Source organism: Girardinichthys multiradiatus, chromosome 6 (assembly GCF_021462225.1).
Source record: "Girardinichthys multiradiatus isolate DD_20200921_A chromosome 6, DD_fGirMul_XY1, whole genome shotgun sequence".
Classification (NCBI taxonomy): domain Eukaryota; kingdom Metazoa; phylum Chordata; class Actinopteri; order Cyprinodontiformes; family Goodeidae; genus Girardinichthys; species Girardinichthys multiradiatus.
Window position 1 is genome coordinate 30,449,582 of NC_061799.1, and position 72,089 is coordinate 30,521,670.

General features: G+C 37.8%; 4 protein-coding genes across 5 annotated transcripts; 3 read left to right on the forward strand and 1 right to left on the reverse strand.

The window, feature by feature from the left end:
- Positions 1–10,384: 10,384 nt before the first annotated feature.
- Positions 10,385–42,282, reverse strand: LOC124870096 (FYVE and coiled-coil domain-containing protein 1-like). 2 transcript variants are annotated; one of them, XR_007038712.1, is made up of 19 exons: positions 42,197–42,282; positions 41,592–41,666; positions 40,550–40,656; positions 38,981–39,106; positions 36,859–36,965; positions 34,263–34,406; positions 30,107–30,203; positions 27,586–29,985; positions 26,584–26,676; positions 25,973–26,091; positions 25,621–25,788; positions 25,300–25,440; positions 23,092–23,300; positions 22,825–22,960; positions 20,260–20,364; positions 16,622–16,832; positions 14,111–14,220; positions 12,298–12,447; positions 10,385–12,210 (listed from the first exon to the last, which is right to left on the reverse strand). XR_007038712.1 is itself a non-coding variant. In XM_047368576.1 (18 exons), the coding sequence occupies exons 2-18, from the start codon at positions 41,650–41,652 to the stop codon at positions 12,372–12,374; spliced, it is 4,410 nt and encodes a 1,469-aa protein (XP_047224532.1). In that variant the 5' UTR covers positions 41,653–41,666; positions 42,197–42,282; the 3' UTR covers positions 10,385–12,371. The 2 variants fall into 2 exon arrangements, 1 of the variants encoding a protein (XP_047224532.1); XM_047368576.1 differs by having other exon boundaries at positions 10,385–12,447.
- A 279-nt stretch (positions 42,283–42,561) lies between these two features.
- On the forward strand, positions 42,562–45,308 carry LOC124870285 (chemokine XC receptor 1-like). Its single transcript, XM_047368880.1, has 2 exons — positions 42,562–42,601; positions 43,279–45,308. Exon 2 carries the CDS (start codon positions 43,301–43,303, stop codon positions 44,405–44,407), a length of 1,107 nt encoding a protein of 368 aa, XP_047224836.1. The 5' UTR covers positions 42,562–42,601; positions 43,279–43,300; the 3' UTR covers positions 44,408–45,308.
- A 4,609-nt stretch (positions 45,309–49,917) lies between these two features.
- On the forward strand, positions 49,918–54,310 carry xcr1b.2 (chemokine (C motif) receptor 1b, duplicate 2). The gene is made up of 2 exons (XM_047368856.1): positions 49,918–50,012; positions 50,172–54,310. Exon 2 carries the CDS (start codon positions 50,182–50,184, stop codon positions 51,178–51,180), a length of 999 nt encoding a protein of 332 aa, XP_047224812.1. The 5' UTR covers positions 49,918–50,012; positions 50,172–50,181; the 3' UTR covers positions 51,181–54,310.
- Positions 54,311–63,581: 9,271 nt separating this feature from the next.
- LOC124870530 (C-X-C chemokine receptor type 1-like) lies at positions 63,582–66,383 on the forward strand. Its single transcript, XM_047369264.1, has 2 exons — positions 63,582–63,675; positions 64,390–66,383. Exon 2 carries the CDS (start codon positions 64,402–64,404, stop codon positions 65,347–65,349), a length of 948 nt encoding a protein of 315 aa, XP_047225220.1. The 5' UTR covers positions 63,582–63,675; positions 64,390–64,401; the 3' UTR covers positions 65,350–66,383.
- The last annotated feature ends 5,706 nt before the right edge of the window (positions 66,384–72,089 follow it).

The following is a 72,089-nucleotide window of genomic DNA, read 5'->3' on the forward strand; positions in this document are numbered from 1 at the left end:
GACAGAGATTATTCCTTAAGATTGGAGTTTTGGAAATCCCGCTGTTGCAGAATTTCATCTTGATATCCTTCTTCATTGAGATTGCCCCCACTGGGAAAACGTCTTGTTTTTCTTAGTTCAATCACACTCTCTCTACCAAAAGTTGTTTGGTATTGGCAGAGAGGATTTGGCAAGTTTTTCATGAGGGCGACCCACGTATTTTACTCTGCTGCTCGACTCGCAAAGGCATTGTCCCTTACAGAAGTGGCACCATTTAAGGGGAAATAAACCTTTTGTTGTGTATATAATTTACTACCAAGAAGCATTGTTACAAAGACATAATTGACCAACCACACGGTTTTTTGCTAGGTATTTTTTTGGGTAACAAATAGGAATTAAATGTACTAATAGGTGTTGATTTGTAAAGTGCCTTGTGGAACCCCTATTTCTGCTGTAAGTAGCTAACTGTAAGCCAAGCTAACTAATAAAAAATGTTTATGCCTAAACCCAACTACTACTGACAGAAAATTAAAAGATTAAAGCACGTCCTTAATTTTCTCTTTGAACTTCGGCAGGGGAAGAGCTCAGTATGCAACTCAGCACCGAAGCCCCCTATCTATAGCAGCAGTTTTGAAAATCTCCTGAATGTCTTTTAAATTAGTTGCTTAATAAACATGTTACATCAGCATTTTTTTCTGCTCTGGATTGACTGGTTTTGGGCCCAGTCATGAATGGAGAAAAACCTCTGAATTACACAAACAGACTGATAATACTCTGAATCCCAGAATGCACATCATTACCTACCTTCAGGACAGCTCCAGGAAGGAGGAGTCACAGCTGGAATCCCCATGACGTCACAGTACAAAAGTGAATTTATATTTATATCTGCTCATTCACCTTCTTGTGAGAGGCCATAAAATGTTCCTTGCCACCATGTCTGTAGTACATCAACCAATTCCAAAAATAGTTAACATTAAAAATAAATTGTCTAAAAGGTTATTTTTTAATTTGTAAACACTGAACTGTGATATCACCGCATCATTTTATTTGTTATGGATTTCAGTTTTACTCCTCGTTTCCATTTTGTAGTTTATTAAATTCTCATTCTTTTCAGTATTACTTATTAATTAGTTGAGTGTTACTAGTCTCATTAAATAGCTTGTTGACTGATATATTGAGATTGTTCAGTAAATAAATTCTTATCTTTTGGAGAGAAGTTGTTAAACATGTGCAGGGCTGCCGTTACCAAATGCCAATGCTCAAATCAACCCTTTTATCTGTTGTTCCATAACACTATGCCACATTGGGCTGGGATTAAAGGCCAGAGCATAGTCAGGTGTACTTTACTCGGAGACGTATGTGCAGACTTCGCGCAAGCTCAAGGCGGATGTCCGCCGACATGTCTTGGCAAGGCAAAATTTTTATGACCGCAAACGTGTTGTCACACAATAAACTGCTCAGTGGGAAAAAGTCTCTACATCGAATGGTTTTATAGGTGACACTGAGCAACAGGTCGCGAGGACCTGCAGTACCAATGCCACTCTTTGCGTCGCACTGACAGGTGTATTCCCCTTCTTCTTCCTTAGTGTGGTTTAATGGGATTTTAACTGCATTAGGTCCCAGTACTCAAAGGAACACAAGAAAGCTTCCCCTCCATCCCTGAATGTATCCTCCACTTTCAGTCTGCTCTGACAAATTTCTCCAACCCTTTGAGGCTGCCTGTCTGCGTAAGTATGTGCTCAGGCAAGATGGCCTTCTGCACTAATTGAAGTCAATGACACTAGCTGCAGGGGTGCGTGAACAAACTGCGTCTCCATGGAAACACATGCTGGTAAGTGTGTCCATTGAGGAGCCTGCAGTGCTATACAGGATTGGCTACGTGGAATCACTCAAAGTCCCTCACCATGAGAAGGGAGAGTAAAAATCAGGCTCATATGGAGAAGAGGAAACAGGAAGCTCGACGTATACATTCTCAGTCGAGTCTTGCTAAGATACATAAAACACACCACAAATTCTGGAAAGCAGATCAAACAAGTGATGAATATGGGCTAAAGATCCACATCAATAAGACACATTTAATCAATGGGTAAATGAGAAAAGAATGGCAAAGTGGTCAGATCTTTATTGTTAGTGGTAAAACAAAAAGTACAGATAAACACTGCATGCTGGTAAACTGATTCACACAAATTACTGTTTCAGAATGTTTCTGGTTTGAACACAAGTATGTTAGCGTGGAGTTGTTAATATGTTGTTGCTCTGCCTCTACATGTTTCCTACCATTAAACTTGTGGTTACATGTTCCACTGTGTCAACCTGATGATTTAGGCCGCTTGATACCAACTGAAATCGTACCCGAGTCTGTGTCTAGTGACGTGAATTAGGAAAAATGTTCTTTATGATGGCAAAAATAGCAACGTAAGAGGATTGTGCGTTACTGTACACCTAAAAAACATAAATGACTCACTATAATGAAATGGTTTGGGAACAGGCTGATAAACTGATACTGGTGATGACATACTGGTCACAAAAAACACTGAATAAAATGTTTTTTATGCTTTTATAAAACCAGTGACGGGGACTCTCAAAACTCATTCTCCCAGACAGAAACACTCAATATGTCCAAAAAAACGTCTCACAATAATTCAGCCTGATATATACATAAAAAAACTAAAGATTTATAAACCACACAAGTCAAACCCTGTCAGACCTTCTGACAGCTGTTGACAGTCTGTATTCGCATAATATTGTCAAAACCAGATTAAGGCGAATTTGTTGTAATTTTTATGTCATAGTTCACAAATATTTTACAGTGTAGTTCTAAAATATGTCATTTAGTAATTGCACTAACACTAAACTATCTCAATTATTGTAATAGAATTTATACACTTTGCTGTCAAAACGTATTTGCCCTCTTATAGATTTCTTTTGTTTTGTATTCTTTTTTAACATATAATGTTTCAAATCAAAAAAAGTATTTTAATAACATAATAATGAAAATATAAACGTTTTGGTGAGCGTGAACAAGGATAACAATGTCAGAAATGCTCGTTTTTCTCATTTTGAGCTGGATGGTGTAAACACTCATCCCTACCATATATGCACAATGAGGTTGCAAGATGAAAACCCCTACTGTGTTAGCACACAGGGAGGTGATGTGAGTTTTTCATCAGCATTGTTTGTTTGCTGGCTTCTTTTTTTTATTTTTTTAGAAATAAGCCAAAACGTTCTCCCGCAAATTCTTGCAAAAACATGCCAAAGGATACTGTGGCTACATACTAACCAAGCAGTCACATCTTATGCCAAAGCAGCACCAGTCTTCTTTCAGTACAGTTCTTGCCCAGAGAATTTCCAAACATCTATGCTACAAGCTATACATTCTGCAGACATACTTGCATTTGTTAACCATCTGCCAAGTTATTCCAACCAAAAATAATTATACGGAAAAAAAGTTTCACTGTTGTTTCGAAATTTACTAGATCATCAAGATGTTTTTTGGTAACTGAGAAATAGGTATTTGCATTCTTTTTGGTCAGTGGTGGTTTTATCCTTCGGGCTCTTCTATTGATGAAAGTTTTGCGTAGTCTATTTGTTTTTTTGTTGAATCATGAACACTGACCTAACTGGGGCAACGAGGTCTGCAGTGTCGGCCACTCTTAAAAAGGTTCATCACTGTTCCATGTTTTCTCCATTTGTGGATAATGGCTCTGATAATGACTCGCTGTAGTCCCAAAGCCTTTGTCTTTGTAACCATTATGTAAATCCTTGACTTCATTAAGTCTGGATTTAATTTTTTTTATCTAGAACTGGATCATTGAACTAATGAAAACAACATAAATCGTATTTATGCATATCTGCATGTGGAATCTTATACATTCCTCCATAAAAGGTAAAAACAAAAGCCTGCATGGACCAGAGATTAATGTGCAGTACAGCTCTGTAACAACCCTGCTAGTGTATAGACTGTATGCCGTGACTGTTGTGTCAACTGCAGTTCAGTATTCTACCTTTAGGGTAGACCGAAAGGCACATTATTAACACTGCAGTAAATCAAACTTGCTCCTTATTATTACTCATCATGTTAATCCTGTTATATTTCTAATTAAATGTTTTTCATTAAATTTATTATTTTGGCTTTATGATGTTAATATTTATAAAATTTGTTGTGTAGGACCAATATCCACATGTTCTCTTACTAAAACATAATTGAACGAAAATCTTTTATACAGACACGTTCATTTTTCCCTTTGTCACCTTGACATCCAGGAAGGAAAAAAAAAAATGTATCCAACAGGTTCAGTCTTTCAAAACGGCAGCTATTACTTTGTGCCACTTGAGGCGGCCTAGTTTGAAATCATTGAATTTTATGCCAATACAGCCTGAGAAAAAAACACAAAGAGGGATGACTACAGTAAGCAGTTTGATTACTGTGATTGGTGAAGCTGAAACAGCATTGAAATAACTGTAGATATATCTGGGGAGGCAAAAACAATCATGAAAACATTTTTCAGTTTTTTCCTGCGAGAGGCGTGACACTGCTTCTTTTAATGTCCCGCACAAGGACAGAGATTGCATGGCCTCTGCAGGGGATTTATTCCAGAAATCAACACTTTTTAGTATGAGAAATTTCTTTTTCATCTCTGATCTTTTTAGATGTTGTGTGCAGAGGTTGCTTTAACAGTGTTGCCATGGAAACAGCAGCCATCAAGACACTCTTCCAGCCTCTACCTCCACATATAAGGAAGGCTGTAATGAACACCTCTGCCCCCCCCTGCTCGTTTACATCTATATATGATTTAAAGCAATAGGACAGGGTGTCTGTGGGTGGATTAATGTTGAAGTAAAAATAAGAAATGAATGTGGCTTTCAGGCAAGGACTTGTATAAATAACCATCCATGCAGGATATTTATATTTCCTTTCTTGAACCTGCTCCTGCTTTTCTTCGTAAACATGTTTCTGCTATTGATCGCTGTGCCGGATCCATGTTCCAGACCTTCTGAAACTCTTACTCATTCATCATAACAGCTCTGCCAAGCCCAGTTGAGATGCTGCAGGGTAACAAAATAAATAATAAAAAGCAGAGAAGCCAAACTCTTCACCTGACAAGCGAGAGGATAACATCACTATTGTTGCTGATACTTGCAGAAAATTCTTAGTATCTCAGCACAAGATGACAACTTAATTTAGAAAACAGGCACAATCTTAAACACAGCAAACATTTCGCTTTTGGCTTCATTTGCAAATGCTTTAAACATTTAATATTTCTGCATTATTATATAAACATTTGTATTTTATATGAACAGAAGTTATTAGCAGCTCTTCCTGTTAAAACGCAGTAAGAAATTCTCAACAGTTGGTTGTCTGATGGTAAATGTTGTAATTACGATGTAATTATAAGATTTACATCATATCGAGTAGAAAAAGGTCATCTTCTTAGAATAAAATGTGTGTCATAAACTAATAAAGCATGAACAAACTGTACTTTGCTACTTGGCAATATAATGCTATTGCTTTGGTAATAAACAATGACTTGGTGGGCTTATTTGATGCAAAAGCTGGACATATAGAGAGGATGAATTAAGCAATAACCAAATAGAAAGTAATAATATTTCTGTTATAACTATTTCTCCTTTATTCCATGGTATCATATTTACAAAGCATTTAGACATAAATATCACCTGTAAACATCTGTTAGTTACTATGTAATAACCATGAATCATGGCAGTAAAGTGACACTGACTTTTGTTTTCATGTTGGGTAAAACAGTTTCACCATTTCTATATTTTTACAACCGTATTGGCAAAAACAATATTGTGACATTATACAATGAATGCATTTTATTACAAAGCAATTGTTGCAATGTTGCCATTACAATTACACATAAAAACCTGGAAAATATAGATATACTTTCTAAACGGTTTATTTATGTTTTGGATTTATTTATTTTCACTGGCAATTTGGTATAACATTGCTATACTCTATTATTACTTATATTGTTATAATTGTCCAATAATAATTAAATTAACTACTCCAAGCTGAGGCTTGACTTGTCATAGCTGTGAGATGGACAGAAATTGCTTCGTCTTTGGATGAAACTGTGTTTGACAGGAGCAAACTGACAGAGAGAAGCCAAGTCGACCTGCTATAACCACTACATGAGGCTGAAAAGTCTGAAGACACATAGTGTTCCACAAAGAAATGAACGTGCACACCCGAACAAGTGAACAGATGGAGACATACACATTCACAAGCATGACTGTATGGATAACCTCCCATTCGCACAGACATGCGCGGACTGCAGGTTCATATCAGTGCTGTGCCTGCACAAAGAAGCTCACTCAGGTCCATCTTTATTCAATTATGATAATACCGTGTCAGGCAGGAACAGATTATGTAAAGGTGTCTGAGTGGGTGCCTTTCATAGAGAAGGAGAGCCCTTGAAGCAGGGAGGACACAAGGATATATCGATGAGTGCCTCCATATATATAGATGCATGTGTACTATAAAGAATTAATTCAGAACGTACAAAGAAAATTCCCAGATTAAAAATTTTTTCTTTGTTAATGAGGCTATTCAGTTGCTACAGGCTTCCCACTGTGACTCTTAAAAACTTAACTATAAATACCAGGATTTAGGGTCATTAAAATTTCAAAACAAATGCGGCACATTTTCAGTAGCATACTTGTATTCATATAAATATTTTATGTATTAAGTACACAGTGCTGAACATTTTGGTTTACTGTGAATAACAACAGCTATGGTTTGTGAGAACTGCTTTACATCATACATGGGGTTGACCAAAGTCCGGCACCATTGAACAGCTTTTCCAGAACAGCATGACTGGATTACATTCCACAATTCCTCTGCATTTCTTGGTTATTTTTCAGGAACATGATTTCTATTAAATTAAGCTGTGAGGTTTGTCCTGGCAACTCCAGGATGTTAATCTTGTTGGTTCTGGAACAAGGATGCTGTTTGCTTACTGTTGTTTTTGGTGTCATTGTGTGGTTTAAACACCCATTCAAGGATATCTCCTCTTCTGCACAAAGTGTCATGACCTCTTCAAGTATTTTGATGTATTTAAACTGATACATGATCCCTGGTATGTGATAAATATGTCCGTTACCGTAGTATGAGAACATTCTTGCTTTCATCAGTCCATAAAATGTTGCCCCATTATTCTTTAGATGAGTCAATGTGTTTTTAGCATATTTTAGCTGAGCAGCCTAACATTTTCTATCCTACTTTGTTTTCTCCTCCACTAGCAACCTTTTAATTAATGTATGCTGTTCTTCTGAACAATATCTGGAACGAGCAATTTTACCCAGATTTTCAGAGAGGAACAACCAGCATGTACAACATCTACTGCCTTTCAGCTTAAATGAAAGTCCCCTGTTGGGCACCAATAAATGACCTTACTGTCTGATTTCCACATTGCTATTATTTTGAACACAGCACTTTCAATTAATTATTTAATTACATAGAATTGCAGCATCCACTCCATGACTGATGATTTTCTATAACTCTACTACAGCTTCTAGTAAATATTTTTGCCATGTATAAGTATAAATATTATGAACCATCTGGATATAATCACGTTCAACTAACGAGAAAAACTAAGAACAGCGAAAGGTGAGCTAACAGTAGTTCCTCAAGTGGTGATTGGGATCCCACTTAGGCCTAATCAACAAGTGTGGACAACAACAATGCAAACACACACATATTTCTATTTTTACAAGGACTTTGCATTAACTTCGGTTCATTTTCCATTCATTTCTATAGCCCAACCCTAAACCCACCCTAACCCAAACCATTAACAGTACATGCCTAGCCCTAAACCTAACCAATTCACACCTTAGTCCTAAACCTAATTGCTAACCAGCAATTCTTTTTAGTGGGCCTTGTTTTGGGATTAATGAAGGGCAGTGGGTCATCCCAACTTAATATATGTTGGAAAAATTGCAGATACAAACCCAGGACCCAGAGGTCACTGTTCTACTGAGCAAAACGTTATGCTATATTCAGAGCCACAGAAGAAATCTGCTACAATAAAATCAAAAATAAAAACAATATACTGAATTTTGTTTACCCAAGACCTCCTTTTACTTGTTTGTACGTCTTCTTTATGCATCACGTTTAATTGTTCCACCATGTTAAATATTGAGTAAAATTGATTCTACCTATCAGGGGAAAGCCTAAAATGCTCACCACTTCACAAAAGAGTGCTTAAAACACTCCATCAACAGAGGAAAACTGGCTGCATATCATGGAAACCCCACATAAATCACTGATTGGTGGTTGAAAAGGAGAAACCGTCATATGTGCAGCATACATTCATGTGCATGAGCGCATTTCTTATCTGTCAACTCTTCCACGTGTCAATGTCTCCACCTGTGATTGGAATATATTTACGAGTCAATACCTCCATTACAATGCAGTTCACACACACACACACACACACACACACACACTTTTATTACCGAACAGGTTCATGCATGTACAAAGCAATGATACAAATCACAGATTCAGTGAAGGCAGCAGACAGGAGGAGAGAAAAGGAGGAGGAGGAGGGTGAGAGGGGGGTCAGGCAGAGGTAGATGTGACATGACTTACAATGATATCATTAGCCTTGAGAAACAGAGAGGCCTTTTTTCCACACAGTCTTTCCGACAGTGTTATCTTCTCCACGTAGATAACCCACTTTGCACTTGAATGCTGAGGAAAAATAACATCTCAAGCAAGCATAAGCACATTTAATGATTCTCCCAACAACACAACTTAAATTGTGCCACACAGAACTTAGGTTAAGGACTTTAAATTTAAGTAATTATGATGCTGTCACAGTTTCTTATGCAACGTATGCAGCTGTATAAAACACCTTTTGACATCGGTCTAAATGTGAAGAAATTGAGCACATTTTTTATAACATCAGGTCCGGTTAAATCTATGGAATATGTGCATTATTTATGATGCAACCTTTTTTGTACAGTCAGTGTTCATTGGGATGAAGGTCATATTTACTAGCTGAGTAAGCTACTTTGATTACATCACAGTGTCCAATGAGTGCTCAATGAGTGCCTCCGAGTAGTCAAATAATTATTAGTTGAATTATTCAGAAAAAGGATTTGATTGCCCTTCGGTTGGACCTACTCAAAGCATTAGCCATGTCAGGGTAAATTAATCGGCATCAGCACAGATAGAGGGTCTGCATGATGTAGCATGAGATTAAGTAAAGGCATTACCCAGAGATACACAGCTAAGACGTTTCCTGGCCAATTCCAGGTTCTGAGTTTTTTTAAGGTGTGACCTGCTTATTGAGATTTTTATGTGTTCGGATCTTTTTAAGAACTAGAACACATGGGACATAATAAATGCATTGCAGGTAGGAGATTTTGACAGGGGTACTAGTTTGGAATTCAGCAGAAAATGAAGGAATGGGCAACATTATCCAAATTTATGAACCAAGGCATGTCACTAATCATCTGATTATTGTTCAACTTAAAAAATGTTACATGCACAAAGTGCATGCTACTGGTTACATTTATAGGGAAAAAATGGAGGATCTTCTTAGTTTTAATGTGTTTAATGAACTAAGAAAATAAACGTTTTTTTTCAATATCCGACATGCAATTAATTACAAATCAGAGCTCATTAGGAAGAAATTGGCCGATTTAGATCTCTGGCTGAGGGATTAGTGGATCTTTATTATTATTAGATAATTTGCCTAATATTTGCCACATATTCTATTAAGTGTGCATGGCATCTCAAAGTACAAGAATAATTCAAGCAAAGTGTAAGTTCCATTTTTGTCTAATGGAGAAAATATGGCATGTTAAAAATTATTTATACCCTTCTCAATAATCAGTGGAAAATATTGTATTGGTTTTATAGCAATCGAATGTGTCTTGTAATTGCTGACTAGCTTTTTGCATATTTCCACTACTATTTTTGAAAATCATGAATAACCTTGAGCCTAACCGTAAGTAGAATGCAAACTTGGTTGAACAAAAAGTCAAGAAAGTAGGGAAAAAAGATCAGGAACCAAACCAAAACGTTCTCTTTGTGCAACTGGCATAATATTTCTATAAAAAAAACCATAATTAATAATGCCTAAATACAAATATTTACAAATATCGCAGAACAAACTGTTCACAGCCATAACAGAGACCCAGTATAAAGCTTTCAAGCACAGAGGTTGTATGGTTCTTTAAAGAATAGCAAGCAAGCACATTTGAAAATCCACTGAGGACATATTTATCACATTAAGCAGCAGTTTTTTATGATGTGCTTTGAATTTTTAAGTGTGTTTGGTTCTTCCTTTTGCAAACAATGGATGACAATAGGATGAACAAGGCCACAAAGATCAGTGTTTATCCCAGGCAAAAATTATGAGCATGTAGAAACAAATTTCACACAAATTCTATTTATTAAAAAAAAAAAAACTTAAACATTTTAGTTAGAAATGTGTTTTTGTAAATTATATATTAATAAAGCACTAAAACATTTGAGAGTTAAATCCAAAATTTAAAGCTCTTGTGTCAGAAAATCCAGTAGAAGACATAAAAAAAAAAAAAAAAGAATTCACAAATAAAACAAAAGAAAAAACATGTATCTACTGGCACATGGGGTTGCTGACCATACAGCCCTGTTAAAAGTGCATTATACAGCAGTCTTTCTGTTACCTTTCTGTTACCTCTACCTGAAAGGTCTTCCCTGGGCATATATATATATATATATATATAAATAAAATAACATAACTGTCTTTATTCTGGGCTAAGAGTACTTTTACGTCACACACGGCAGGTTGAAATACAATCACACTTCATAATACAAACTACTTTCAAAGCAAAACCATTTAAAAACAAACATTTCTATTAAGAAAATCTTTGTGTAAATGACAAAAATGCAGTATTTGTTTATCTAGAGCAAACATTGTTATCTCTGGATCCTCCTTTAGGTGTCTCTTGAGAAATAAAACACTTTCTGCATTTATAGTTAAACAGTTGGGATAGAGGAATTAAGTGAAGTTCCAAGTAAAACACTGAATATATTTTAAACAATGAAACTTCCACATAACTACACTCCTGTTACGTGAATTCACATCTTTAGTGTTAGCTAGCAAGATAATTAGCTATGAACTATGATATAAAACCAAAGGAGTTTAGTTTCTGTTCTGTTCAGCCTAAAAATCAACTCCCTGAAAACATTAGGTGCAGAAATTTCAGTTCCTTTAAATCAAGTCTGAAAAACTATTGTTTACTGTAGCTGTAAAATAAAGGCTAAAGCTCATCTTTAACAGTTATTTCATAGTCAGTTGTTTAAATTTTTTGTTTTATTGTTTTTATGTAATGCCAACATTTTATATACTTCTAATGTCCTGCATTTCCTGTAAAGTACTTAAAATTATCCTGAATTTCTCTATAGATATAAACTTGCATTGCCTTCCTATGTTTCATCACAACTGCATTTCCAAAAATCTATCTTTTCTAATTTATGAAGGCTGAAAGGCAAAAATGATCAATTATTAGAATAAATAAGGATTTTGTTAGATCGGATGTTTCAGAGATCAGTAAAGACCCAAAGCTTAATTCAAACAGTCATTTATAGAGACTAATAAAGTAAATAATAATGAGGCTTTAAATTTGTTTTTAAATTATACAATGTAAGGCAACAGACTTTTGCTTATATGACACCGTTTGATTCTATTGGGTAACAAACTTGACTGTCCTTTTTCATGTGAACTGTCACTACCTACCATCTCATAAAAAATGTTAAAGCTTCTGCCACATATTTTTACTATTTTTCTAGTAACGACGTTCATCGTATGCATTTTAGACCGATATTCAACAAGTTAACTCAGTGAGTTAACCTTATAGGACAGTTTAAGAACTTCTTTTCTTACTCTCAGTTATTTCAAAACACAAAAAACACAAATAATTAATAAAACAAGTACTATGGCAGAAGACTGAAACCTTATAAAACCTATCTGTCACTGTGAAGAGATCGTATTTCATTTGACAATTAATTGCTTCTATGATACGAGTTAAATAAAAACCAACTTAATCTCAAGATAAACCAAATTGCAAAGCTGCCTACAGATATCCTAAATGCTACATCAAAAGCAGCTACAACACCACACTGTTCACACTAACATTCTGCAGGGCAGCACTGATTTTGGGAGTTGTTTGCAGCTTTTGTTCTACTTTGATAAGACCTCACCTGACATTCAATGCCTCGTGTGCAAAACAAGAGAGACACGTTTTAAATGCCACAACCTTTCACTGAGGCTACTCTGCAGCAGAGGAGTCAGACCATTTTACCTGGAAACGATCCGCGTGAACATAAACATCTTGACACGGAAAGTCAGATCTCCACCTGTTCTCCTTTGTCCAGTTCAGAGAAGGGCAGATCCATCGTGGACCACGGGCTTGTCAAGACTCAGATGATACAGCACTTTCTTTGAAATGAACCTATTTAACAAAAGGGGTGTTTTTTGTTAGGAATAAACAGGAGGGGGTGGATAAGTTGGCTACAGGGCAAGTCACTTCTTCAAAATTCTTTTCCCCCAATTTCCAACTGAGTTGTTGCCATTTCGTCACTCCCCTACAACCATTTCTTACCCAAAAACATACTATTTGTATTTGGGGACTATTTGTAATGTTTTCCTCAAAATATATACCACGTTTTACACATGTATTTATATACAGGGACATAAAGTATTTGTTCCCTAATAAATGTTTGCTTTTCTGTTACACTTGATCACTTAGATCATAACACACCTTTTAATCAGACAATGATAAACAGAGTGAATACAAAATGCAGTTTTCAAATGATGATATATTTTATTAAGGGGGAAAAAAAGGCAGTCCAAACTATCCCTAGACATATGTGAAAATGTAACCCTAAATCATGAATTAGTTGGGATTAACCACATTTTTGGGTTCAGTTTCACTAGCCCCATTGGACCTGATTGATGTCTGATGGGTAGAATCAAGAAATCACTTTAACATGAACATCAACATGAAGTTAAAAGATCTAAAGAATCAACACATCATGGCCTGAATGAAAGAGTTAAATAATAGATGATAAACTAGTCATTGACATCCATCAGTCTGGAAACAGGTACAAAGCCATTTCAAAGGGTTTGGGACTCCAATGAATCACAGAGTGAGCCTGGACCTACCAAAAGTATTCCAAGACCATTTCTGCAAATCATCAAGGTGGTCACAAAAGGGTGGTGCGAGTGTGATGGCCTGGAACTGTTGTTCTTCATCAGAAGCTAGACAACTTGGCATGATTGATGGACCATGGATTCTGTTCACTACCGTAAAAGCTTGGAGAAGAATGTCCTTCCATCAGTTTGTGACGTTAAGTTTAAGCACATTTAAGTGATGCAGCAAGACAATTATCCAAAGCACACCACCAAGTCTACCACTGAATGGCTCAAAACAACAAAACAAAAAGAATTGAAGGTTTTGAATTGGCCTAGTTGACGTCCAGACATAAATGTGATTGAGATACTGTGGCATAACCTTAAACAGACTGTTCACATAAAACAAATCCTCTGATGCGGTTGAATTAAAAATATTCTCCAAAGGACAGTTACTCCACAGTTACATTAAAGACTCACTGGTATTTATTGCAAACACTTGATGCCACTTGTTAGATTTAGGAAGCAATTAGTTTTTTCCATAGGGCAAGGCAGGTTTGGAAAGCTTTTTGCCTTAAGAAATGATATCATCATTTGAAAACCGCATGTTGTATTTACTCTGGTTATTTAATTTTAAAATTAGTTTCAATATGTGAAATATTTAAGTGTAACAAAAAAGAAAAGAACAACAGAAGAAATCTAATACTTTCTTATCTCACTGTACTTCTATTCTTCTGGGTGGGTCAATTTTAAAATGTGAAATTGTGTCTTTCTCATAAATAGTAGCAAAATGCGAGAAAGGAATCGCATGAATTATCTTGGAACAAAACATCCATTACATAAACGTCCCACTGCACTCTGCGTTATTTTGTTCCCAAAAAAGTCAGGAACCAAATGACCAAGATGTAAAAAGCACGAAACAGTGAAGAGGTGAATTGGCCAGCATCCAAATAAGTGGCGTAAGGAAGTAAGGAAGGACTGACCTGGAGAAAGAGTTGTCAAAGATGAGTATGTATTCTCCTTGGTTTCTGACTTTTAGCTCCCCCTGTATCGTCTCTTTGTGGGAATTACATCGCGTCAGGGGAATTAAAACCTATCAAAAAGAAATTGACATAATTTAATTTACACAGAAATTCACATATTGTAGCTTTTAAAACAATAAACATCAGAAAAAAAGTTAAGGGCTACACAAAATAGAATTAAAGATCCTGATGAATTTTTCCATCCTGCATTGCTGAGCTTCCAGATATTTTGCTGTACTGTTTGATCCTTATTGAGGCTTGACATGCAGCTGTATGACTGAAAAAAAACCCATCATAATAGAGGCAAAATCTGCTTACAAACTTACTGCAGATCCATATGGAATTGACTGTTACTTAAAGGTGTATGGTAATAGAGCGAAGGATTGACAGAGTCTTGCTAATTGTAATATCCACTCACCGGCCACTTTATTAGGTACACCTTGCTAGTACCGAGTTGGACTCCCTTTTTCCTTCAGAACTGCCTTAATCCTTCGTGGCATAGATTCAACAAGGTACTGGAAACATTCCTCAGAGAGTTTGGTCCATATTGACATGATAGCATCACACAGATGCTGCAGATTGGTCGGCTGCACATCCATGATGCTAATCTCCCGTTCCACCACATCCCAAAGGTGCTCTATTGGATTGAGATCTGGTGACTTTGGAGGTCATTTGAGTTCATTGAACTCATTGTCATGTTCAAGAAACCAGTCTGAGATGATTCATGCTTTATGACATGGCGCGTTATCCTGCTGGAAGGAACCATCAGAAGATGGATACACTGTGGTCATAAAGGGATGGACATGGTCAGCAACAATACTCAGGTAGGCTGTGGCATTGACATGATGCTCAATTGGCACTAAGGGGCCCAAGGGGTGCTGAGAAAATGTCCCCCACACCATTACACCACCACCACCAGCCTGAACCATTGATATAAGGCAGGTTGGATCCATGCTTTCATGTTGTTGAGGCCAAATTCTGACCCTACCATCCGAATGTCGCAGCAGAAATGAAGACTCATCAGACCAGGCAACGTTCTTCCAATCTTCTATTGTCCAATTTTGGTGAGCCTGTGTGAATTGTAGCCTCAGTTTCCTGTTCTTAGCTGACAGGAGTGGCACCCGGTGTGGTCTTCTGCTGCTGTAGACCATCCACCTCAAGGTTCGACGTGTTATGCTTTCAGAGATGCTCTTCTGCATGCCTTGGTTGTAACGAGTGGTTATTTGAGTTACTGTTGCCTTTCTATCAGCTCGAACCAGTCTGGCCATTCTCCTCTGACATCAACAAGGTATTTACGCCCACAGAACTGCCGCTCACTGGATATTTTCTCTTTTTCGGACCATTCTCTGTAAACTCGGCCTGCACGGTGGCGCAGTTGGTAGAACTGTTGCCTTGCAGCAAGAAGGTCCTGGGTTCGTTTCCCAGCCGGGGGTCTTTCTGCATGAAGTTTGCATGTTCTCCCCGTGCATGCGTGGGTTCTCACCGGGTACTCCGACTTCCTCCCACAGTCCACAGACATGCCTGTTAGGTAATTGGTCTTTCTAAATTGCCCTTAGGTGTATGAATGAGTGTGTGCATGGTTGTTTGTGTGTTGCCCTGCGATGGACTGGCGACCTGTCCAGGGTGTACCCTGGACAGACTGCTGGAGATAGGCATCAGCTTCCCCACGACCCACTATGGAAGAAGCGGGAGAAAATGACTGACTGACTGACTGGCTGATTCTCTGTAAACCATAGCAATGGTAGTGCGTGAAAATCCCAGTAGATCAGCAGTTTCAAGAATACTCAGACCTGCCCGTCTGGCACAAACAACCATGCCACGTTCAAAGTCACTTAAATCACCTTTCTTCCCCATTCTGATGGTCAAGATGATCTGCTGCAGTTCAAACCGAGCATGTCTATGCGCTTAAATGCATTGAGTTGCTGCCATGTGATTGGCTGATTAAAAATTTGTGTTAACGAGCCGTTGGACAGGTGTACCTAATAAAGTGGCCGGTCAGTGTAGATGACCATTTCTATGAGGGACTTGAAATATTTTAATACTGTTCCTGTCATAGCATCTCACAGCTGACATTTTGCTTTGTTTAGACCTTTACCATCTGGGGTCGATGAAAACAGCTTTACATATTTTCACTGTTAGCAAACAGTTGCTGCAGCTACCCTAGAGCAACAAAATCATTCAGAGCCATATTTTGTTCTCATTTTAAACTGCTGAGGGTAGCACTCAACTCTCTAGCAGCCCATTTTCTATTATGGTAATAAACTAAATGATTACAGTGTCTGTCTCTACGAGTGTGCAGAGAGAGAAACTATAAAAAGGTAAGTCTAGTCAGCTAAAAAAAAAAAGGAAAACATTTGCTCAACATAACAATAACAAATTAAAATGATGTAGTTTGTGGAAATTATTCTCTCTAAATAGGTCATCATATATGATATATATTTCATCGTGTTCAGGCAGTCAGCCTCGTCTTACCTTGGCTTGCTCCAGCGGAGTCTCTGTGCTCTCCCTATAGACCACACTGAAGGAGATGCTCTTTGGTTCAGAGGTGAAGGTCCAGGACACGGTGGGTCCAGGAGAAGTCATAGTAATGGGGATGATGCTGTAACAGCTCGACTTTATGAAGAGCTCCCGAGAGCTCTCCCCAAATTTGCAGATGTCACCCACCATCAAACGTACAGAGAGCCTACAGGCACAAACACAAACAGATCCCAATGACGCGGCACAGCAACTATCATATAAAGTTGCAGGAAATAGCAAAACATGACTGTCTATAACTGGTAGAAAAACGTTTTACTGCAAGTGTGTATCAACTTTGTACATTTGGAGAGTAAAATTTTGCCCATTCCTCATTGCAAAATACCTCAGTCTGTGATCATCAATTTTAAGTCAACTGGATTTCTCCAACTTTTCTACTACTAAAAATCTGATCTGTCTGCTGTGTTCCTTCGTCTTCATGATGCCGTTTGTTCTCTAACAAACCTCTGAGGCCTTCACAGAACACAGATTGGGTCTATATACAGGTCCTTCTCAAAGAATTAGCATATTGTGATAAAGTTCATTATTTTCCATAATGTCATGATGAAAATTTAACATTCATATATTTTAGATTCATTGCACACTAACTGAAATATTTCAGGTCTTTTATTGTCTTAATACGGATGATTTTGGCGTACAGCTCATGAAAACCCAAAATTCCTATCTCACAAAATTAGCATATCATTAAAAGGGTCTCTAAACGAGCTATGAACCTAATCATCTGAATCAACGAGTTAACTCTAAACACCTGCAAAAGATTCCTGAGGCCTTTAAAACTCCCAGCCCGGTTCATCACTCAAAACCCCAATCATGGGTAAGACTGCCGACCTGACTGCTGTCCAGAAGGCCACTATTGACACCCTCAAGCAAGAGGGTAAGACACAGAAAGACATTTCTGAACGAATAGGCTGTTCCCAGAGTGCTGTATCAAGGCACCTCAGTGGGAAGTCTGTGGGAAGGAAAAAGTGTGGCAGAAAACGCTGCACAACGAGAAGAGGTGACCGGACCCTGAGGAAGATTGTGGAGAAGGGCCGATTCCAGACCATGGGGGACCTGCGGAAGCAGTGGACTGAGTCTGGAGTAGAAACATCCAGAGCCACCGTGCACAGGCGTGTGCAGGAAATGGGCTACAGATGCAGCATTCCCCAGGTCAAGCCACTTTTGAACCAGAAACAGCGGCAGAAGCGCCTGACCTGGGCTACAGAGAAGCAGCACTGGACTGTTGCTCAGTGGTCCAAAGTACTTTTTTCGGATGAAAGCAAATTCTGCATGTCATTCGGAAATCAAGGTGCTAGAGTCTGGAGGAAGACTGGGGAGAAGGAAATGCCAAAATGCCAGAAGTCCAGTGTCAAGTACCCACAGTCAGTGATGGTCTGGGGTGCCGTGTCAGCTGCTGGTGTTGGTCCACTGTGTTTTATCAAGGGCAGGGTCAATGCAGCTAGCTATCAGGAGATTTTGGAGCACTTCATGCTTCCATCTGCTGAAAAGCTTTATGGAGATGAAGATTTCGTTTTTCAGCACGACCTGGCACCTGCTCACAGTGCCAAAACCACTGGTAAATGGTTTACTGACCATGGTATCACTGTGCTCAATTGGCCCGCCAACTCTCCTGACCTGAACCCCATAGAGAATCTGTGGGATATTGTGAAGAGAACGTTGAGAGACTCAAGACCCAACACTCTGGATGAGCTAAAGGCCGCTATCGAAGCATCCTGGGCCTCCATAAGACCTCAGCAGTGCCACAGGCTGATTGCCTCCATGACACGCCGCATTGAAGCAGTCATTTCTGCAAAAGGATTCCCGACCAAGTATTGATTGCATAACTGTACATGATTATTTGAAGGTTGATGTTTTTCGTATTAAAAATACTTTTCTTTTATTGGTTGGATGAAATATGCTAATTTTGTGAGATAGGAATTTTGGGTTTTCATGAGCTGTATGCCAAAATCATCCGTATTAAGACAATAAAAGACCTGAAATATTTCAGTTAGTGTGCAATGAATCTAAAATATATGAATGTTAAATTTTCATCATGACATTATGGAAAATAATGAACTTTATCACAATATGCTAATATTTTGAGAAGGACCTGTACTAGTTTGGTGTTAATTAAAGGGTGTCAGAGTAAAAAGTAATGAATGCAAAATGCACACCACACTTTACAGAAGGTAGTTGTAACTGTGTTAATTTGTTCCGGTTCACAATTATGCAATTAGTATGTAAATAACATAGCATTTCAACAAAAAATATTAGAATAGAAGAATAAAATAAAAATATCCTTCATTCTCCTACAGTGGGGAAATTTAGATGTACCAGCAGTGACGTGAAAGGCAAATTGAAGATTATATTACAGTTTAAATTACTAAAATAAATAATTATGAAACAAATGTAAGTGGTATGAGTAGGATTTCAAGACACTGTATGTGGCTCAGTGATAAAGTGGCTTTGATTCAGTCTAAGGGTCAGTGGTTTTTACTTCCTACATTCAGATGGAATAAGAACAGGACTGCTATATAAATTAGTACAATCTATAATAATAATAATAATAATAATCTATAATTAAGTTGTTGCAGTGCAATAAACCCAATTGCAATCACCACTGCAATGCCATTGTGGGAAATACCACAATTGCAAAGGTGTGCTTCAATGCAAAATGTGGTAGAACAACATATATTGACTGTGTTGCATGGAAATTTTGCATGCCATTAATATTTTGCACAGTTGGGTAGACTTTCCCTGCCTATAATGCAAACACCAGATATATATTTTTAGTGGCGGACATGACAAAGCTCACAAACAGTGGTGGGGATATTGTGATGAGAGAAGAGCAAGGAAACAGTCAGGAAAATGTGGATTAACCATATTACAGTAGAGGCAGCAAAACGATCATAATTACACACTTTCCTGATATAGAGCAGTCCTTATTTCTATTACGTTAATGCATGTACATTCTGGACCAATGATTTACTAAAAACAATTGTCGTTACGTGGTACAAAACCATAAATTAAAATTTAGAAGCTAAAATAAAGGAGCAGTCCAGAGGTTCTGGAAGTTTTAAATTTAGACCCTACAGCTTCCATGCATTCTAGTTTTCAGGCCTCAGTTGTATTTGAGCAAAACAAAGCTTTATAAAGCTTTTCCATGTACATGACGTGACCTACAAATGCAAGGCTTTGGTTTTATAAGATGTTACAACCAATTTCATTTAAAGTGATTGTTTGCAAAGGTCAGGAATCAAAAATAGCAGCACAGGTCAAAAAATATTGTGGGGAGTCCAAAAGTAAATTTTCGTTTCAATGGAAGGATTTGGAACATTGATCAGTAGGTTTTGCATAAGACAGATGGTTCTGACTGCAGGGTTTTACTTGTTTACCTACTAACAGAAGTAAAACAAATATTCCTCCCTATGTTCGTGGAACACAGTCTGTTTCCACTTCCCATTTCAGAGATTATGTTCATTTAAAGAATACTGCCACTTCCTCTTAAAGAGAAAAGGCACATCTTGTGGCACAGTAAACATATTTTACGTCACTCTTCGTTTTCCAGAGTAACTTTCACTTCAAGTGAAACTTACGTGAGTTCCCCAGACTTCAGCAGGCAGATCTCTGCATCCTGTACAGCAGCACCGATGTCCTCAGCATCTTCTGATGTAAAGTCTCCTGTACTGGCACTGTTGTTTCTAAACCAGATTAAAAAAATTACACTTTGGAAACGGATCTGTAATGACTTCTAAACCATTTCAAATAAATGAGTACACACATAATGAACAGCAAGATGTTCGGTCATGCAGTTTTAATTTATCTTTTGAAATTGGCATGGGCGTGTCACTGGTATTAAGGTTTTCTTAAGGCTTCCAAAGTTTACGATTTCAAAACTTTTTCAATTTCCCAAGGATCAAACGTTTCTCTGTCATATCCCTGCTGTGGCTTAAAGTCATTTTAATGGGCTGCCAGAGAAAGCATCAGAGTGAACAGATAGTTTTCTACAGCTATATGAAACATAATGACCCAGTGCTACCCTACCCCACCTGTTGCTGTCCACTTCCTGTCAGCTGGCTGAAAGATTATTACACTTTTTCTTCTCTTACAACAACTATAAACTCAGCTATAGTGTGGAAACTAAAGTAGTGCCACCTATCGCTTTTATAAGGCAACACTGATTAAAACTCCAGTTGATAAGCTATGGTCAGCATGTCTGTAAACCAGCTGACGTAAGGCTGACTACCGGAGCAGATAGCTTGACCAATTAATGAGCTAATATTAGTTTCCTAGATCAAATATTGTTCTTTAAAGAAAAGAATGGCAAAAAGTTTAACATTTTGCTCAATAAGCATGTCCAGAATGTCACATATTTCAGGTGTATTTTTAACATTCCTTATTGAAGGTTTGAGGTTCGGATAATAAACCCGTACAACCATTAATGTAAACTTGTCAGTCACTATAATGTAAATTTATTCAGGTTTGATGGAGAAAAAAACAAAAAACAAACTTAATAGCCATAACATTATGATTGGATGTATGGCCTATTGTTGATCAAATAAAGCCCTGGCCTATTAAAGCATGGATATCTGTAGACCTTCAAAGGTCTGTTGTAGTTTATGACACTAAAGCCATCATCCTGTCCTGGAAACTCAGAGATGGGGCTGGCATTGGGCTTCTTTGTCAAGTAAAAAAGCACTTTGCACTTTGGTAGGCAACATTATTGAGCTTCAGGGGTCATTGCTAATAGAAAAAAAACATTTTTATAAAAGTTGACACTTGGTCAGGAAGGTGGTATTTGTCAAAATAAGCAGCATATGCAAAATTATATTATTTTTATAATTAACCTTTTTTCCCAGGTAAGCACCCAGTCATCCCTTAACATTACACCTTCTGCTTCCATTCCTATGTGGTCCAGTTCTGATGCTCACATGACCACTTTAGAGACGGAGCTGGTTTTGGAAAACAAATAGCCATGAATCTTGATTAATGATTCGCCTTCAAGTCTGACATCAAACAGTTAGTGAAAAACAAAATGTAGTTAAAACTAGGTTTGTTCTTCAGAATCAAGTCTAGTCTTTATTTTGAGGTTAAACACTGACTTTTACTTGCTACTTTTATGTCACTGCTTGATAACAGAGAGTTAATTTAGGATAATGCCTCTTGAAAGTGTTTAATAGGGTCCACTACAAAGCTTTGAGATTCATAACAAACATTGAGGTTGTATTGTTGAGATGGGTGTTCTGCTTTGTCAATCAAACCATTTCGGCCTTCTGTCGTCTTTAAATCCTACTCCCTGCAAAAAAAAGTTCAAATCACCTATTTCTTCTGGCTGTGCCAAAGGCTCGCAATGAGTTGGGGAATGAAAAATATTGAAATTGTTTGCTCCTCACTCATGGAATCAGCTCCAAAATCAGCTGAAAAAAACCTGTCTCACTAAATGAGCATAAACACATGTTAAGCTGCGCTAACAGTGAAATAATTAGACTTAAATGTTTTGATCAACCTAACTATGGCACGTCATTAGACAACTCCAGCGACTTTATGTTTTTATGTGTAAAATTATCTAGGTTTTTAGGACAGCCTTGTAAATAAACCTTCATGAATCTTTCCTGGTTTAAAAAAAAAAACTATAAATAATATCTATACATTTCATGATGGACAAACTGTGATCCTTTAGGTGTTCTAACAAGGTCTATTGAAAACAGAATTTAACTTTCACAGTAGTGTAAAAAACAGTACATTATCTAATGGATCAAGCAACACGGGTCAACAAGAGAAGCAGTGTTGCCAAAGCAACATCGGTTCAACCATCATAACCCATGTTGACAAAAAGTTGTGCAAATGTGAATGCTCTTTATTTTTAACTGTCAATGTTCATAATGTTGATGGTTGATATGACTGTCCTTTGCAACACAATTTAAATGTAAAATATATGTTTGTTTTTTTTTTACATGATTTTGCTTTAAAATGTATTTTCTACCCTGTATACATTTCAAGACTTGGCAAACAGTTGCATTGAAGAAGAGTGAGGTTGCAGGTACTATAAACATGTAGATGTAAAATGCTGGTTGAAATATATAAGCACTGGTATTCATCATTTTTGTTGTGTGCTTGTCTGTATGCTTGTCATCATCATGTGTAGCATGTAAGATAATTACAGTTGTGCTGCCCCCTGCTGGCCATGTCCAGAAGAGCACGCAGTAGTAAAAGAGTCACCATCATAAACCCTGCTGACCTCCTCCTCTGTGATAATGTCAAAAACACCATCATCTGGCTTTTCACCTTCATCCCCTCCTAAAAAATAATAAAAAATAAAAATATGTTTGTTATTGCACTTGGTTTGCTTTTCTCTCCATGCACTGAGCATTACAAAATGAAAACCTACAGCAACAACGTCTGAATGAATGTGTGAAATTATGTTTCACCTGCAACATCAGCCAAAGATCGGCCGGTCTGCAGTAAGCGACTGAAGGAAGACCCCGGTGTGTTGTGAGTGACCTCCACCTGTGGGTGGCGCTCAACCACTGCGCTGTGCTGGTTGTAGCAGTCGGTACAGCAGCGCTCTCTGTTGCCGCCCTGCTGGGTGCTCACTGTGTTGCTGCAGCAGTAGTAGCAGAAGGGACGCCCACACAGTCTGGAAATACAAATATTACGATGTTGTGATACAGTATGAGATTAAAATGTAGTGCTGTATAAATGACATGAATATGGTAGCATTATATGATACAGGTGGTGGTGTTCATGTAAAACTAAATAATAATAATAATAATAATAATTATGCTTTGGCATAATTAGCTCCAAAGCTAAAAAACCCAAAAATTAAACATGAGCAGTTTTTACTTCAGGCTCACAGATCTGTGTGCATTAAAGCTCAGGGTTATGCAAGACATGCATTTACAAAATTTGCATTTTCTGTTTATCTCATAAAAACAGAAAGCCCTGCTTTCCTGCCACAACTGTCTGTGGAGTTGCAGTATGCCCGATTAACAGATTGATATAAGTTAATCAGTAAACCTGCTATGTGGAAATATTTTGTCTTTTCCATTTTTTTTGTAGGTTCTTGTGGTCACCTTTAGCAGTAGGACAGCTGAAGACCCATCGATATAACTGATCTGCATGTTATAACGCATGAAACAGATTCAATTCATAAGAGAAGTGAAATACGGAAATAAAACACCAGTGGATTTCTGCAGAGTTCGTCTGATGTTTGTTTGTGTTTACTGCATCATATTATGGTTTTTGCGGCAGGAGGAGAGAATTCAACCCCTTGAATGAGTTTTTACTCAAACTGAAGTGTTGCAAAAAGTGAAATTGATGGATATTTTGCTTGAAACCAACTCGGTTAAAAATTAATCTCACTTGTCATTTAAGTAACACAGCACCTTGCAAAAGTATTCAATTTTTTTCACTTTCTCAGGTTACAACAATAAGTGTCAAGGGATATTACCATGATTATATGTGATAGACCAATACAAAGCAGCCCCTAGTTGTGAAATGAAAGGAAAATTACCTGACTTGGAAAATAACGGTTTTCGTTTTTACAATTTTAAAATCTTGAAAAGTGTGATATGCATTTTAATTCAACCCCACAAGTCAATACTTTGTTGAACCTTTGGTTGCAATTAAAACTGCAAATCTGCTGCTCAAGCTCAGTGAGGTTGGATGAAGAGTTTCTGTGACCAACACTTTTCAAGCCAAAGTTTCTCAGCTGAATTTAGGTCTGAATTTTAACTAGGTTATTCCAATACATGTTACATTACTTTAAAATGCTTTTATGGTGAACCATGACATTTTAGGTCTGGTGGTGTGGTTATGGTTGTTGTCCTGAGACAAAGTGAACATCTACCCCACTCTTAAATCAGTTCCCTCTAACATGTTTTCTTCCAGGATTGCCCTGTATTTAGCTGCGTTTATCTTCCCATCAACTCTCACCAGCTTCCCTGTCCCTGAAGGAGCGAAGTAACACCACACCATTATGCTACCACCACCATGTTGTGCAGTGCATGACTAATAGTTACCCTGTCAACAGATTATCTCAAATAGGTTCTGTATTTCTGCAGCTATGTCAGAGTTACCATGGGTGTTTTGGCCAAAACCATTAACTGTCTACTTTACTCGCCTGTCAGCTGAGGCTAAATGCTATCTCGTAGTAGGTTTGCAATTGTGTCACACTCTTTCCATTTCCAGATAATGGACTGAGCAGTGTTTTGTTAGATGTTGAAAGCCTTTAATATTGTTTTATAAACTAAACTTTGCTTTGAACTTCTCCAAAATTTTTTCTCCGTATTTTCAGGAGTGTTCCTAAGTATTTAGGTTGCTGTTTAGTACTTATGCTTATGGTTGTTTGTATTGGGTTTATTTGAGGGGGTCAGAGTAAATGGAAGATTAAAAAAAATGATTGAAAAACAGAAAAACATCCACCCTTTTCCTTCAACTTCACAAGTAAATACTATATTGTATCGGCCTATCACATAAAATCGTATTGAAATACATCGGAGTTCGTGATTAGAACATGAAAAAATGTTAAACGTTTAACTGGTATGAACACTTTTGCGTTGATAGGATTCCAAGTGGTGATTCTAATTGTCAAATATGATTGTAGTTATTGCTTATTTCTCAGTTGTACGTCTCACCTGCAGTCGTATTTGCGCAGCCACCAGCTGAACTGAGTGTGACAATCCAAGCAGTAGTTGACGTCCCTCTCTGTCTCCTCATCACGGAGCTTTTGCTCAAACTCCAGGGCGTCCGACTTCTGCCAAAGTGCATCTTTTTCTCTGCAAAAATGTAATTAGCTGTATTTGTGATGGCCCTTAAAGTTATTTGCATATTAGGAGTCACCTAGCTGACATAAGTCACTTGGACATGAATGAAAACAAACTAAAGAAAAACAATGGTAAATGAAGGTAGTATCCTATGAATAAAGATTAGACTGAAGACATAAATAACTAATATACCTGATGAGCTCCACAAGCCTTTCCTCTAAATTGATTTTGGTACGATAAAGATCATCGAGTTCAGCAGCTGTCTTTAAATCTAAGCTCTGTTTGTCCTGTTTGACCCGCCGTAGATTTTCAGCCATCTCCTGACAGGTTCGCTGAGCTGCTGCCAGGCCCCTCTCAGACCTGCAATCAGCATGCATGCAGGTCCAGTCACAGCTTAGACAGTTTTCACTTAAATGTAATGTTTAGGCTCAAGTAAAATAAATCAGACAACGCTGTTAATTAGAAATATACATGATTAAAAGAAGTTTAACTAAAAGAGCTTTGATGTGGCTTAAAATATGTGATGGGGAATACTGTACTTTACCTCGATAAATTTTCTTTCAGATGGATTATCTCTTCTTCTTTCTGTAAGAGGACATTTTCTGACTCGGCCATCTGGATGTTTTTCTCCGCAATCTGTTGGCAATTTCTCTGATTCTCTGCCTGCAAACAGAACAGCGAGGCGTAAATCCTGAATTTGATTAGTTATGCTTCTAACCGTAACATCATGGTTACTCCGACTGGCAATTTACACGAAGCAACTGGAATTTGTTTTTTCATTTATACATGTCAGGTGTTAATTTAAACAGACTCAAAAGCACAAGACAAGTAATTTTGTTACAGTATTATTTTCTACATTGTTTTTATTGTTGAACTTGTAGTAAATTTCATTTCCTCTTCCGACCTTTACTTTTTACGGTAGTGTCCCCATTGTTCCTGAAGATGTAAACCATTCAGAAATTTAATCTTGCTTTTGTGACATTAAAAAATATATTTTAATCTAAATAATTGAACAGATGTTTACAAAGGAATCCACTTAAATATTTTTTAAAGCTAAAGTGTGTGTGCTTTAAACTTGACTCAAAAATGTATGAGGATGGAGATAGAAATCGCCTTGGACAGTCAACTTTTGAAGAGCCAGGAGCATCAACTGACCTTCAGCTGCTCGAGTTTGTTCTCAACGCTGACTGCTTTCTCCTGCTCAGTAACCAGCTGGAACTTCACATCCTCCAACTCCTGGTTCACCCTCTTGAGGAGAATAAAAATCATGGATTAACGTGTTCGCAATTATAGCATGTTAAACTTATACTTTCCTCAGACAATTGAAAGTATAACCAACAAAGAATAATTTTCATTCAATAAAGTAGTATAGACAAAAACATGGCCTAGTCTTGCAGGTATTCTTTTTTTGGTACAATCCCAATGAAATCCACTGAAATCCACTGCTTGTAGTTGTAAATGTGAAAAACTTCAAAGGGTATAAATAATCCTGCCAGGCGGAGTATGTGTTTATTTACTTTTCTTTCTAAACGTTCTATCAGTAGAATGTTTTATGGCGCGGTTAAAATATAGCATTTCAGATTTAGAAGAAGATAAATATAGGAAATGTTTCACAGATTGCAACTGTGGCTTTGAAGGGATCATTCTCATGGTAAGAAGCACTTTACTGTATAAATATAACTCCTAATCACACTTTAATCAAGACTTGAAATGCTGCAAAATATGCTGAAGATATGAAACTTTCAAGGAACCTTCAACTGTTTTTAGGAGCACTATTTTAAATACTTCCTTGCTTCTCGCTTGTTGTGTGTTTCCACTTCAGTAAAGACATATCCTCAGAGATACAATTCGACGCCCTACTCAATGCTGGCACAAATTGTTAACCTTCAAAAGCAGCGCTCCTGTAACACACACTCCTTTTTCCTGCAACTTCAGTTCGTTTGTGTTCAGTGTTTGGTAATGGCAACCTGGCATTTTTTGCTTAATTGGTAAGTAAATTAGTAAGTTAATTCTGTTTTTATAGCAATTTCCATGCTAAAACTCAAAATGTGCTTTACAGCAAAATATCACAAAGTCACAGACGCCCAAAATACCCAAATATGAAGAAACAAGAAAAACACACACTATGGCATATCACACTCAGTTTCAGTGTCTGACCTGGAGCTGGGTTCCATGGCCCGTGGCTTGGCTGCTGAGCTGGACCCGGAGCGCCTGAATCTCTTCCTGGCTTGTCTTCTGTCCAGTTTCTGCCTCCTGCTGGGCCTCGCTCAGTTCGGTCTGCAGTTTCTGCCTGAGTAACAAGAGATCCTTGTTGTCACGGACTTGAGAGTGGAGCTCCTGGTTCTCCTGACGCAGTTGTTCCATGCAGGTGTTCATCCTCTCTGCCTCCTGAGCCGCTGCCTCCTCCAGCTCCTGCAGCCTTGACGACAGGCCCTCCCAGCGCAGATGAGCCTCCTCGTTCTGAGCAGTCAGCATGCACACGTGCACACCAAGTTCTGCTGTTTCTGTGTTGGCTCTGTGAAGGGCCTCCTGTGAGTCACTGTTCTCCAGATGCAAAGCTTCACAGCTCAATTTCAGTCTGTCCAGCTCCTCCCTGCAGGCCGTCACCTCCGCAGCCAGCTCCACACGAGCCTGTGCCTCGCCATCGCGCTCCCTGATGAGAACTTCCTCACGCTCTCGAGATCTCAGAATCTCATCCACGTGTCGGTGGTTCAGCTCCTCCACCTGGATCTTCAGCTGATCTGATAAAATGCGCAGGTCCTCTCTGGAGGCCGCTGTCACCTCCTGCAGAGCCTGAACCCTCATCTTGTCCTCGTTTGCCGCCAGCAGCTGAGCCTTGAGCTCCACCATCTCTTCTCGGAGCCTGGTCACCTCCCTTTGGTTGAGCTCCAACTGGGCTTCAGCAATAACCAGCCTGATTGGGGCCTCTTTAGTGTCCAACGAGGAGGTCTGATGTTCATCTTGAAGCTTATGTGTTTTTTCATTGCATTCTGCTGCTCCTTTTTCATACTGCATGGACCCGTTCTCCAGCTCGTCCACTCGAGCCTGGAGGAGGGCACAGTTTACAGTCCGGGCTCTCAGGTTTGCCTCGGCTTCATGGAGCTTTTCAAGCAACTCTGCTTGGCCCCTTTGGGACCCTGTGAGGTTATTTGCCAATATGTTAGCTTTTGTATTGAGAAAGTCCAACTCCTGTTGAGTTGTGGTTAATCTCCTCTTCATCGAGGACTGAGTTTCCAAAAACTCTAAATTTTCCTGCTGTAACTTTTTTACTTGAGCATCTAACTGTTCATTCTGGAGTAACATCTTTTGGAGAGTCTCTTCAAGATGAAGGTTTTCATCTAAAAGTTTCTTTTCCCTGTCTTCCACGTTGATCTTAGCAGCTTCTACTCTACCCTTTAACTGCTTCTCAGAGGCTTTTAAAACAGCCAGCTGGTCCATCAGGGCAGCTCTGGTTTCAGTCAGCTCTGTAACACTTGCTTCATTTCTCCTTACTGTTTGGAGAAGCTCTTTGTTCATTTCTATGAGATGACTGCACTGGATTTTGTAGTCCTCATGGCTTCCAGTCTCACAACAGACAGAATTACTATCATCAGGTTGGAAGCACAAAGGCTCTCTTTCAGCATTTAGCTTCTCTAACTGTTCCTCCAAATGCTTTATCTTTTCTGAACGAGCAGTTAGATCTTCCTCTCTACTTTTTAGAGTTTTTCTTAACTCCAACATCTGGCCCTCCAGTTCCTTACAGCTCATACCACATCGTTGCTCTACCTCCTCCTGCAACCTTTTCCGCAGTTCCTCCGCTTGGCGTTCCCTGCACTCCAGAGACTCCTGCACATCCTGCAGCTGGGCTCTCAAGTTGCCAGTCTCCTTCTCTTTTAAAGTGAGGGCCCCCTGAATTCGACCAACTGCACTCTGCAGTTCCTCCAACCGTGCGAGAGCCCCCTCTCGTTCGACGTGTGCTCTGCCCTTGACTTCATCAAGTTTCTCCTTACTATTCTTCAACTCTTCTTCCCTGAGCTTCAGATCCTGGGACAAATGTTCAGATTGTCTGGCCCTTTCCTCTGCCTCTCTTTTTGCTTCTAACCTCTCGTCCTCTGCAATCTTAAGTCTTTCTAAGAGTTCCTGGATTTTCCAGGCTGAGTCACAGTAGCTGGCTGTCTGTTGTCCCTTTTTGTTAAGAGCCTCATCCAACTTAGCCAGAAGCTCCATATTTTTGTTCTCGGCAACTTTGAATGTCTCTTGTAAATCCTTCTGAGTCTGGTGCAGATTCAGTCTGTCCTCATTACCAGTTTCCGAGTTAGACCAGGCAAAGACAGATGCTGAAATGCCATACGTCTGAGCCGATAACTGACCTTGAAGGTCTTTGACGACACCTTTCAGCTCAGCGGCCTCTTCACTCAACTCCTGCACGTGTACCAGAAGCTGCTGCTGTCTGAGCTCGGACTGGTCGAGCTCGATGCGCAGATTCTCTGCAATGCTGCAGGAAGAATGTTCTCCCAAATCTCCAAGTTCTCCAAGCAGACTGTGACTCAGGTCTGGGACCTGAAGGCACTCATGCACCTAATTAGAGCATTAAATTTGAAAAAAAGAGACCTCCTGTCAACTGCTGTAAAACTACTGTCATATTTGACCAGTTGTTTGTTTCAAGTTTGCTTATTAATGGCCAACAGAACTGGATTACCTGGGAGTGTGAATTGCTGCCGACCAGGCTGTTGATGCTGGAACATCGACTTGGAGGTTTCCACAATAGACTTTGTACAGCAGCTCCTAAGGTTCTCCTTCACATAGTAAGAGGAAAGAAACACAGGTTTACATTTATGAAGATAGGCGAACTCACACTTTGCTTGTAGTTACAACTAAATTCATTCAATAACTTCCAGCTAAGACACCTTACATAAGCAGTTCATTTACAGAGTAAAAAGAGCCATGTCCTAACTTTGAATTTTTAAGAAGTAAACAAAAAAGTGTTCAGTGTTTAGCAGCAAATGTAGGTTATTTTTAAATGTGTTCATTAGTTCAAGAGGGCATTCCTTATTAGAACAATGATGAGTAATTTCATAAAAAAAGGTTATTGTATTATTAATGTTAGAATCAATGTTTTTCAATTTACGCCCCAGCCCCCTCCTACCCTCAGCGATTCCACTGTAACAACCAAATCTAGTAAAAGTGGGTAGAAATTTACCCCTAAAACAGGAAGGTAGGTCCTTTTAGAAGGACCCTGATCAAAACATGGAGCTTAGTAATGACAGGATGCCAAACATCTGTCATTGGCTGAGGATCTCCAGCATTTTACTTCAGTCTCTGCTGGTTATATTTTCGGTAAACTCTAGATTTCACGACCAGAGCTCTACATTTTTGTTTGCTTAACACATACTGAATATTACATCGTAAGAGTTTGCATTTAAATACGTTCACGAACCCATAGAGGAAACGAGCCTACTCTTTCTTATCTTGCGAGGTAGAATATGTTGCCAAATCCACTGACTCAAATCAATAAATTAAGGTGTTCCAACCACCTTCGTGACCTAAGGTGTAAACTCCAACATCTAGGCATGTAGAGTACTACTACAAACATTTGTGAAGAAGTCGAATGCTGTCAGGAATCCAGCATTGTACTGTGATAGGATGCCACCTGTGCAATAAGTCCAGCCATGAAACTTTCTCTCCACTATATAGTCCTCAACTGTTAGCAGTATATAACAAAGTAGGAGTGATTTAGAACAAAAGCAACTCAAGAGTAAGTCGCACAGCGCGGTAAGTGGATGCTCAGACGCATAGTGTGCAGGGGCAAACAACTTTCTCTAGAGTCAATTGTTAATGACCTCCAAACTTCATGCGGCCTTCAGATTGGCTCAAGAACAATGCATAGAGTTTCATAGACTGGGTCTCCGTGGCTGAACAGCAGCCTGCAAACCAAGTGCATTGCGAAGCGATGGATGCAGTAGTCTGTAAAATGTCACCTCTGGGCTCTAGAGCAGGGAAGACCTGTTGTCATGTTTTTCTGTCTGTTAATGCAATCAAATAGTCTTGGTTTGGCAGCTGCCAGGAGAGCAGCCTGACTCTACTGTGTTCAGTGTACAGTTTGGTACAGTTGGGGTTATGGTGTGGGGTGTGGGACTTAGGAGTTGGGCTTTAGACCTTATTTCCAGTGAAAGGAACTGGGTGCTTCAGCATACCAGGACATTTTAGACAATTTCATGTTCCCAACTTTGTGGGAACAATTTTAGAATGGCCATTTCATGTTCCCCTCTGCACCAATGCACAGAGCACAAGTTATTGCAGAGAACCTATAGCTCTATGAGTACCCCAATGGATTAAATATTTATCAGCTGAATCAATCAGAAAAGAGTCACACTGCGTTTTAGTTGGAACCAATCCAACCATTTAGAATATGGAGGTGCAGAGATCCTCATCAGTGGAGGCAGATCATATGCTTACTGTAGCTTGAGAATACGTTATGTTATTATTTGGGCATTGCTGTAGCATTTAGGTAGGATTTCTGTACATTTTGGAGAAGATTGAAATGTGCAGTAAAATGGCATCTCATCAAAGCCTGGTTTAGCCTCGAGCCCGAACTGTGTATGATACGGATGAGTAACATCAGATCAACAGAAAGGTGATGCCGGAACGTTATTTACCTAAACGTATCCTCCATCCTTATTGAAGTGCAAAGCAGATCCAGTACAGTGTGAAAGGCATATTAGGTAAACATACCTCACCACACTGATTCAGTGTCTTTCCAAAGAAATGGACTGGAATTTGCTCAGTGACTTGTTTTCAGTTTAAGCCTATGGATGGACGCCAGTCAAATGAGATACCTCCTTATCTGGCACTATAATTACACAATTTCGGTTTAACCACCATCAAAAACAAGGTACGTTCATGTTGTAAACAATAGGCAGAACCGAAAACGTTTTGTAAACCAATACCGAAAGGTAAAAGCAGAAATTGCTCTGCAAGCTGCAGTGGAAATACATGTCTAATGTATTTCCATGTAAAAGCCAACTGAAACAACGTATGCTGTCAATTAAACCTCCTTGGACATTATACTTGTACATCCATCATACAGACTTTAGCTTATTTTTGTCTATTATATTTTAACATTTTAATGATGTTTACAGACAGAGGAGAAACAATTTAACAAAATGTGAAAACAACAGGACAAAAGATCAGGGCCCCTATTCACAAGAGTAAAAGTAGCTCCTACTGAGGTCAATCTAAGAAAAATCTTAGAATTTCTCGAATTCTAAGATTTTTCTGAGAATTTTCCCTCATTAAGATTAAAGTTATTCACTTAGCATCTGAGGCTATAAGAGAGCTCCTAACATGAGGAAATGTTTTTCAGAGTAGTGAGGAGGACTTTTAATGATCCTAAGAGTGTCTTAAGCAGAGAAGGTGGCGGAAAGACTGAGAGAAAGGAGAGATATTTTCGGAAAAATGAACAACAGTGAATTATTAAAACGTTACCTGCTCAATCGTGCAGGGATCCACCCCCTTAATAGTCAAGTAAATGAGCACATAAACCTCTATAACAAACAAACAATTATTAATAGAGAGATAGATTAACTTTATCATCCCCCTAGGGCAAAATTAAATAGTTTCAGCAGCAGGACAGATTAAAGGTGCAATTCTAGTAAGGTAATATTAGGAAGAATAAATAAATAATAGAAGCAATAATAAATAACCATGAATAAAAAGGGAACAAAATTACAAACAATATAGTACAGAATTATTTAAATATATTCAAAACGCTTTCTAAAAAGAAATTTGGAAAAACTTGGAAGAACTCGTACATTATGATGTCAGTAGCCTAAGCCTAAATGGGAATGTCTGTTTGTTTGCACCGTGATCCCAGGACCAAATCTACCTTTCAACACTCATGTCTTTTCTCCACCAGCAGGCTCTGCTCCTGATCAGTTTCTCCACCTTTTTTTCTCCATTTGTTTCGGTCATTTTACCAAACTAAAACTCATTATACAAGAAGTCAATCGCTGTTAAATGCTGAATTTTAATATTAATGTCAAATTAATTAATATGAAATAGATGCAGTATGAAAACGAACAGCACGGCGAGTAAACATAAAAAAAGGCAAATCAAAATAATGACGAGCATGTAAACAAGCTACGTTCAAACATTTTGATGCTGTGTGACAATTAATTTCATTTCGCTAAATTATCATCATGATTTACACATTTCTGAATCCAGTCTAAATTATATCATCGGTTAATTTCTCTCCATTGATTACTAGGAGCACTTTTTTTTTTTTTTGCGGTTTCTTTTAACATCCAATCACAGCTCTTAGAAGACAGCATCACACCTAGCAACGGGGTCAACCACACCTCCTCACTAAGATAGGAATTTCTGTTGTGTCCTAATTATAGTGTCACTCTTGAATCACTCTTAAGTTAGGAGTCCTTGGCAGGAACTGATAGGAGCTCTCTGAGAGGACTCTGAGAACCTTTGTGAATACGGGCCCTGGGCTCAAACACTGTCAGCACCCAGACCCCCACACAAACCTCACAAGGCAACAGACAAAATCTAGACCTGCTAGCCATTTTTAAAAGGGTTTAAAGGGGCTATCCTGTGAAATAGTCGATATTTCACCAAAAGTTTACATTTGCTCCAATAAATGGATATGCAATTTCCCAATACTTCCAGGTCTCACCCAATTAACTTTAATGATCATTTTTACACAGCCTAAACCAGCAATGTAGAAGTGTTTATAAAAGCAACATAGGCAAACATATTTTTAATTTTTCCTTCATGAAGCTTTTACTACTACTTCTAGCAATAAAAGCTTCACCAAAGAAATGTAACGTGTGTAATTGTAGAGTTACCTTGCAAATGAGGGCCAATCTGCATCAAGGTCGTAACCTCTGGCGGCCACGTCGAATTGGATCTCGTTCAGCTCATAAAGGTCGTTGATTATTTCAGCAGTGATGTAAGACTTGAGGAAGGGACTCCGGGCATAATACCAGTCACTGCATTCTCAGGACATGAATAAAGATTAAATAAATGGTAAATGGCCTGTACTTGTATATAGCTTTTTTAAATCCCCATTCATTCATTCACAGATTCCCACACTGATAGTGGTGATCTACATTGTAGCAACAGCTGCCCTTGGGCAGACAGACAGAAGTGAGTCTGCCATACAATCGGCGCCACCGAGCCCTCCTACCAAAATCAGCAGGCAAGGCGGGTGAAGTGTCTTGCCCAAGCACACGATAACTGAGACAGACAGATCGAGGATTCGAACCTGCAGCCCACCGGTTACAGGATGAACCCTTAACACTGTCGCCCCATAAATAAAGTATATAAAGGGGTTGGACAATGAAACTGAAACACCTGTCATTTTAGTGTGGGAGGTTTCATGGCTAAATTGGACCAGCCTGGTAGCCAGTCTTCATTGATTGCACATTGCACCAGTAAGAGCAGAGTGTGAAGGTTCAATTAGCAGGGTAAGAGCACAGTTTGGCTCAAAATATTGAAATGCACACAACATTATGGGTGACATACCAGAGTTCAAAAGAGGACAAATTGTTGGTGCACGTCTTGCTGGCGCATCTGTGACCAAGACAGCAAGTCTTTGTGATGTATCAAGAGCCACGGTATCCAGGGTAATGTCAGCATACCACCAAAAAGGACGAACCACATCCAACAGGATTAACTGTGGACGCAAGAGGAAGCTGTCTGAAAGGGATGTTCGGTGGCTAACCCGGATTGTATCCAAAAAACATAAAACCACGGCTGCCCAAATCACGGCAGAATTAAATGTTCACCTCAACTCTCCTGTTTCCACCAGAACTGTCCGTCGGGAGCTCCACAGGGTCAATGTACACGGCCGGGCTGTGGACAATGTGAAACATGTATTGTTCTCTGATGAGTCCACCTTTACTGTTTTCCCCACATCCAGGAGAGTTACGGTGTGGAGAATCCCCAAAGAAGCGTACCACCCAGACTGTTGCATTCCCAGAGTGAAGCATGGGGGTGGATCAGTGATGGTTTGGGCTGCCATATCATGGCATTCCCTTGGCCCAATACTTGTGCTAGATGGGCGCGTCACTGCCAAGGACTACCGAACCATTCTTGAGGACCATGTGCATCCAATGGTTCAAACATTGTATCCTGAAGGCGGTGCCGTATATCAGGATGACAATGCACCAATACACACAGCAAGACTGGTGAAAGATTGGTTTGATGAACATGAAAGTGAAGTTGAACATCTCCCATGGCCTGCACAGTCACCAGATCTAAATATTATTGAGCCACTTTGGGGTGTTTTGGAGGAGCGAGTCAGGAAACGTTTTCCTCCACCAGTATCACGTAGTGACCTGGCCACTATCCTGCAAGAAGAATGGCTTAAAATCCCTCTGACCACTGTGCAGGACTTGTATATGTCATTCTCAAGATGAATTGACGCTGTATTGGCCGCAAAAGGAGGCCCTACACCATACTAATAAATGATAGTGGTCTAAAACCAGGTGTTTCAGTTTCATTGTCCAACCGCTGTACATGTAGGAGGCACATAATTATGTTCATGTACCAAAATGTTGGTATTATTCCTGATAAAGCAATACATTTTCATGTTATTCAGACAGAAAAATGAAATAAAATCAAAAAGAACTTGAGGTGACACTTGAACAAATGGGACAAGGACATGCAAGAAAGACAAAACTCTTAAGCACAGAGAAAGGAATTAAAATCTATGAATTCCCAAATCAAATTATGGCGGCACCTCAAAAAAGAGATTTTAGCTGGAAAAAACATAGATTTTAGAGTAGCAGCAGCCAACACTTGATTTACACCAAAGAAATGCTTTCTTTAGACACGTGGTTCTCAATCTGTTGCAAAAGTAACATTAAAGCATTTAAAGATAAATACAAAATTAATTAAATGGTATATAGAGCTAATAGGCTCTTGTAGACAAACAGAAAAGCTATTTAAGCACATAGCTATTATCAATAACCTTTTGAAAAAGAAGTGGATTGGTGACTATTTCTAGTTCAGTCTCAACTGAAGCATTGAAACAGGAATGAACACTGATGGCTGTACGTGCAGCTCCTCCAGTGACACAATGCCGCATCCTAAATGCACGTAGGAGAGCTACTGTAGGTCTTTCTCTCAGCAGCTGTTAGACCTTACAGTGGTCACTGTTCCCAACTAAATAAGCTGTTCACTGCTACTCTTGGCAGAGGTTTTCATATTATTGCAAAAAACAAGGCAGGAACTGAAAAATGTCTGCAAGGATCTAAAGTTGAGATGGCACTATCATAAAAAACAGAAACAAAACATAAATCAGGAATGGAAAGTAACAGTTCCTGAGAGCGAATGCAGAACATAGTACGACCCCTGCTTGATAGAGCAAAACAAAACTCCAAGTATCGTCAGGACAAAAGCTACAACAAATATATAAACATTTAAAAGTTATCTGACCTGGTGACCTTCTGGTTAATGAAACACTGCTGCAGAGTGTCTGCAAGACGCTGATGAACAAGGGAGTAGCGAATTAAGGCCCTTCCTTTCCCCAGTGATGTCTTTAACTGGAGAAATAAGAACATTCACTGTATTATGCACCCATGGATACACACAGGTACAAAAGAACAGCAAATTACTGCCATTATGACTTGCAGTGTCTAGCATACATCCTTTCTTTTTCACTAGAAACGTGAATGAATTTCACTTACCGGTATATCGTACGTAATGGACTAACAGAACCAAGGTCAGTGAAAAGGTTGTGGAGAATTTTAAAACAGACCTTGAGCTATTTTGCAATTAACCTCAAAGCACCTGCAGCTGTAACTTCAGAAAAAAGTAGTTCGCCTCAGAAGCTCTGAATTTTTTATTCTTTGCTTCTACTTTACAGTTACGGATTATTAAGGTGTATCACATCAAATCCCAAATAAAACACTAAAGGCTGTTGTTCGTAATGGGGGAAAATATTATATCCAAGTATGGAACCTGTTTTAAGGCACTGTACCTACATTTCTTAACACCTTCCATTTGTTAAAATAAATAAGGTGATATTCTATCTAATTTTAAACAGTGGAACAATAGCTAAAAAAAATCTGTCATCTGAATAAAGGTGTCGAGGATTTTTCTGCATTTGTGGTGCATTCATAATGTTTAAAAAACTGAATCTGAAAGTTCCAGCTGTTTTCCTTCATGCACTGATGAAGCTGCAACTGGGATTTGCTTTATTGTCTGAACTTAAATTGATCAACGGCAGAATTAGTTTTAATTTTCTCATAAAATGATGCATTTTAACCATATGAATATAGAACTAAACTTACAATCCAAATTAAGTCCTAGACTCTGTAAATCATTAGCAGATGGAAGGATTTAAGTAAGAGGACAAATTCAACAGTCTTGCAGAAGGACACCAGCTGGAGCTCTTGGACTTGTTCAGAGTCCGTGTTTAAAAACTGAAGCTGCAGTAAAGTAAATAAGAACACTAAAAGCCTACAAGAATTTATTAGCAATCGCAGATCAAAGTAATTAACTTCAGTGAAAAAAAAAACAAAAAAAACACCGACCCATGCAGGTCTCTGTAAATCAATATAAATATGTTTTTACAGTAAATCAAACATATATTTTTTGTATACAAGTATGGCTCTTACTTCCTGCTAAAATGACTGATCAAATCATATATAGTAAATGGTACTAAATTAACATTAAATGTAATGTGGTTGCACCTTTAAGATAATATGACTTGATGTTTCTCTGTGTGCTACAAACCGAATTAAACTGAATGTTTTTGGGTAGCAGTTTGGACAAGACAAGCGTTTTAGAGGGTTTAAACTGGCCTGACAGTTCATTTACAAGATACATCATTTTATTTGAGCAAAAGTAGCTTTGTTACTACAATGGGCAATGAACAAAACACAAAGTATTGATCTGAAAACAACCAAGAAAGCCTTTACATCCTAATCCTGACAAAGAATACATAGAGGGTTATAAACCCTTAATTAAAGCCAAGTAATCAGGTAATTAAGCTATTTTAAAGCTGAATAATTAGACTAAACCTAAAGTGAGATGTATCAGCAAAAACACGCAAATGCAACAATTTGTCATCAGCCAAATAATTAAGTAAATGATTAAGAGATTCGGTAGGTTGGTACTTCAACAGTAGCACACCTCTAAGAAACTAATAATGTTACTTTTGGTTGTCCAATGCCTAAAGGCAAAAAAATTAAAAACATTTTACACTGCATTTTTGACTGCTTTCAATACACACACCATAACTGGTGCTTATGGAATTAAAATCAAAACAACAAATAATTGAAATACTATAAAAATGGAACACATGGCGAAACATGGAGCTCACCGCAGTGAATTTCCAGCACGAAAAGTGAGAAAGAAAGAAGCTGCAGAGAGATATGAGAGCTACAGCAAGTAAATTAGCAGCATCTTGTGCTCCTGACTAACAAAGGATTACCTACATTGTTGTGCAGTCACTATGCGTTTGGATGAGCTCATGTGATGCATGCCATGGCAGGTCTGAGGCACAGAGCCTGTGTATATGTGTGTACGTATGTGTGTGTTGCAGGAGGATTACCTCAGGGATGGATTTAACAAAACGGACGCCATCGTTAGCTCCTTTGATCTTAATCAGGCAGTCGCAGAAGTAATCCCAGTAGTCTTTTCTTTGGCCAAGAAAGGTTGTCTTCTCTTTCTGGTCAAACTGAGTCACACACACACACACACACCAGCATGTTAAAAAGCCCTCAGTATAACATGGACTCTCAAATAGGTCTGTGCTTTTAATCTGGACATGGCATTTGCCTGGTTTTTGTAATAAAGCTTGTTTAAAGCCATTGTATGTATACTTCTACTCCTAAACAGCACTTACTGTACTTCTGCTGGCGTTACATTGATCAAAGCTTTCATTCTGAGTTTCTTCACAAGAGCTATACAAACATAACACATACCATGAATATTGAAAGGCACAATCGAAACAATTAGTTATTAATGGGGATAATCATTAGTTTATAACACTGGGAATTTTTTTTATCATCATTTAGAACACTTATGCACAGAGTTCCTGCATATTTTGCATTTTAACACTGGATACATTTCCAGACTCAAAATTTAAGATTTTCTTTTGGCAGTTTTTATAAAATTCCAGATATTTCACTACAAAGCATTTACCTTGAAGCTTTCAATACGGTTATCAGTCGTTTTATCTATATGTTCCACAAATTATGGAACAACACAATTATGGATGCACGATATATCTGCATCACCAATGGTATCGGCCAATGTTGGTAAATTTTTAATATATCGGTATCGAAGCATGTCGAAAGGTGAAGATCAGGGCAAAAATTGGCATAAAAATCTTGCCGTGTGAACCAGGCATTACGCAAACAACCTTTATTTAAAACTCTGCTACCCTGAGCTGTGTTGAGGCCTAAAACTATGGGTTCTCATTTAGTCAACGACAAAAATGTTAATGGGTCAAATCTTTAAATCAATGTGTGTTTTGGCAAATCTAAGATAAATTATGTCACTTCAATATATAAATTAGTGTAAAAAGTACTGCATTTTATTTTATTTTTTTTAGAAATTTTGATTTGTGTCTGGATGGAATAGAGGGAAACTCTTTTCTTCATTCAATACTTGATTAGACTACAACACTTTTTAAGTACAACACTTTGTTAATATAGAGCAAGGTCATAATGATGATGAGAACAATCATTAGCTGCATTTCATATATAGTTCAAAGGTTTCATCTCTATGAGCTACAAAGTGTGAGGCATTTTTGCACTGCATCACGTTTGAAACCCAATCTGATATATGCGTAACCGCCACACTGTAAAGAGTTAATGTGTCTGCAGTTTAAGCCTTTTTGAAGTGATTTTCTATTTGAGGCAGCATATCTTAAAACTCGGAGAATAAAATCATCCTCATACATTCCCAGAAAACCCTCATCTGAAAAGGCTGAAAAACTCATAAAGTTTGTAAAGGTCACTTTATAAACATTACAACAAGGTCTGGTTCTTTGGATTAAGGTGCCTCTAGATTTTGACAAAATTGTAAGCGTGCTTTGTTAAGACTAATCAGATCATTTCATAGAGAAAACTTGCAACAAACCAACTGCTCCTTCTGTGTGGCAGAGATAACGTACCTGCAAAAGGTATTCAAGCTTATAAAAGAACTTGTGGAGACTGGCACTATCATCTGTTATGGGTTCAGCACACTCTTTGTGTTCTTTACTCAACTCCATCACAGCATCTATGATAAAAAGTAAAAGCAGCATTAGCATACAAACACAAAAAAATCAGTCTAGATTTCAAGATGAGAATGTTTTCTTTTATAGTTCCTCCTTGAAATGGTCTTTTGTTTTATTCAAAATAAAACACATAAAAACCAGAGACGCACTGAGCAGATCTTCCAGAAAGATAATGAGTTCTCGTTTTGTTTAAGGTCCGACCCATTCCAAATTTGACCAATTCAGTTTTTCTCATTTTTATCCCAGGACCACAAAATAAAAAGTGAGTGTCAGATTTATTAATAAATATAGTTGTTTTAAAGCCAAAAGAAAATAAATAAATTACAAGATTATCCCCATTTATGCAGTAATGACCCTAACATCTACCCGACTTTATCAACATAAGCAGGGCAACAAAGCACACGATGTTGTTGGATTTTGCACGTTAAAATTGAAAATGGAGGAGGTTCAAAGTATCGATGCACTTTAATAGTAAAAATGTATAAATATATCAGATAGTTCTGTATCTGAACTGCTGATCATTGATCTCTGCTCACTTGACTTGTCCTTCTCTAACAAAAACACGAAGCGATGCATTGTTTGTTACACATGCTAATCATTCAATGTAAAGCAACCTGACAATCACTTGGATATTACTTTGAAAACTGCCACAGGCTAAAAAAGCTTTTGCAAAACTAAAATAAATAAAAAACTCACAGAATATCTAGATGTTCTTTGTCAATCTCACTAGTTGTTTTTTTTGAGGCAGAAGGGGAACCTATTCAACACTTTATATGACTGCATTATAACTATGATTGAATAGGAACATACACAATTGAATCTGATTGTTTTTGTTATGAGGAGACATTTGTTTTCAACTGATCCCATAATCTGGCGGTCAAATTGTTTTGGCTGATACATGTATTGTACTTATTGTATGTGTGAATAGATTAATTACCGTGTAGGTCTCTGATTATCCTCTGAAGCTGTTTATCTCCAACTGATGAAGAGGAGGCCATTGTGGGGGATGAGGCTGGAACAGAGAGGGACTTCATGAGGAATAAAAAAAAAAAACATGTTCTGCTTTTCTTTTGCAGCTCATGGTGCGAATAAATGTCACCCTTTTAATACGAAGTCATCTCTGACAGTCAGCTTGTTCATTAAAAAACTAAACAACATTTTAAGAAAACAATCCACAAATTTGTGGGGACTGGATGTTGTAGCTGAACAAAGTTAGCAAAAACCTGCTGCCGTTGGTAAACATTAAAACAAAACGACGACAGCTGACCGAATATCACTGTTTGTTAATGTCCTTAACAGATAACACTGACACCAAAGTTACTGACATTTAAAATTAGAAATAATGCCTTACTACACTCCCAAAAAGCTTTGAAACGCTACATAAACATCGACTTGTCAGAGCTGCGTGTGAGCATGCACCTGCTCTTAGCTATCAACTTCCTGCTCTGATTTATCTACATTTCCGTAACAGTTGTCGTTAATTTGACTGTAAATACCATGAAGTATGTACTCAACAAACATACAACTGTATAAAATACATACTTGATGTCTAAAACTGTCCGCAGTGCCCAGTTTCTTGTTGATTCAGTCACAACAAAACATTGCTATCTGTGGAGGCGGGCTCAGGGAATTATTGACCCACTGATAGACCAATCAGCTGGATGCAAACGTAGTTTGGCTGAGAGGCACACGTGACAACAGAAATTAATAATTAATTCATTTATTTTACCCATACAGTTCTCTTCAGGTTGCCTAAAACTTTGGAAAATGGAAAGATAAACAAATAATTAGTCCAGAATCCAAAATGAATTAAATGTGTTGTATTAAACCAATTGATGAAATGAAAATGTTTGTTTTCTGTTCCTCTTTGATTTCTACTTAAGGTGAGATCCACTGACCATTTCTTCACTGCTTTTGGTCCCAACACTCCTGTGCACCATTGTGCAGGTACAGTATGTTTCTATATTATGGTTTTTACTCTTTAATACTTGCAAGATTTAGGGTTGCATTTTTATGCATTTTAATGGAAATTCTTTAAGTATGAGAATGTGAAATTCAAGTTGTCCTGAAAATGTTGATAAACGAAAGCTTTTATTTTTTATCTATTGCACTTCTTTTTCATGTAAACAAAATGTATTCAGACAGACAGGCTATAATGGCAAAATAGAATGTCAGTAACCTTTCTGATGACTCAAACTATATAGTCAATGTTTTTAGCAAACATTATTATAGACATAAAACAGTTTGAGATCAAAATGATATTTACCTAGCTCCTTCATTCATGAGATATGCTAGCAGTCACACTAATTTCCACACCTAAATACTGTGCAAAACTAAGTGTATGAGATTTTAGTTTCATACACAGGTTTAGAAATCCCTAAAGCAAACAAAGAATAAAAAGATTTCAGAGAAAGACTGTCTCTTAATTAGTCCCTCTTGAATTTCTGCACTCTAATGAGAACAATAAGATAAAGATAAATAAAGATTCCCTTAACATAAGAGGAAGCTAGATCAATAAACTAGTTCATACAGAAACAAACAAACAAGCAAATAAAAAAATAATACAAAGAATAAAGGTAAATCATATTTAATTTAATTATCTAACAAAGTTTTTATGTGTTTAGACTCTTTTCTTGCTGAAAGAAAATGGCCACAGATGAATACTTCATGGACAGTAATGCAAACAGCACGCATGCAGCAGCCTTTCAGACGGAAATGAGGCAATCAACAAGCCCTCCTTTTGATTATGATTATGATTATGACAATGATGACTGCAACCAAGAGAGTGTGATTAATTTTGGAAGCACTTTGACCATCTTTTTTTTCTCTTTTGTGATATTATTCAGTCTGTTTGGAAACATCCTTGTTCTTGTGATTCTGTTCATGTACGAGAATGTCAAAGCAATCACCAATACGTTGATCCTGAACCTGGCTGTGTCGGATCTCTTATTCACTTTAGGGCTGCCCTTCTGGGCTTACTACCACATGCATGGATGGACATTAGGGGAGCCTGCATGCCAAGTCATCAACTTTATTTTCTTTGTTGGCTTCTACAGCAGTGGTTTCTTCCTCATCTTGATGACGATTCACAGATATATAGCTGTCATGAATCCTCTGTCTAGCCTTGTATCCACTACAGGCCCATCTGGGATTTTAACTACTGTCTTTATTTGGGTTGTCAGTATCCTGGCAGCCAGTCCCGTCTTCATCTTCATCAAAGTCATCAAAGACAATAAAGCCAAGGATTATTGTGGATATGGGACCTCTTTTGCAACAAAGTTGGGAATCTATGAACAAAATGTTCTCTTTGTCTTAACAGCCTTGGTGTTTGTTTTTTGCTATTCTCAGATTGTGTGCAGGTTGCTGCGTCCAACTGCGCAAAGAAGAAGAAACAAAACTGTCAAACTCATTTTCATTCTCATGGTTGTCTTCTTTTTGGGGTGGGGACCTTATAATATTATCATTTTTCTGAAGTCGTTCTCTTTGGGGTCCCCAGAAACCACTAATTCAAAAAGATCATCAGAACTATGTGAAAAACACAAAACCCTGGAATACGCCTTCTACATCAGCCGTCTCTTTGCCTTTTCTCACTGCTGCCTCAACCCTGTGTTTTACGTGTTTGCAGGAGTTAAATACAAAACCCATTTAAAGAAACTGCTGCAGAACTGGGGCCACAACAACAGCAGCATCTCCAATAGAGAGAGCAGAGTCACAATCACATCTGTAACTAGCAGCAACGAATCCGCCATCTAGCTGTCAGAAAATGCCAACTTATGGGTTCCTAATTTGAAAGCATTTATTTTTTTATAACTTCCATCAAATTTAGGTGACGTTTTCATTTTGCAGCTCTTACATGGGAGAAATACAAGATTTGTGTTTAGTTTCAAGCATAGTGGAAGTTGTTTTGCCTCTAAGGTCTTCCAGTAGGTAGAAAAAAAACATTTAAATGTTTGGTCCCTATTATTTGGCAGGGTTTAAAACTTCAGGGCTTTTATTGAAGACATTTAAAGTGTGAAAATTTAAAGCTGAAAAGGTCTCTCATATAACTTGTTAAATGCATTAAACAACAAAAAGTTAGATAATTGTAATTAGTCTTTACTTCAGCAGAACTGTGACCATGAATCTCGAGAATGGAAGATAAATAGCATAATAAAGAAATTGCTATTAACATTGTTTTTATGCTTTTGTTTCATCAGACTTGCTTTGCTTGTATTAAATCCAGCTGTAAACCATTTGATGATATCCCTTAGACTGATAGAAAGTTGTTGTAATGTAAATAGGCAAAGCATACAGTAATGTCACTGTAAATTTCTTTGTTAAGTTTTTTCTTTCATATTATAATTTTACCATAGATTTAGCCCAGCTTCTTTTTGTTCATTCATTGTTCTAAGCTGGTTGCAATAATTGTTGATGATTACTTTTTATGATGTAAATAGTTATTGCTTGTCATCTCAACTGTACACATTGGATGAATAAATAGGTCCCACTTTATGTGCAATGACGGAAACAAGGTAAAGAGACGAGAACGAAGCTGATTTAGAAGATTCTGCACACTTGCTGTAAGATTCCTTTTTGACCTATTTGTGTATAATCCCTTACTATTGGGTTGCTGATATTTTGCTGAAGTCTTCAGAATTAAATGCAACTGTTTTCATTTTTGTCTATTGTAGCTCATTAATAGTTTCATCATATACAAGTGGATAACATGATGATTATTTTAAGTTTTAAATGATACTTTTTGCACATCCTCACTTATTTAGTATTAAACACAGCAATGTCACAGCATTATATCAAGTCATAATATCATTATATTAAGACATTGGTCAAATTCACCTGGAAATTATCATAAAGGAAGACGATTTCTGATAGTCACACCCAGGGCTTGACGTTAACTTTTTTGCTCACCGGCCACTGTGGCTAGTGGTTTTCCAAAGTTACTAGTCACTCAGCATTTTCACCAGCCACAATGTTGTTGTTGAGAATTTATGATTAATATTATTAAAGCTGACTATAGCGTGCTAAAGTTTACTTGAATTAAATTTACAACATTTTTAAATGTAAATGACCCTTCTACACAATCATATCAAGACTACATAAAATATTTACCACTTCAGGTCATTATCAAGCATTCAGCTCCGATAAGGTTCTGTGCAGGGGTGTTTTTAGGGTCAAAAAACATTGGGGGCTTTAGCCCAAACCCAAAATATTTATATTTCCATAAGACAGTTTATAAGTAATTTAAAGTTAAAATAACATAGGCCATATTGTACCAGTTCTGTCTTGGCTGGTTTTAGACTGAATGTAAGTTATTGTGAATCAAACAAAAAAGGTTTACAATAATTTTACTTGGTTTTTTTATTTTTGTTAGAAGAAGAATGAAGGAAAAGAAGAAACAGAGTTTAGGACTGATGAAAAGCCATTTTGCTGAAGCAAATAATGACACATTTTGAGGTATTTAGAAAAAAAAATGTAATCTGAATTTTTGATGACAAAACATTTTCTTAAACTCAGAGATATTTACTATGGGTCAGATAAATGTGCTTCTTTTGTCATCTACAAAAACGACCTTTTTAAACATTACACTCTCATCAAAGTGTTCCACTCCTGAGGCTCCATTGTCTTAATTTCTTACATTTCAAAAATGGTATAAAGTAGATTTTTATTAAATCTTAGTCAAATGGTAAAATCCTAAAACACATTTATTTATTTTAATTATGCCAACAGCTTTTGAAACATTTTATTAAAATTGTTCCTTCTTTTCTGAACCTGTTCTCTTTTATCAACATCTTTTCAGCCCTTCATTCCACTTCTGAAGAAATTTGTCCAGCCAAAAATAATAAATGAAACATTTTTCAACCCAGTCTTTTGTTCTGTACTGAGCATGTGAGACATTATTGCAGTTCTTACTATTAAACACTATGAGAGGAAAAGGTGTTAAGTTGGGGTGTTTAAAATATAGCATAGAGCCTCATCCTGGACCTTATCAGTACTAATATTACAGTTATTGATAACTGTATACATATGTATGTCTCAACTTCAGTAAAACTGTATCCTTGTTTAATTAGTTTAGTTTATATAATATTACATGTGTAATTCAGAAAAATAAAATAGTTAACTAATCAATGGTCCATCTGTGGTACATTTGTATGATTTATTTCTTAATTATATTGCATCTTTAAACCCAGGGCTGCATGTTTAGAATCAGCAAAGATATGAAAGAAAAGAGGGAGGCTTACTTTTGCTCTTTCTACTACGTCTTACTGGAACCAGGAGATATTTTCCTGGTTTATTGAGCAACACCTTTTTCTGTCTACATGTAGAACTAGACAGTAAGACTGGCTGCTGCAATGAGCTATAATGCTGGGTGAATAAGCGATTAGTTGTAACTTACAATTAGCCCATTCCGAGTCAGCATTCAGATTTGACCGCTATCTTCAGCCTGGGTTATACCGCTCTGCTTCCACCTGTTCCTGAACACACACACCCACCAGCCTCCCTCTGTCTGGTTGGCTCCGCGGTTGTTCTGAAATGAGCCCTGTTTGAGGCGCTCAGTGTAACTCTTCGGGTTATTAACGAGGCAGGTCGACGGCCCTGGAGTGAACTGCTGTTCTGGACTCCTCCAGAAAAGAGTCTGTATCTACCTGTGCACGTAGTTGCGCATTCGCGGTGCCGCGAGAGCGCAAATAAGTAGTTTTTGTTTCTCCTTTTAACTCATCGTCAGGTTAGGTGGAGTGGGAGGTCACTATGTGGAACTCAGTTGAAAAAAAGAAACTGATTGTTTTTAAATAAAAATGTGAAGTCCAATACCATTTTGTGGCTGCATCTTTTTAATACTTCTAAATTTTTTCTATCAAGAAGTCCGGGGCTATTCAGAAAACCTCCGGGTCTGACGACGCGCCTGGTTCTGTGTAAAGCTCCCTATATGAAAATGTGCAGTAGTACAAAGTGGAAACATTTCTACTTTGTACTACTGTTTGTACACTGTTTTAATTATAATTAAAAACTGTATATATAATTCAAGCCGCCAAAGTGGCTAGTCAGAGTGGCTGTGTTACCCGCCACTGCTAAAATTCACCTGCATTTGGCGGGTTGGTGGGTGTTAATGTTAAGCCCTGGACACACCACTCCAAAAATCATTGGGTCAAAAATTGCTTAGTTACAGTACCTACTAGACCAGGACAGCATCACATACAGTGGTTTTCAAAAGTGTACACACTGTTAACATCCTATGTTTTTGTGATGTAAAAACTGACACCAAAAAAAAGTATTGCTAAATATTTTACACATATGTGACATCTGTTCAGGTCAATTTAATGTAAAAACCTAGGCATATGTATTAGGGAAGAAAATGCAAAAACACTAGAAAGGTACGATAGCCTGGTTGCATAAGTGGGCAGACTCTTAAACTGATGCTTTGTTGAAGCACCTTGGGATTCATTTACAGCCACAGTGATATTGCATCAAATGCTTATGCTGCCATGTTGGATGATTGGACTGAAGATGGCAGCACCTGTCTAATGTATTGTTAGTACACAGAGATGTCTCATTTCATCTTTTAAAAACTAGTATTGGGAAAAAAGATATTTCTGTAGAGCTTTCTAGATATACTCAGAACCTAGAGAGCAATATTTGATATTTAGAAAAATGTCAGATTGAATCTGCTATCAAGATATATATTTCAGATATTCTGACAAACACCCTGGAAGCTAAAGATGAAGGATTTATCTGATATAACTCACCCAGGTTTTCAGGGCCTGGCTATTTTTACCTAATGGTAGGGGGACAAACAACAAGTGTGGTCGTTGTCCAAGCTGATTGAACTTGCCTGCCCCTGCAGGTGTTCGTTTTATATGTATGTGTCATATATGTGTCTCTGTATGGATTTTCCAATGAGCTGCAGCTCCTCTAATTAAAGGGGGACTCTTGCTTGCTTACTTTGTGCTCTCTTCGTGTCTCCTTAAACGCGGTGATTTCTCTCCAAATCAGCCCAGGAACAACTGCTCCATGGCACACCAAGCCACGTCTGTTATATACTCACCTGCATTAGTCACTAGTCCAAAACAGCCACTCCTGACAGCTCCTCCGACCTGGTCATTTCAAATCTCGGGATGTACGTCCGAAAATTGCCATCAAACCGACACAGAGGTAGAATGAAATTATTTTGTCAAACCAAGAGGACAGATCCGTCAAGGTTACCCAGTGGACATGACTTGAAATAATTACTTGGCTGCCATCATACACAATCTAAATCATGTATTTTTGAGTTAAGCTCTGGTAAATACTGTTTTTTCATTTTTTACTACTCCTAAATGACTGTTAAAACTGTTCCTTTGCACTTACTCGTTGAATAAACTCATTCCATTTTTCAAAGTTAGGATCTCCAGACATTTAAGCCTGGAGCAGAAGAAAGCAAATCCATTGTCCTGTTTGAAAATGACCTCACTGGACTGACCAAAACATGCTGTTTGGTGTATTGAGTCGTATCTTAAGCCAAAGTGATGATGGAGACAGCTCTGGTCCCTGGGGATTGTTCTCTAGTCCTGAGTTTAGACTGAACTTATTATTTTGCAGTCTGTACCATTCTCATCTATTTAGGCTTAAAATGGAGAAGAATATGTGCAAATATTAACAAATAAAACACATATGAAAATGTATTTTATTTGTTAATCTTGATGACCAGCCAGATTCGTTGAGTTCATGACATTTGAAAGTTTTTTCATAAGGCTGATAGTCATAATAGATAGAAGTGGGCACAGTAGGTGACTGTGGCTCAGTAGGAAGAGTAGTCGTCTTGCAATCAGAAGGTTGTGGGTTTGATTCCAGCTTCATCCTGCCATATGTCAATGTGCCCCTGGCCAAGGCACTTAACCTCAAGTTGCCTACCGATCTGCGTATCGGTGTATGAATGTGTGAGCGTTAGTGAGTGCGATTGGGTGAATGTGGCGCTAGTGTAAAGCACTTTGAGCGGTCTGTATGACTGGAAAAGCGCTATATAAGTTCAGTCCATTTACAAAAATTTTTAGATTCATACTTTTTTAGCTTAACTTATGTCTTTATCTTCTGCCATCTCTTCTTTTTGCTATGTTTATATAAAGGCAAATTTGAGAGAAAACAGATTAAACGTTAACTACAAGTAAAAAGGCATGGAAGCAAATCGATCTATTAATTATAATTAATAGACTGATTTCTAGTTCAATCCTGTAGGACTGTATTTCAGGTTACACGTCATCTGTGGTCATCACTGATCATCAGCAATGTCTGACCTAATTTGAAACAGAAAGAGGGAAGTTTTTGTTCTTGTTTTTTGCTTTATTTTTAAAGTGCAGATCAAAAGGAGAGTTGACAGTGTCTGTCCGTGGTAAGTTGTTTAAAGCTTTTTGTAATTAATGTGGAATTGTGTTCTTATTCTGTAAAATATTCCAGAAGTTGTTTTAAAAAGTAATACAAATGATTAGATCATCTTTTCTGTCTTTATTTATAAATTGACAGCCCTTAAATTTGTGCTCATATTCCTTAGAAAAACAGCAATGAACTACAGCGACAATCTGACCAATGATGAAGAAAACAGCTTCATATTTCCTTGTCAGTTTTATGACTTTTCAACCATTGCTGGGGTTGTGTTTATCATGATCACCATCATCAGCGTCATAGGCAACATTCTCCTCATGTGTGTTCTCTTCACTTTTGAAAAACTCAATCTTGTCACAAAAATCTTCATCCTAAACCTGGCTTGCTCTGATTTGATCTTCACTGCCACACTCCCGTTCTGGGCTGTCTACCACCTTGACCACTGGATCTTTGGGGACTTTTTGTGCAAGTTTATCACTGCAGCCTACTTCACTGGTCTGTACAGCAGCATCATTGTACTAACTGCCATGACTGTGGATCGTTTTTTCACTGTGGTGTTGAACAACTGGCCCAACAACAATCTGAGGAAGAAACAATGTGCTATCTGTGCATGTGTGGTTGCCTGGATGGTCAGTATTGGTACATCTGTGTATGATGCTTTCAAAATGGAGGTTTATGATGATTACTACTGTGAAGCTAAATCTTCTGATGAGCTTGGATATTATTTCCAAGTTACGCTGCTTTTTTTTGTCCCATTTGCCATCATTATTGGTTGCCATTGTGCCATTATTAACACTGTATTACAGGCAACAAACAGAACAAGGCACAAAGCCCTGACTATCGTTTTTTGCATTGTGGGAGCCTACATCATCTGCTGGGGACCCTACAATATTCTACTTCTTATTAAGTCTTTGTACCAACCCAAAGCCTGTGAATCAATGGAGCGGCTGGATATTGTCTACAATATCTGTCGGATACTTGCCTTCTCCCACTGCTGTATGAATCCTGTTCTTTTTATGCTCACACAAAAGTTACGAAATCATCTGCTTTGTCTTTTGCGCTGCAAAGTTGTTGGTATGAGAAACAGGGAGAGAGCCACTGACCAGAACATGTCTGGTTTTCAGAACGTCAGTACAGCTCACCACTCAGGTGTTGTGCTGGAGGAGTACAACAGATAACGGTCGCTAACCCCCATGCACCAACAACCACAATAGATGCTGTCCTTGTTTCATTTATGCACACACATGTTTTGTTTGCACAATATTATTTTATATGAAACTGCTTAAATTCAAGATTACGAGTTAAAACATGCACTTTTAGAGCTAAGAATGGTCTGAACATTATTCCAAATTAAATGGACTGACTCATCACTTTGAAAAGTATTTTAAAAATCAGAATTTTTATCACTGAAACTGTTTTTGCATGTGAGTGTTGTGGGTAAAATATCCATTTTAGTGTGGAGATGATCTCAATTCGTTTTGCGTGTCCAACTTTGTTAAATTCTTCTTTTTCTTTGCTATTGTGTTGTTTGAACAATGACGACGGCTGCTTGTACTGTAATTGCAAAGGATGAGCCAAGACATGCAGGGCTGTTAGAAATAGGAAGTGCTTAGGCAATACAGCTCCATTATGGGGGGAAGATCAATGAGTTTTTTATTTTAAATCTTGTATATTTTATTGTAATTCATAAGATGTTCATTTTACTTTGGTTTATGTTGGATTATTAGTAATTTGAAACAACTGTTGAATAAACTATGTGTATTTTGTCTTTGTTGTTAGATAATTTGTTTGTTTCCCCTTGAGGTGAGCTTTAAACCCCCTTTATTTTTTGTGTGTTTGGTCTTGTGTTTTCTTTTGTTAAATAGTAAGTTTGGAGTTTGGAGAAAATGTGTTTTTTGTATTTTTTGTGTTAAATGTTAACTGGCTCATCTAAAATTGTCACAAAATAAGTCTGTGGTGACCCCTGCTAAAAACGTTTTTGAATATTCAGAATATATTGATGTTGTCTTTTACATTTATGATCTCATTTTTGCAATTTATTTATCTGAAATAGTTATTGTTTGCCAAATTCTGGATTTGTTTTTTTATTTATGACTGTGGATCGTTTCTACAGGCACGAATAATCTTAGATATTGCTTAGATATATATTGAGATATTATATTGAAATTATATTTCTAGTCCAGATAACATTCCCCTTTTCTCTGTACAAATAGATTGTAGAGTTAGTATGAGTCTCTTTGTTTTGTCATGTCCATTTTGTGTTTCTTTAAATAATTTAAATCATAAGGAAACTGATTTAGTGTCATTAATAAGAAAAATAACCCTTGATTATGTGTAATCAATTTGATTGGTGGTAAATCAAGATTCTGAAACACACAAAATCTTACTTGCTTTTTTCAATTTATCCTAGTAATCGAACATTAGATAAGTCCTCCTTTAAAACTTTTTATAGATCATGATATGGAAAGAAAGAAAGAAAGAAAGAAAGAAAGAAAGAAAGAAAGAAAGAAAGAAAGAAACCTCCATGCCTTTTTATTTGCTGTGTCATAATGTACAGACAAGTTTAGACAAACGGTTTTGCTGAGTTCTAGAAATGTTGTTTTCGCTTCTCTATCCAAACACTTCTCTGCCTTCTGGCACATTGCGATAGGTTGACTCTTGAAAAAATGCTGCCGCACACATTTTTTTTGTTCAACATGAAGTAAAGCCAACACCAAGTAAATACATTATAAATGACACAAGTAATCCAGTGACAATAGTAACATCACTAGATGGAGTATCTCTGATCCCACCAAGGTAAGGTGGACTATATCACCTGTGTGAAACTTAGTGAAACTTTTATGAAAAAGGGAATTCGTATAATTCGTATTGACTCAAGAAAATATAATTCGGAGTTATTTTTAAATACTTGGAAGTCAAATGTTTTGAATGAAATTTGTAATAATATGATAACGGTCATATGCCTCACCAAGAACATGCTGTAATTAGTATAAATGTTTATTACATTAGAAACATTTACCAGATTTTTCTGCTGAGCTGCTTTTTCTGAGACAATTATTTTATTGTTGTTTTTTGGAAAATCAAACTGATTTTATTTCCTCATTACATATTTTGTTGTTATCCTTCATGAAGAGTCAAGAATGGATGACGACGGTGATAACATTGATTATTTCTTCCATAACGACAGCGATATTTATATGGATGAACCTCATGATAAATTCAACCACTATCAGGTGTATGCTGTTGTGTTTTTGAACATTATCTTTCTTATCAGCATGCCTGGAAACTCCTTCCTCTTATGGGTTCTCCTAGAAGGAGAGGGCTTGGAGGACAACTTCTGACATGTTACTTCTGCAGCTCACAGTTGCTAACCTTTGCTTCACCGTGACTCTTCCCTTGTTGCGTGCAACACACCCCTAATGAATCATCAGAAGACTTTGCTTTCTTGGACTGAACAGCTATGCAGCAATCCTCACTGTCATGGCTGTTCAAAGTTACGTCACTGTGATCCAGCTATCATGTCTCTCTACTCAGACCTCAAGACAATTCAGGGTCCTTATTTCCAGCATCGTGATCTGGCTGGCGTCTGCTGCCATGAGCATTATGTTAGCTGTGGATGTTCATGTCACACATCTGGATTATGGTGATATTAAGTTGTGTACCCTCCAAATTCAGTCAGTGATCGTGATGTTTGTTAAAATTTACATCAAGATTTGTTTCTCATTTTATATTCCCGTTGTTATTGTTTTGTTTCAATACTTGAACATGTAGGTTACCGTCAAACAGCGCAGGACAAGCAGCTCTCCTTGGGCTTAAAAAATAACTTTAGGGTTAACTGTTAGTTCTCTTCTTTGTTTGACGCCTTATTGTATCCAAGTCTTTATAGAATCAGTGATGTTTGTGGGTGCTATAGAGCACAACTATGAATTAGTACATGTGCTGCATTGTGTACTGTATGTCAGTTTTGCATTCTACCATTTCTGGTGCTGCCTGAGCCCTTTGTTTCAAATAGTTGGAGCACAAAGGTTTAGGAGGCAGCTCACAGGGCTTTGTAGCACTCCACCACAAAACAGAGAAGACAGCAACAACACTTCAATTGGAGCTATACTTTTAGAAAATGTTTATGTGTAATTACGTGTTCTCTTGTTTTTCTAAATAGTTTCTAATTGCAACCACCTAATCAGACCTTTGGCTACATGAGTTAAGCTTCCTATTTGAATGTCAACTTCAAAGTTGTGTTTTTGGTTAAATTCCTTTTTTTAATATATTTTCTGGATTTATTAAAAAACTTTAACTTTTGAGCTCTAATTCAGCCTTTTCAGCATGAAATGATTATTGGGTTTGTCTTTTCAACTGTATAAATGTTGTGCTTTAAAACATATTTTAAAAATACATAGGTATACAGAAAGTTGAGTGAATGACTCAAATGTAAACTGTAACCAAGGTTGAAGGAATTATTAAAAATACTTGAATTTAAAAATAGGGAAGTAGAAAACAAGAAGCATCAAACTTAAGTGTTAACTGTTTCACAAGAAAGACGGAAACTAAGCACTAAGGGAAAGTTTTAGATTGTTAAAGCAACCCATAGGCAAAAGATGAAAAAACTAAAGTGTTTAAAAAATAGTTTTTTTGTTCTTCTGGCTGAATTTCCCAGACATTTGATAACTGTGCTGAACACATTAACCCATGAGGCAAAAAAGCAACAGAACTAATGCTGGTGATTTTTTAATGAATATGATATATATTTGTTAGAGATCAAATGACTTATCTATTGATAGGTGTGTTTAATCAATTGAGAATCATCAAATTTGAAAGTTTATTATAAAAGAGGTCCTGCTGACCTACAGTGGGGAGAATGCGTATTTGATACACTGCTAATTTTGCAGTTTTTCCACTTGCAATGCAAGTAGAAGGCTTTAATTTTTATCATAGATACTTTTCAACTGTGGGTGATGGAATCTAAAACAAAGATCCAGAAAATCACATTGTGTGATTTTTAAGTAGTTAATTAGCATGACATAAGTATATGATCACTTACCAACCAGTAAGAATTTCCGTTCATTCACAACATTTTAGTTAATCGGAGGCATATCAGTTGATGTGCTTTAAATAGGCCATGTATGCTGGAAATTCCTCCACTTTGGCTGAATTGAAATAATTCTGCAAAGAGTTGGCAGGGCCGGTTCTAGACATGCATATATAAGGGAACAGGCAGAGATGCGAAGGGGCCATCATCAGGTGTACACATTATGCTCTGACATGTTTATTGTTGTTGCTGATTATTGTTTTCTTTATGAAATTGGTGTAAACTGTGTAGTGCTGTGCGATTTGCCAGACTGGACTGGTTTTCCCCCAGTTGGGCTTCTTTTGAACATGTTGGGCTGGAAAGAAGATAGCTTTGGGCGGGTTGTTCAAATTTGGGCTGCTTTTCACAACATTTGGAGTGTCATTAGTCAATATTCATGGGAAAATTCTATCAAAATAGTTGTCATTGTGTGGCAGAAAAGAAAAAACCTACACATCCCAAAATCTCCAAATGTGTCTTTTTACTCATATCAATAGTTCAATTATTTTGAAAAAGAGAATCTGCTGAACCTGACATCATAAATCAGTGATGGTCATTGGTTAATCAACTGTCACTGTGAAATTATATTGGTTAATTGTAAATGCCCAAAATGCTGTTAAGAGTTCATCTAATATACACTGAGGTGCGGCCTTTACTTTGTTAAGCTTTGACTTGATGTTGAGAGACAGCATCATGCAGGGGGGAAATACAAAAAAACATCCAGAAAGCTAACACCAGACCAAGTCAACATCCACAGACAGTTTTGGAGGCAGGTGTTGAAGCCAAAAAGGGCATCCATTACCAAATTTATTTGTAAAACAGGATATATTTATGCTTTTATAGCCTTGCTTTTCTTGGCAATATGCTGGAAAATTAGTAAGTCAAAGAAATGAATGTTCTGCTATGCATCTTAATCAAAAGAGACTCACTGAATCAGGTGAGAAGACAGTAAACATTATTTGACTGATTCCTGACAGAGTTGAAACATTACACTAATAATAAGCTAATAAACCATTACCAATATCAACATAATTCACAACCTACCTTTCATTTCAAATCACAAACCTACTTTAGGTAGTTAATGTTAACATTGTGTCTATTATAATTCTAACAAAATCAAACAGACAGCTAAGTAACATTTTCCTATTTCCATAGAGCATTATATATATAGCCTTCGACATATATTAACCTGTAAAGTTAACTACCTAACAAAATTATTTCTCAGCTGTTGAAGTAGAAATGCTTGCATGAAAATAGAGTTAAAGTGATTTTTGCCCACACAGAACAGAGTTTGGGCCAGCATGCTGTAATTATAAAATACTGTATGTTTGTTTCTATTATCAACACTTTATTGTGAGTTAGGCTATTAGACATTCAGAAAAATTGTTGTGGCCATGGTTTTTCTTTTCTTCAGACTTTAACATCACAATAATTACGTGAAATTAGTGAAATACTCTAATTTGTCTGTTTGTTTGTCTCTCTTTCTCTTCATTAAAGCTGACAAACATCAGTCAACAGCTGGACGAGACTTTAAAATCACAGATTTTCTGCAATGCGTTTTGCAGCCATGCATAGAAATGCAAGCGTTTTTCAGCAGATATTGCGCCAAATTGCCCCCCTTTCCGGCCCTTTTTTCTAAAGAAACATTTGATTTTCATTTAGTGCCAAGTTGGTTTAGATTGATTTTTTGAAAACTATGTGGTTATCTTTGTCTAATATTGAAAATTGTTTGGTGGTCTGACAAATGAAACTGACAAAAATACAAAAACAGAAAAAAGATTCAAAAGGGGAAACACTTGCCTTGCCCCACTTTAAAATGTGTGTAAAGTGTAAAGTTTTTAAAATTCACTAGCACAAACTAAACTTTTAAAATCAAGTGGATATGATATTATTTAAATGTCCAAACTTCTTCTGGAATACAACTCTATATTATGTTTTTATCCATGATAGATGGACTTGATTTTCTTTTGCTTGGTGACTATAATTTTAACAAAGTACCACTAAAACTTGGTCTTTTTATAGACATGATTTTCAGTTTATTTACTTTAAGCCACATAGGTTTTTTATTTTAAAGTATAGTCTGTCCAAAATAAATTTTCTTTAAAATGATTTTTTTTTTATTCCTATTTGTTTTTATCCAGATGTCCTGTTGTGGCATTTGAGGCATACCATATAAAGAAACTGGTTGCTGAATGTACCAGGGCAGATATGCTCTACAGAAAGGATATCTCAAGTTGGAATCCTAATTGCATGATTAACTTTATCAAATCATTTTATGTGTATGTGTAGAAATAGGTGTGATTGGGTTGAGTTGGTGTATGTGAGTTTAGCAATAAAGCTGCAGCAGGGCCGAGCTCATTTCGTGGCAGTGGCAGGCAGAATTGGCAGTTCCTGCCACAGTATGCCGGAGGGAGCCAAGGGATTCTGCAAAGATGCCAGAAGGTGCCAGACCGACGGAAAAGCCTGCCATGGCGGTTACCGCTGTTTTTGTGGAAGCTAATACTGACTATCGGCAAATGGGTTGTCATTACGCTGCTCAAGGTGGCAGCAGGTTGGAGTAGCTTTGTTACTTTTGATTCTGATTTATTCTTTTTTGGGAACTATTCCTCTTGTGGTGGATACAGTTGATATTTTTTGGACGACGGTCCACTCCGGTGTCGGATGCTGTGCAGTTTGGAAGATTTTTCTTAATACTTTCTATTTTTGGACAATTGTTATGATGCATTGCCATGGCAACGGGGTTGTTTCTTACAACCGGGAGCAGCTGATTAATATCTCAAAAGCTCAAATAATACTTCAACTACAACCCCAAATCCCTGATTAGTTGAAAAGGAGACGCCGTGGATGCAGAGCAGGAGCTAAGAGAAGAGAGAGAAGGAGGAAGTTCAAACCATCTCTTCCGTCGATTATGATGGGCAATGTGAGATCGTTGGGAAACAAGTTGGATGAACTCCAAGCCCTACAAAGGACCCAGCCAGAGTACTGGGAATGCAGTATTATGTGTTTTACTGAGACATGGCTGCAGAATCATATCCTCGACTCCAGTGTCTCTCGGCTTTTTAACCATACGAGCAGACAGAGATTTGAGATGGTGTAATCCAGGACATGTTACTGTGAAGTGTCAACTCTGCAGTCCAGATATTGAACTGTTGGCAGTAAGTTTTCGTCCATATTATTTACCCAGAGAGTTCCCCAGTGTTATTTTGGCAACAGTTTACGTTCCACCTTCCGCTGTTGCCGACACTGCATGTGATGCCATCAGCTCAGTTGTTGCTAAACTACAGACACAAAACCCCAATGCTTTTGTGGCAATTTCTGCTACACTACCAACGTTTAAACAGTTTGTCAGCTGCTCTACCAGAGAAAACAAAACATTGGATTTGTTTTATGCAAATGTCAAGGACTCATACATCTCTACAGCAAGACCTCCGCTAGGCAAATCCGATCACAATCTTGTTTTTCTCTGCTCGAAATATAAGCCCCTTGTTCAGAGGACTGTGAGAAATGGTCACAGGAAGTTGAAGAAGCTCTGCAAGGTTGCTTTCAGGCTCCAGACTGGGACAAACTGTGCCAGCCACATGGAGAGGACATCAATGCCATGACTGAGTGTGTAACCGACTATATAAACTTCTGTGTGGATAACATCATCCCCACCAGAACCGCGAGATGCTTCCCCAATAACAAACCTTGGATCACCAGTGACCTGAAGGACCTGCTTAACAAGAAAAAAAGAGCCTTCAGAGAGGGAGACCGAGAATTATTGAGGAGTTTACAGAAGCAACTTAAAGTCAAGATAAGAGACAGCAAGGAGGTGTACAAGAAGACGTTGGAGAGCAAGCTCCAGCAAAACAATATCAGAGATGTGTGGACAGGGATGAAGAAGATCACAGGCTTCAAGCAGAAGGATGATCAGACCGATGGAGGTCTGGACAGAGCCAATGAACTGAACATATTCTTCAATAGGTTCAGTTCAGAAACAAGCTTCACATCCTCCTCCTCCTGCTCACAGCCAAACAGACATTCCACCTTCCTTTGACCCACAGGACACACAGCTGTCCAGTAACACCTCACATTTTTTATCTTCCACCTCAGCCCTAGACCCTTATGCTTCTACATGTTTGCCTTCAACCATATCAGAAGATGCTGATGCTTCCTTTGCTTCCCCCTTCCACCTGTGTGTCTCAAGAAGTCAGGTGAAGAGACAACTGGAGAGACTGAATCAGAATAAGGCTGCAGGTCCAGATCATATCAGCCCTAGAGTCGTGAAGGCCTGTGCAGAGCAGCTCTGTGGGATTCTGCAGGACCTCTTGAACCTTAGCCTGGCCCAGAAGAAGATCCCAGTGTTGTGGAAGACCTCCTGTCTTGTTCCGGTACCAAAGAAAACTCATCCATCAGTTCTCAATGACTATAGACCTGTTGCTCTGACATCTCACATCATGAAGGTCTTAGAGAGACTCATGTTGGCCCACCTGAGTAAGCAAACAGTAAACCATCAGGACCCCCTTCAGTTTGCTCATCGCTGTGGAGTTGGAGTTGAAGATGCCATCATACACCTGCTTCAACAAACCCACTGTCATCTGGACAAAGCCAGTAGCACTGTGAGGATTATGTTCTTTGATTTCTCCAGTGCATTTAATACAATCCAACCTGATTTGCTTTGTCAGAAACTCCAGAAGACTCAGGTGGAGGCCTCAACAATCTCCTGGATCAAAGACTACCTGACAAACAGACCACAGTTTGTGAGACTGAAGGGTTGTGAGTCTAACCAGGTAGTCAGCAGCACAGGAACACCACAGGGGACGGTACTCTCACCATTCCTTTTCACCCTGTACACCTCAGACTTCCAGTACAAGACAGACTCCTGTCATGTGCAGAAATACTCGGATGATTCTGCAGTCGTGGGGTGGATCAGAGATGGACAAGAAGCGGAGTACAGGAAGGTGGTGGACCTCTTTGTGGCATGGTGTGGAAACAATCATCTCATTTTGAACGTGACTAAAACAAAGGAGATGATTGTAGATTTTAAGAGAAACAGGAATAAGTCAAAAACTATTTCCATCATGGGAGAAGAAGTGGAGGTGGTGGAGGAGTATAAATACCTCGGTGTTCACCTGGACAACAGACTAGAGTGGAGATGCAACTGTGAAGCCATCTACAAGAAGGGACAGAGCAGACTGTACTTCTTGAGGAAGCTTAGGTCCTTCAGTGTTTGCAGCAAGATGCTGCATATCTTCTATAAGTCTGTTGTGGAAAGTGTGATCTCTTCTGCCATCATCTGCTGGGGAAGCAGCATCAGAGCCAGGGACTTAAAAAAGCTCAACAAGCTGATAAAAAAGGCTGACTCTGTTCTGGGGACTCCTCTGGAACCTCTGGAGATCATTGTGGAAAGACGTATTCTTCATAAAATGAAGAACATTATGGAGAACCCTGAGCATCCTCTTCATAAGACTGTTCTACAACAACAGAGTGTCTTCAGTCAGAGGCTTCTTCAGATCTGCTGTAAGACGGAGCGCTACAGGAGATCCTTCCTGCCCACAGCCATCAGCATCTACAACAGCTCTTTGAGGAAACCTTCATAATATGAGCTATAACAACATTTAATTTCCCTTTGGGATTAATAAAGTATTTTTGAATTGAATTGAATTGATCATAGTTACTATTGTCTAAGGAGCTGCCACCGGAAGTGATGGCAAGGCGGCTGGTTTTGTGGAAACCAATGCTGATTATCGGCAAACGGGATGTCATTATTGTTATAGCCTGTTACTTTTAAATGATGATGTCTTTATTGGTTTTTATTTAATAAACAGCTTTAGACCCATAACATAAGGTGGCTGTATTTACTTGAGATGGAAAATAAATAGCACTATGTGTGTGTATGACATGCTGAAAGGATGACGAAGACTTAAATAAAACAGTCGGTTTATTAAAGAGCACGAGCGGCTATTCGGAATTGTCACTCACAGAAAATTATAAATAAATGCTTAAAACCACGCTGGCACTCTGTGGAAGTCCCTGGCCACAAGGCTGCCACAGGGTGCCAGAGGGTCACTGTAGTACATATACTTGGGCTATGCTGTTTAGTGTCCACAAAAACGAATTAGTCTTCCTCAAACCTAGCAAAAAGCTTTAGATTTTGTATTGATTGGCTGTTTGAACATCCAATACCTGCCCTGCAGGGTTGCCTGGTAAACCTAAATGCTGGATATTTAAATAAATACCATGTATCAAAAAAAAAAAAAAAAAACGTTCTGTGAAAAAATAGAACATTTTCCACATTTTAAAGGTTATATTTCAGTTGAGTAGTTACTTCAGCACGATGGATTCGATATTCCTTTTTTATAGCAACAACATATGCAATTTTCAAAAGGCATTTTGAAAGTTTCATCTTGTTTTGGGTAGTCATAGTTAAGCTATCTAGCTTATTTGTAGTTGTTATTGGACCGCATAGTAAGCTTTTTACTAAAGCTTTAAACAGGGTTCAGCATATCTGGCAACCATTTCAAGTTGATACCAGCAGCATGTCCACAAATAAAACCTTAAGTCATTTGGTAAATAAATGCACTTTATTCTGTCAGTCAAATAATGTTTTTTTTTATCTGTTTCTATGTTTTGCGGTTGCTTTCGCACATCCGAATTTACAGCAGATGGAGCTGCCACCGGAACTGCCATTTCTGCCTGCCACTGCCACGAATTGAACTTGCTGTCTCTCGAAAGCTGCTATAAAAACGTTATTTATCCGTTTCCCTGTCTGTGTTCCCGCGAGAGGGCACGAGTCACTCAGCACGTGTTTTTGGCTTTCTCTGCTGGGTACAGTTCCGGTTTCATTTCACTCTGCTGCGTTCCCGCGAAGTGTTTGATCATAAAAGAAAGACGTTAGGAGGTCTTCTTTTGCTTCTACTCTTGGGCCCGAGCGTGTATGTGATCCTATTTGTTTTATTTTAGCACCGTATGCCGTTTATGTGTTATGTTAGTGTTTTGCTTTAGGTAAACAGACAGTAGGTTAAACTGAAGGCCGCAAAAGCTCGATCGCAACGTGGAGACGGTGGCACTAACAACTATTTCATAAAATGGTTGAGGAAAAGGCAGTACTATAATTTCTTTATTTCATATGATATTTTCAAAAACTTTTCTATGAAAGAACAATCAAAAGTATTTTGACTTTATATACTGTACCACTGTGACGTTGTATTTTATCATTATGACTTTAATTGTGACCTTGTGTCTTATGGGATTTTGCATCTTGTAATATGACATGCATCTTTTTATTAAGTCTTTGAAAGTCGTAACTATGACTTTGTCTTTGGTGTGGGCGTCATAGCGAGGTTAGATGGTATAGCAATAGACTACGTTCCGACCAGTTAACTAATTTCAAATTATTTTGATACATTTTTAAATCCATTATCACACACATAAACTGCTACAATATTCTTTCTGAAGGCCTCAGACAGCTCTCACCCTGGCATTCACTCTCACATCAACAGTCGTGAGCTAACCAAACTAAATGTCTGAGCAGGGCTCCTTCAAAATGCAGAGTAATGATGTTTAAAACTTCCATGTTTTAATCACATTTAACAAAAGATTTTTAAACATCCTTTCTTCGATTTCTGTTGTTTATTTCTATTACTTGAATTTCTCTATATTGTTAATCTCGAAATTAAATATACATATGAAATATGTTTGAAAAACCCACAGCCTTTCATAGGGTCACCTAACATTACTTTGAACACACTATTCCTGCTGTGAAACATGGTAATGGCAGTAGCATGCTGTGGGGAGGATTGTCTACAGCAGGGACAGCAAAGCTGGTCAGAACTAATGGGAAGATGGCTGGCACAAATACAGGACAATCCTGGAAGAAAACTTGTTGGATGCTGCAAAAGACTTGCAGCTGTAATTGTAGAAAAATGTAGTTGCATGGCAAGTTGTTTTAGGTTTTCATTTGTAAACAAAGCTAAAGTAAACTATACCTCATTTGTGTTCCAATTTATCACCTGCTTCGGGTTGGTAGGTTAGATAAAACCGTAATTAAATACAGTCATATTTAATAAGTTTGAATATGCTTCCCAATAAGGCTTGTTTGTTGGATTAAAAGTACTTTTAGAAAATAAAAAAATTTAAGCAGGTATTATACATACTTTTAATTAAACCCACATTTCTGTAACAATTTGTTTTTTTTGTTGGTCTGATATAATATTTTAATCCTAAACGTTGTGTTTGCGTTAGCTGTATGATGAAAATAATTATAATTAACTGAAATTAAGGCTTGAAAACACGAGTCTGTGTATAAGTTATTTTTATAATGTGTTTCACTTAATTAAGTTATTGAAAAAGGAACTTTTCGATAATATTCTAATTTGACTGACAGTAGTGTGTGGCTGTAACTGAACAAAAATGGTAAAAGGGTCAATACTTATGGCACTGTAGCTGTTGCTTCTGGTGTTTCTAGTTTGTTGACTGAATGTTATAAGGTGTGTGGCTGGTATTTTACACTGACTGGTCATTTGTTTCTTTTGCAGCTTTTGGTCTCCTTCCTGTGTGACGTTTTGCCTCTGGGATCGGGTTTCAGCGTTGTGATACACGGAGGCCTTTTGTCTTTTTTTTTTTATTGGTAAATATATAACCAAATGCATTAACTGAATAACACTATTTATTTGAGTAAAATTGTCAAGGTGGTGATTTTACTCTCTACGAATTAAGCTAGAGACAAACTAGGCAATTTCCTTTGCCCAATTTTAGCCCCAATTCCAAATTGGAAAAGTTTTCATCAGTTTGGATTAGTTAGGGATAGTTGGCAGAGAAACTTGGCCCATAAATTCAATTCTATTCAATTCAGTTTTATTTATATAGCGCCAATTCACAACACATGTCGTCTCAAGGCACTTCACAAAGTCAGGTACATACATTCCAATTAATCCTAACCATTGAACAGTGCAGTCAGATTCAGTTACTTATTCAAATTGGATCAAAAGTTTTTCTATCTAAAGAAACCCAGCAGATTGCATTGAGTCAGAGATTTGTAGCATTAACTCCTTCTGGATGTAAATCTCAGTGTGAAGAAGGTAAAGACAGGAGTCTGCAAGTGTGAGGGAAACAGATTGGACATTTGGGATGTTGGAAGCCAATCTAACTGCAAATGTACAGAATGTTGTCGACAGGCAATGAAAAACAGAGGCTGAGACACATTGGTAACCTAATCCCAAAGGGAAGCAGTTCAATTTAAATTTCAAAATTTTTAATCCAAGTAAAAAGATAGCACACATATGTCAGTTTTAGAAAACTAATAGGTTGTTTTTTGCCTGATATTTAAGTTGTTCTCTTACAGGACTGCACCAGGATGACAGAAAATTATTCTTTCTTCTATTTGGACTATTATAATGACATGGATGAAGCTCACACTGAGGTCCCAGCTTTTCAGCTGTGTGCTGGTGTGTTTGTCAGCATTGTCTTCGTTATCAGCATGCTTGGAAACAGCTTCATCATGTGGGTTTTCCTGAGGGATAAGGCTTGGAAGACAACTTCTGACTTATTACTTCTGCAGCTCACAGTTTCTAACCTCTGCTTCACTGCGACTCTTCCCTTTGCTGCATGCAACATGCTCCATGGATGGATCTTTGGCGAATGGGCCTGTGGAATCTTCAGAGGCTTTTTGTTGCTTGGACTGAACAGCTATGCGGCAATCTTCACTGCCATGGCTTTTCATAGTTTCGTCACTGTGATCCAGCCATCATGTCTATCTACTCAGAACTTAGGTAGACATAGAGTCCTCATTTCCAGCGTCACAATCTGGCTGGTGTCTGCTGCTGTGAGCATTAAGTTAGCAGTACACAGTTATGTCACAGATCCGCATCATGGATTTATGATAGTATGTATCTCTGAAATGCAGTTAATTGAAGTTAACATCCAGATATTTCTTTTCTTTGTCATTCCCTTCATTATGGTTACGTTCTGCTACTTGCACATGTGGATAAACATCTCATCAAGCAGCATGAGTAGCTCTCCTCGGCCTTCCAAAATAACTGCATGTATAACAGTTAGTTCTCTTCTTTGCCTGACCCCTTACAATATCCTACTTTTTATAAATTCTCTCATGGCTTTGGGTGCTGTAAATTACGACTTTAGGGGGCTTTATGTGATAAACCGTCTAGATTTCTTCAGTTTTATACTCTGCCACTTCTGCTGCTGCCTGAGTCCTCTGTTTCAAATGTGTGGAACACAAAGGTTTAGAGGGCGGTTTAAAGGGCTCTGTAGCACTCCGCCGGAAAATCATGAGGATGAAGATTAAGATGCCGGGTCAATGAGATTAGGATCTTTAGTTTCTGGTTTTAGAACTGGTTTCCAGTTCGGATTTTGAAAATGTTTTTGCATTTGCAGACATAATTCCTTTTTCTATTTTTTTAGAGATTAAAAAGCTAAATTTTGAAGGAAAGAAATAGAAATAGAAAGAAAGTGACAAAATAAAAACGTGAAGTGAAAAGTAAAATAACAATTAAATGAAAAAATGTAATTCCCTTTTACATACATTTCTACATATTCCATAACACATCAACTTCCATTTTTCTGAACAGAATAAGTAGATCAAAAGTGACAAGCTGTGCTTTAAAAAGGATCTGTATTTAGTTTTAGATAATCCTGCTCCAAATTAAATGTAATTGTTATAAATGTTGGAAAAATAAAAAATCTGAATTACTCAGATACAAAAAAAAAAAAAATGGTGAAAGTGCTAGAGCTGAACATTATATCAAATCCCAGTTGACTGCAATATCAATGCACGCCATATCCCCAGCGCAAAGTATCGGTTGGATCCAGGATGTGTTAGGATATTATATTTTACATTCCCTGAATGCAAAATGGACAAAATAAAATAAAATTAAGAAATATAAATATTCAAAATATATGTCAATAATATTTACTGCCGGTTGTGTAGACCTGACCTAACCTTGTTACCTTTACTTGATTATTTTTAGTGGCTGACAAGCTAAATGGTTTAACTTGTTTTATTGGTAAAAAATGCTTCAAACCATGGATGTCCCTGCATGGCCTCATGACATTACATACAGTAATATACAGTATCAGGATCTGACTAACAAAAGATAAAAAAGCAAAATCTTTTAAGGCTTTTCTTATACATAAAGATTTTTAACAACTGATTTGCAGATGTGTTTAGGCTTATACTGTCAAATCTGTTAATAGCATAACCTCAGCCTGAAATTAAAAGCGTTCACTGATTTATTTATTTATTTTAATTTTATTTTATTAATCTTTTTTTTAACCATGTCCTGTCCGGCAGAGTAGCGCTCAGAATAGTTGTCTGAGTGCCAAGAAAAAGCCCAACAGATTTACTTTGACAAGTGGAGCATTACAGCTGATGCTTTAAAGCTCTGCTTGATATTTATAAAAGAAACTTTATTAGAAACTGCTTTTGGATTATTTAAATTGTTACGGAGACAGAGACAGAAATGAAAAGGAAAAAAGAAGCACGAAAGAGAGAAAGGTGGGGCAAAAAGGAAAAGGGGAGATAAGGAGAAAAGAATGGAGGAAAGAAAGAAGGATGAAATGAATACTGATAACACCTGCTTCTACACCTGCGGAAACGTTCATATTACCAGCTTTTTTACCCAAAAGTGCACAGTACTTATCAATGTAAGATGTATCACTGATTTATTTTAAGACCTCACTTCCAGTCCTGTACCATCCTCTTTTTCTGTTTGCACTGCTGTATTGCTGCTCCTAAACATACAAAATAGCTTCAGAGTTGCATGTCTAAGGTACTGCTCCTGAGCAAAATGGTGGCACATTTTAAAAATAATGGGGGAAAACATCCACCTCTTGGTAATTATGGAGTAGCATTTCACCATATAAATGTGCAGAACACTTGTGGGGTGTTCTAGTGCAGCTGATAACCTCATATTCTAACCCAAACCTTTATAGTACTGTGGAAATAAAAAATAATGATTACAAAATGATCTAAACTGACATCGGTCCTCACCTGTTCCCCTTTCTGGATCTATTCAATCAATATGATTTTTAAACCTCACCACACCCTGAAGCTGCCCCTGGCTCTAATATCATTTATGCCCTCACTCAAGCTTCCTCCGTCTCTCCACCTTTTATTGCTTCAACTGCCTCACTACTTATGTACTATCATTCTTCTGATAAGACAATATTACACATAATATTTAATTTGATGTCAGACATGATAAATAGCCGAATGCAATCAGGTGTTCACTCGTGATGTGTAACCGTTACTCACACCGACGTTACTCTTTTTAAGAAAACAACGTCCTGCTGTCGTTAATGCTTTTTCTTTTGTAGTGGCATTTTGCTGAAATAAGATGATAAAACATTTTTTGGATGTTGTTGACGTTACTTGGGGCGACAAATGCATCTGTCTCCAATATTTTGGGGGACAATGCTTCTGGTGTGTCTCTGAAAAGAGTCATGGTGCAGAAAACTTGACCGTCTACCACCCACCTCACCCCGTAGGCCACCCTAGGCAAATATTTCGGTTATTTCAGTTTTAATTTCAGTATTTTTGTTGATTTGTCAAAAATACACAAAACATTAAAAGAAGCTGCATAGTGCTGTGATAAATCATTTAATTTAAATATTTAAAAGGGTTTAAGTTACAAAATAATTAGACATGCGCTGTACTGAAGAACCTTTTGAATTAATAAATTATTAAATGTACTTAGTTTTTATTACACATGTTTTCAAGATTATTTACTACAAATTCTTTGTGTTAGCACTTGACTCATTATACCAACTTTTACATTTACGATTTCAAGTTTTGAATTACCTTCATATTTAACTTTCACTCTATTGGTGAAACCAAAAAAGTTTTATTAGAGATTTACATAATAATTATAATATGTGCAAGTGGTTTAGGCACATTTTTGGAAGCAAGACTTTAAAAGTTTTTTTCTTTCAATCACAACCCTAAATTCAAAATACCAAGATTGAAACAGTTATTATTTCATCACATTTCAGGTTGAAGGGTTGGTGCTTGAAAATACACTCCCTGTTCTCTTTATTATGGCCCCCTGCTAGTAAAAGGTTGGCTCCTTGTTTGCCTTCAATGTTGCCACAATTATTTGCGGTATAGATCTAACAAAGTCTAAGAAATATTCCTTAGAGATTTTTGACATGATGGCATCGTGCAGTTGTTCCTGATTTGTCCGCTGCACAACCCTGATGCAAATCTCCAGTTACACCACATTCAGTGGTTATCTATTGGATTGAGGTCTGGTGACAGTGGAGGTCAACAGATTACATTGAATTCACTGTCATATTTAAGAAACCACTTTTTACATGATTTGAGCTTCGCTGAATGATGTGTTACCCTGCTGGAAGTAGCCATCAGAGGATGGGTACACTGTGGTGTACGTACATATGGTCAGCGATAACAGTCAGTTGGCTGAGGTACTGTATTTTTTCCTCATCTGGTACTAATGGACCCAACGTGTATATATGTATACTCCAAGCTATAATGCATCAACCAGACTGAAACAGTGATACAAGGCCAGAGGGATCCATGCCTATGGTTTTTGAACAAAATTCTCTCTAAAGTCTCTACCATCTGAATATCACATCTGTAAAACATCACACTGCTGTATCTTTACTATGCAGGATTCAAAAACTGTGACTTTGGAAGCTAAACTTTGAAGTCTTTATTATTGTTAAGTTAAAATCACAGGAAAGCTGCTTATTGAGACTATTATTATGTAAATAATAACTGTTACAACTGTACAACTGTTAGTTACCTTAAAATGCCAAATGTATTAGATATTTCTTTAAATGCTGTTTCAGTATACCATTTGTTTTTAAGGCATAAGAATGAACACTCACCGGCCACTTTATTAGGTACACCTTGCTAGTACCAAGTTGCACCCACTTTTGCCTTCAGAACTGCCTTAATCCTTTGTGGCATAGATTCAACAAGGTACTGGAAACATTCCTCAGAGAGTTTGGTCCATATTGACATGATAGCATCACACAGATGCTGCAGATTGGTCGGCTGCACATCCATGATGCGAATTTCCCGTTCCACCACATCCCAAAGGTGCTCTATTGGATTGAGATCTGGTGACTTTGGAGGCCATTTGAGTTCAGTGAACTCATTGTCATGTTCAAGAAACCAGTCTGAGATGATTCATGCTTTATGACATGGCGCGTCATCCTGCTGGAAGGAACCATCAGAAGATGGGGACACTGTGGTCATAAAGGGATGGTCATGGTCAGCAACAATACTCAGGTAGGCTGTGGCGTTGACACGATGCTCAATTGGTACCAAGGGGCCCAAAGTGTGCTGAGAAAATGTCCCCCACACCATTACACCACCACCACCAGCCTGAACCATTGATACAAGGCAGGTTGGAAACATGCTTTCATGTTATTGATGCCAAATTCTGACCCTACCATCCGAATGTCGCAGCAGAAATCGAGACTCATCAGACCAAGCAACGTTCTTCCAATCTTCTATTGTCCAATTTTGGTGAGCCTGTGTGAATTGTAGCCTCAGTTTCCTGTTCTTAGCTGACAGGAGTGGCACCCGGTGTGGTCTTCTGCTGCTGTAGCCCATCCACCTCAAGGTTCGACGTGTTGTGCGTTCAGACATGCTCTTCTGCATACCTTGGTTGTAAGGAGTGGTTTTTGGAGTTACTGTTGCCTTTCTATCAGCTCAAACCAGTCTAGCCGTTCTCCTCTGACCTCTGGCATCAACAAGGCATTTGCGGCCACAGAACTGCCGCTCACTGGATATTTTCTCTTTTTCGGACCATTCTCTGTAAACCCTAGAGATGATAGTGCGTGAAAATCCCAGTAGATCAGCAGTTTCTGAAATACTCAGACCAGCCCGTCTGGCACCAACAACCGTGCCACTTAAATCACCTTTCTTACCCATTCTGATGCTCGTTTTGAACTGCAGCAGATCGTCTTGACCATGTCTACATGCCTAAATGCATTGAGTTGCTGCGATGTGATTGGCTGATTAGAAATTTGCGTTAATGAGCAGTTGGACAGGTGTACCTAATAAAGTGGCCGGTGAGTGTATATTAAAATATGATATTATCATAAAATATGAGAAATACATGACCATAAATACCTAATTCATTACTTACAATGCATATATATATATATATATATATATATGTATATATATATATATATATATAAATTTAGGTAAATTATAAAAAAAACATTGAAGTTTCTGTTACTCTTTATATTAGTCTTTATAGGGCCAATCACCCTTTTTTGTTAAAAAAATTTGCCTTTTAATCTATTAAAGTCAACTTTTTTTTCTTGGAGCTCAGTTGCAAAGAACTACAGTAGTTACAAACTGGACCTTCAAGGACTTTGATACAAGCAGCATTTTGTTTTCTGTTTTTATTTCTTCTGATCTGTTTTGAAAGAAGCTATTTATTGACTTTCCGTGTCTGTATAAATTTAATATTCTATGAACAAATCATAAAATAAAAGGGTCTTGTGAAGAAGCTTGTTATGATTTATAGCAAATATTAAAAGAGGGTTTAAGTAAAATCATTGGGCTCCAAACTCCAGAGTGAAAACAATCTTGTTTTCCACTTTTAATAATTTAGCTGTTGAAATTCTCCTTTTACATTTGCTCTCATTTTACCTTTTTTATTAAGATGTCAGTCATAATACACAGCATTTGAAAGATACATCTACGGTTGAATAATTTGTTAAGACCAAAAACTGACAAAGAGGGAAGTAGAACACACAAATAGCTGAACTTACGACAGTTTTGCAAGACTATTTTATCAGAAAGAGGAAGACATTAGAGGAAAGTTTTGCATTTCGAAAGCAACAATTTCTGGCTTTAGGAACGAGCTAAAATATTAATCAAATGTATTGTATTTGCTTCCTCTCACTGAATTTTGCTGCCATTTGTGACATAATGTGCCGAGCAAATTAACCCACAAGGGGGCAACAAACGGGAATGAAAGGGCTTTCTAATGATTGCTTGTTGACATTCTTTCGTTTCAGAATGTATTAAATGACATTATTATGATTGATGTATTTAATCATTTGAGAGTTGTATTATGAGACAGACATCCTGCTGTTATATGATGTATACAGGCATGTACTGTTAATATATTTTTAAGAGATAATCGTCAGTCCAGCCCTAAATAAAATGACAAAGATGCTTATATCATGTGATGTCTTAGCTGTAAATGTGCTTTTGAGGATTTCTTTCTTTTTATGTGATCTTTTGTGGGGTTTTTTGTATTTCCTGTTTTTAATGTGTCTTATCTTTGTTGCTTTTGCTGAAAAAGCTTGAATTACCCTGTGTAGGAATAATCCAATACAAATAAACTTGCTTTGCCTTTTGTTAACAGAATCACACAGCGTTTAGTTTTTTGTTCTCACTTTTTTACATTTGCTGGAAGGTATTATTTATTATTAATCAGGTAATATTTATTTTAAAAGCAATCTCCAATTTCAGATCATGACAGTTTATTTGCCTAGTGTGGCAAAAACACATATAAACCTGTAAAAACATTTTTATCAACACTCTTTTCCACGCAGATTGCAGTACATGGGTATAATTAACAGCAAGAAAGTCTAAGGTTTAAATACATGGGCTGCACCTCTCTGTGTACAGTTTGCATGTTCTCTCCATCCATGTATGCTTTCCTCAGGTTTACCTCCCAAAGTCCAGAAGCAAAGGAAATTGCCCTTTGGCATATGTGTGTGTGTATGTGTGTGTTTGTGTGTGTGTGTGTGTGTGTTTGTGTTTGTGTTTGTGTGTGTGTGTGTGTGTGTGTGTGAGTGGTTGCTTATTAGCGTTTTTGTCTTGTAATAGCCTGCCAACCTGTCCAGAATATAACTCGGGTTTTCCTGTTGAACACTGAAGAAATATACCAACCAACTCCGATGCCACTGTTGAAACCTAAACAGGTGTAAAGTATTGATTGATGGACCTTTCTCTGCCTTTTTAAGACACCTCCATTTCCAATTAAAGCTATCACTACTAGACGGGAACTTTGTTTTGTGAATAATTAC

Excerpts from the sequence above, each read along its gene's own strand:
- xcr1b.2 (XM_047368856.1), top strand. The coding sequence starts at position 50,182 with ATGAACTACAGCGACAATCTGACCAATGATGAAGAAAACAGCTTCATA.
- LOC124870096 (XM_047368576.1), bottom strand. The coding sequence starts at position 41,652 with ATGGCCTCCTCTTCATCAGTTGGAGATAAACAGCTTCAGAGGATAATC. Across the intron at positions 29,986-30,106 it reads GCAGCAATTCACACTCCCAG|GTGCATGAGTGCCTTCAGGT; the intron begins GTAATCCAGTTC and ends TGCTCTAATTAG. Across the intron at positions 22,961-23,091 it reads ATCTTTGGCTGATGTTGCAG|GAGGGGATGAAGGTGAAAAG; the intron begins GTGAAACATAAT and ends ATTATTTTTTAG.
- LOC124870285 (XM_047368880.1), top strand. The coding sequence starts at position 43,301 with ATGGCCACAGATGAATACTTCATGGACAGTAATGCAAACAGCACGCAT.
- LOC124870530 (XM_047369264.1), top strand. The coding sequence starts at position 64,402 with ATGACAGAAAATTATTCTTTCTTCTATTTGGACTATTATAATGACATG.